The following is a 72089-nucleotide window of genomic DNA, read 5'->3' on the forward strand; positions in this document are numbered from 1 at the left end:
TCTTTCAATTCTCAGATTAAGAAAAGGTGGAGGTAAAAATAATTAAAGAAATTTTTTTCTAACAACCTTCTCTGTTACTAACTCTGCAATACTGGGATTTTCCTTTATGTATATTTCATAGGATTGTTATATTAATGCCATGATTTTTGAAATGAATTTTAAGTTCACTGCATAAGGTATGGAAATTATTCAATAATTTGAAATTGCTATTGTTATCTTTATGTGGCTATACACTAAAAGATCCATATTTTATTTATTTATTTTTTTAAATTTACTGTTTTATTGAAGTGTAGTTGATTTACAATATTGTGCCACTCTGCTATACAGCAAAGTGATTCAGTTATACACATGTAGACATTCTTACTTTATATTCTTTTCCATTATGGTTTATCATGGATACTGAATATAGTTCCCTGTACTATACAGTAGGACTTGTTTATCCATCTTATATACAATAGTTTTCATCTGCTAATCCCAATCTCCCAGTCCTTTCCTCTCCTGCCCCTTTTCCCCTTGGCAACCACAAGTCTGTTCTCATTTCTGTGAGTCTGTTTCTGTTTTGTAGATAGGTTCATTTGTGTCACATTTTAGATTCCATATATAAATGATATATGGTATTTGTCTTTCTCTTTCTGACTTACTTAGCTTGGTATGATAATCTCTAGTTTTATCAATGTTGCTACAAATGACATTACCTCATTCCTTTTTTATGGCTGAGTAGTATTCCGTTGTATATATGTACTACATCTTCTTTATCCACTGATCCATCAATGGACATTTAGGTTGTTTTCATGTTTTGGCTATTGTGAATAATGCTGCTATGAAAATACGTGTGCATGTATCTATTTGAATTATAGTTTTGTCCAGGTACGTGCCCAGGAGTGTGATTGCTGGATAATATGGTAATTCTATTTTTAGTTTTCTGAGGAATCTCTACACTTTTCCAGTGTGGTTGCACCAAATTACATTCCCACTAAGAGTGTAGGAGGGTTCCCTTTTCTCCACACCCTCTCCAGCATTTGTTATTTGTAGACTTTTAATGATGGCAATTCTGACTGGTGTGAGGAGGTAGTAGTTTTGATTTGCATTTCTCTAATAATTAGTGATGTTGAGCATCTTCTCATGTGCCTACTGGCCATCTTCTTTTGAGAAATGTCTATTGAGATCTTCTGCCCATTTTTCGATTGGGTTGTTTGCTTTTTTGTTGTTGAGTTATATGAGCCGTTTATATATTTTGAAATTTTGGAGATTAAGGCTTTGTCTGTTGCATCATTTGCAAGATTGTCTCTCATTCTGTAAGTTATCTTTTCTCATGGTTTCCTTTGCTGTGCAAAAGCTTGTAAGTTTGATTAGGTCCCACTTATTTATTTTTGTTTTTATTTCTATTGCCTTGGGAGAGTGACCAAAGAAAACATTGGTACAATTAATTTATGTCAGAGAATATTTGGCCTATGCTCTCTTTCTGAGATTATTTTTGAACATGGCATGAGGGTGTGTTCTAACTTCATTGATTTACATGCAACTGTCCAACTATTCCAGCACCACTTGCTAAAGATACTTTTTCCCATTTTAGATTCTTCTCTCCTTTATCAAAGTCTAATTGACCATAGGTGTGTGTGTTTATTTCTTGGCTCTCTATTCTTTTCCATTGATCTTTATGTATGTTTTTATACCAATACCACACCATTTTGATTACTGTATTGTATTGTATACTGTATTGTATTACTGTATTTTGATTGCTGTATTGTCTGAAGTCTGGGAGAGTAATGTCTTTTGCTTTGTTTTTATCCTCAGGGTTGCTTTGGCAATTCTGGATCACTTATGGTTCCATATAAATTTTCAGATTATTTGTTCTAGTTCTGTGAAAAATGTCATGGGTATTTTGATAGGGATCACATTAAATCTGTAGATTGTTTTGGGTAGTATTGCCTTTTTAACAATATTCATCCTTCTAATCCAAGAGCATGGAATATCTTTCCATTTCTTTGCATCCCCTTCAATTTCCTTTATTAATGTTTCATAGTTCTTAGTATATAAGTCTTTCACCTCCTTGGTCAGGTTTATTCCTAGGTTTTTTTTTTTTTTTTTTTTTTGGTGCTTTTTTAAAAGGTATTTTTTTTAGACATTCCCTTTCTGATATTTCATTGTTAGTATAAAGAAATGCAACTGATTTTGGAGTGTTAATCTTGTATCCTGCTACTTTGTTTAATTCATTTTTTAGATCTAGCAGTTTTTGTGTGGAGTCCTTAGGGTTTTCTATATATAGTCTCATGTCATCTGCATATAGTAACAATTTTACCTCTTCCCTTCCAAGTTGGATACCTTTTATTTCTTTTTGTTGTCTAATTGCTGTGGCTAGAATTTCCAATTCTATGTTGAAGAAAAGTGATGAGAGTGTGCATCCTTGTCTTGTTACAGATTTTAGTGGGAAGGCTTTTAGCTTTTCACCATTGAGTATTATATTGGCTGTGGGTTTGTCATAAATAGCTTTTATTACATTTAGATATGTTCCCTCTATTCTCACTTTGGTAAGAGTTTTTATCATGAATGGATGTTGAAGTTTTTCAAATGCTTTTTCTACATCTATTGAGGTGATCATGTGATTTTTTTCACTTTTCTTTTGTTAATGTGGTGTTTACATTGATTGATTTGCAAATGTTGAACCATCCTGTGAACTTCAGATGAATCCCACTTGACCATGGTATATGAACTTTTTTATGTGTTGTTGGATTTAGTTTGGTAATACTTTGTTTAGAATTTTTATTCATTGAAGTTATTGGCTTGTAATGTCTTTTTTTTTTTTTTTTGGTGGTGTCTTTGGTTTTGGTATCAAGGTGATGGTGGTTTCATACAGTGTCTTTGGGAGTGTTCTGTCCTCTTCAATCTTTTGGAAGAGTTTGAGAAGAATCAATATAAATTATTCTTTGTATGTTTGGTAGAATTTGACTGTGAAGCCATCTGGTCCTGAACATTTGTTTGCAGGGAGTTTTTTGTTTGTTTGTTTTAACTAGCATGTTGTTTAGTCAACATGGAGTCAGTTTTTTCTCATTTCTTTTCCTGTGGTTGATTTCTAGTTTCATGCCATTGTGGTCAGAGAAGACGCTTGATATAATTTCTATACTCCAATTTGTTAAGGTCAGTTTTGTGCCCTAGTATGTGGTCAGTCCTAGAGAATGTTCTGTGTGTGCTTGAAAAGAATGTATATTCTGTTTTGTTTTGGGATTTTCTGGATGTAATGTCCTGAAAATGTCAATCACGTGTAACTGTTCTATTGTATCATTCAGGATCTCTATTGCCTTTTTGATTCTCTATCAGGAAGCTCTGTCCATTGATGTGAGTGGGGTGTTAAATTCTCCTACTATTATTGTGTTCCCAGTGATTTCTCCCTTTAGGACTGTTAGTATTTATTTTATGAACTTGGGTGCTCCTATATAAGGTGCATATAAGTTGATGATTGTAGTATCCTCTTCTTGTATTGATCATTTTATCATTGTATAGCATCCTTCTTTCTCTTTTTTGTATACTTTAAAGTCTATTTTGTCTGATGTGAGTATTTTAACTCCCATTCTCTTCTCATTTCTATTTGCCTGAAATATCTTTTTCCATCCCCTCACTTTCAATCTATGTGCGTCCTTTGCCCTAAGGAGAGTCTCCTGTAGGCAGCATATCGTTGGCTCTTGTTTTTATAAAGTCTGCCACTCTATGACTTTTTAAAATATTTTATTTTATTTATTTTTTATATAGCAGGTTCTTATTAATCTATTTTACACATATTAGTGAATATATGTCAATCCCAATCTCCCAATTCATCCCACCATCACCACTGGCCACCCCTCCACCCCCACTTTCCCCCCTTGGTGTGCATACATTTGTCCTCTACATCTATGTCTCTATTTCTGCCTTGTAAACTGGTTCATCTGTACCATTTTTCTAGATTCCACATATATGCATTAATATATGATATTTGTTTTTCTCTTTCTGACTTACTTCACTCTGCATGACAGTCTCTAGGTCCATCAATGTCTCTACAAATGACCCAATTTTGTTCTTTTTATGGCTGAGTAATATTCCATAGTATATATGTACCACATCTTCTTTATCCATTCATCTGCTGATGGGAGTTTAGGTTGCTTCCATGACCTAGATATTGTAAATAGTGCTGCAATGAACATTGGGGTGCATGTGTCTTTTTGAATTATGGTTTTCTCTGCATATATGCCCAGTGGTGAGATTGCTGGGTCATATGGTAATTCTATTTTTAATTTTTTAAGGAACCTCTATACTGTTCTCCATAGTGGCTGTATCAATTTACAATCCCACCAACAGTGCAAGAGTGTTCCCTTTTCTCCACATCCTCTCCAGCATTTGGTGTTTGTAGATTTTCTGATGATGCCCATTCTAACCAGTGTGAGGTGATATTTCATTTTAGTTTTGATTTGCATTTCTCTAATAATTGGTGACATTGAGCAGTTTTTCATGTGTATCTTGGCAATCTGTTCATCTTCTTTACAGAAATGTCTATTTAGGTCTTCTGCCCATTTTTGGATTGGGTTGTTTGTTTGTTTGTTTGTTTTTAATATTGAGCTGCATGAGCTGTTTATATATTTCAGAGAGTAATCCTTTGTCTATTGATTCATTTGCAAATATTTTCTCCCATTCTGAGGGTTGTCTTTTCGTCTTCTTTTTAGTTTCCTTTGCTTTGCAAAAGATTTTAAGTTTCATTAGATCCTGTTTGTTTATTTTTTGTTTTTATTTACATTACTCTAGGAGGTGTGTCAACAAAGATCTTGCTGTGATTTATGTCAAAGAGAGTTCTTCCTATGTTTTCCTCTAAGAGTTTTACAGTGTTCAGTCTTACATTTAGGCCTTTAATCCATTTTGAGTTTATTTTCGTGTATGGTGTTAGGGAGTGTTCTAATTTCATTCTTTTACATGTAGCTGTCCAGTTTACCCAGCACAACTTATTGAAGAAACTGTCTTTTCTCCATTGTATATCCTTGCCTCCTTTGTCATAGATTAGTTGACCATAGGTGCATGGGTTTATCTCTGAGCTTTCTGTCCTGTTCCATTGATATATATTTCTGGTTTTGTGCCCATACCATATTGTCTTGATTACTGTAGCTTTGTAGTATAGTCTGAATTCAGGAAGTCTGATTCCTCCAGCTCCGTTTCTTTCCCCTCAAGATTGCTTTGACTATTCGGGGTCTTTTGTGTCTCCATACAAATTTTAAGATTTTTTGTTCTAGTTCTGTAAAAAATGCCAGTGGTAGTTTGATAGGGATTGAATTGAATCTGTAGATTGCTTTGGGTAGTATAGTCATTTTCACAATGTTGATTCTTCCAACCCAAGAATATGGTATATCTCTCCATCTGTTTGTGTTATCTTTGATTTCTTTCATCAGTGTCTTATAGTTTTCTGAGTATAGGTCTTTTATCTCCTTAGGTAGATTTATTCCTAGGTATTTTATTTTTCTTGTTGCAATGGTGAATGGGATTGTTTCCTTAATTTCTCTTTCTGATCTTTTGTCATTAGTGTATAGGAGTGCAAGAGATTCTGTGCATTAATTTTGTATCCTGCTACTTTACCAAACTTATTGATTAGCTCTAGTAGCTTTCTGGTGACATCTTTCAGATTCTCTATGTATAGTATCATGTCATCTGCAAACAATGACAGCATTTCTCCATTGAACAAATGATCCATATTTTAAAGTTGATTGGCTCCAAAGTATGAGATTTTACTACACCATATTTTGGGCCAGTATTTAATATATTGTTAGAATACCTAATATTTATCTCTATGATAGTAAAACAATATTAATGTAGTATGATCTAGCAGTCATGCTGATGCCAAACAAACACTGGTAAACATAGACCTCAATTTTTAATTTCTTCTTGTATAGCTTTAACAAGAATTTACAATGAAAAACGTTACAAAAGCACTTTTTTTTAATGGGGGAGAAGCTGGAAAGAAGAAGGGTAGTAATTTATTTAGAATATTATGACATCTATAGGTATATTTTCTGAGAACTTCCTAACAATGAAAAAAATATTATGATCAAATTGTCATTTTTAATTTTTCTAAGCCACATGTCTTCCTGTAAGCAAGTTATAATTCTGTCAGACAGAAGAGAAAATATGTTGAATAGTTTTATTATATTTTATATGAATATACACCATGTCTTTTCCAGCTCTCTGTGCATTTAAAATGCTACAAAAATTTTTAAAAAGGTAAAACAAATACAAACATATTTAATTAATACTCTCTTGACATGGAAAGACTTCAGATAAATGAGCAAACTATACTGCATGCTACTACTCTCATCTATTTTGGCATATTTTGAAGTTCTAAAATTAAATGTTTTGTATATTCTGGACATGTAAATATTTGAATCAAATATACAAACAAATCTTTTAAAATATAGTTTTATAGACAATACTACACATTTGTCATTTAAAACTAAAATAATTCACATAATCAAGTTCTAATTAACACAAATAATACCTCTATTTGTTTGCATCTGAAAAGTTTGTTAAATAAATGGTTGCTTAAAATTGTTCAGATAAACGCAGAGCACCATTTTTATGTTGGCTGAACTTTACAAATGCTATTAAAATTAATTCAGATACTAAATTAATTATGAAACAAGTCATAATGGCTTTTCTTTTTGTTAGATGGCAGAGAAGAGATGTTGTTAATTATAGGGAAGTGGAAGACTGGACAGTAGTTGTTAAGAGTTAGGATTGACCTTTAAAACTATGGTCCAGTTTTCTCTGGGCTCATAATTTTAAGTGACTCTCCTAATCTTCTCAAGACGTCATCAAATACTGGTTTGGAGTCCAGAATGTGAATCTTCTTGTAAAGATTGTTTTCGCCACCAAAAAACTGTATCCTTAAGTGATGTGTTTCTTTTACTTCCTCCAAATATTTTTATGAAATTATCAGCAAATGAACATACTTGATATGTAAGTAAACAGCAAAAGATTAAAACTCACAAGCTTTACTTCTTTGTTTATCCTTTCCAGCCAAAGAAGAAATTTTCCCATGAGTCGATCTAGTCTGTATATGGTAAGGTAACAAAATATCCCTAAGTGACAATGATCAATTCTAGATTTTCATTTTACCATCTCACTGGCTTTTCAGTGGTAGTTGAAACAATTGATCACTCTTACTTTCTTTAAATGTCTTTTCACTTGGCTTCCAGTACAGATTCTCCACTAGATTTCCTTTTACTTCATTGGTCATTCCTTATGTTTCCAATTTTCTGAATCTTCCTCCATGTCTCAAACCATGAATGTTAGAATATTTCATAGCTTATCTTTCTAGCACTTTTCCTTTTCATCTATAGTTTACTGAAATATTCATTTCAAGTCCCTTGACTTTAATTAGCACATATTCACTAATTCCCAAATCTTTTTCTCAATCCTCGATTACCAGTTTTAGGTGTGTTTGTGTAATTACCTATGAAACACAGCTTATATTAATAATACAGATGGGTCTACCCTTAAAATATAACTTGAATGTAACTATACATCACCATGCATGGGTATAATCCTTGTCCAATCACTCATCTCCTTTCATCTCAAGTCTTTCTCTCCTCTTGCCTATTCAATATCCTCCTAACTAGTTTCCTTGCTTAAACTAATAACTCCGTGTAGTCGATTCTCCATTAATCAGCCAGAATAATATAAATCAGCAAAGCATATTGTATTATTTTTCTACTTAATGTGTTCCAGTGTGTTCCTACAAAATTAGAACAAAATTCAAAGTACTATCAGGCCCTAGATGATATGGCTTCACAGTTTCCTATTACTGCTGTAACAAAATACCACAAATTTAGTGGCTTAAAACAGTACAAATGTATTATTTTGTAGTCCTGGAGATTAGAAGTCCAAAATGGATGGCACTGGGCTAAAATCAAGGTGTCTGGAGGATTTTGTTCCTTCTGGAGGCTCTAGGTGAGAATTCATATGTTCACTTTTTCTACTTTCTCTCACTTGCCCACATTCCTTGGCTTATAGCCTCCTTCCATCTTTAAAGCCAACAATGGTTGTTTGAGTATTTTTTACTTGTATCTGTCTGACATTGACGTTCCTGCCTTACTATTTTACATCACAATAAACTTGAACTCCAAGAAAAAAAATAAAAATTACAGCATAGAATCAGGTTATTCCAGAAACAAACAAAAAATGTATTTTGTCAAATGAATCAGCAGTAATGGAAATTTTAAAGAGTCATTGAAATAAATATTTTCAAAATATTCCAGATATAATACCACTTATAAGTCAAGAATTTATTATGAAAATCAATCTATAATTTTTGAATAAGTATATTTGAATAAGACCAAAATTACAGAAGTTAACAATGTAGTCAGTGAAAGGAGAATTCTGAGAAGAAGGAAAAATAGGAAGCATGAGGAAACTGTCTCCCCACTAGACAAAAATTGCAATGACAAAATCTCTCTGCTATGACTATTTTGGAACCCTGGTGTCAATTGAAGGTTTACAACTTCTAAGAAAAGCCTTGGATGGTAAACAGCAGTTAATTTTGGTCAATTTTAGCTCTCAGCTTAGTAGAACTTACCCATGCCCCACCCCCAGACCTGTGACAAGCAGCTGTTCACTGGTTCCTGGAGAGATCAGCATACAGCTTACAGTAGCTAAGGTATGCTAAAAAGGGCCTTGTCCTCCAAATATCAAGAATCAATGCTCTAATAACTGTTTACTGCTTCTGATCACAAAGGTACAGAAAAAAGCCTAGCAGTCATTGTTTTGCTTCCCCACATTGTGGTAGGTTCCTCCTCCTCTACCTGAAATGATTTTCAGGGAATTTAAATGGTCAGTGCTCTTTTCCTCCCTCCATTTTTCTCTTTTCTTCTTTCAGGGAGCCAGAGATTCAAAAGCAACTGCATATACTGGGAAAATAAAAAGTGACCATACATGCCTAGGAAAAGGAGAAGACTCAGCAAAGACCAGAGAAGACCTTAAGTTTACACCTCAGGTTGATTCTTGGACTAGAGACAGCCTATAACAATAAAATATAATAATAATAATAAAACACTAGAAAAACCTGAGGAGACAGTCTGATTTCCAGAGTTATCATATTATTAGTCTTAAATGTCCAGTTTTTAACAATAACATCAACAAAAATCACAAGAAATACAAAGAAATGAGAAAGCATAGTCCATTCAAAAAAATTAAATCAACAGAAACTGTCCCTGGGAAAGACTTGATAACAGATTTACTTGACAAAAATTTTAAAATGACTGTCTTAAAGATGCTGAAAGAACAAAAGGAAGATGAAGAGAAAGTTACAAAAACAATGTGTGAACAAAATTAAAATAACAATAAAGAAATAGAAAATGAAAAAAAAGAAAAAGAAATTCTGGAGCTGAAAATTACAATAAATGAAATATAAATTACTAGAAGAATTCAAAGACTGAGTTGAGCAGGAAGAAGGAAGATTTCACAAACTTGAAGATAGGACAATGGAAATTACTTAGTCCAAGGAACAGGAAAAGAAAAAAAAAAATTAAGAAAAGTGAACAGAACCTAAGGTGTCAGTGGGACACCACCAAAAAGATAAGCATGTTCATTATGGGAGTACAGAAGGAGACAAGAGAAAGAAAGGGGCAGATAAAATTTCAGAAAAAATAGTGGCTGAAAACTTCCCAAATTTGATGAAAGACATGAATATAAGCATTCAAAAGTTCAATAATCTCCAAGTAAGATGAACTCAAAGAGGCCCACACTGAAACACATAATCAAACTTTTGAAATCCAAAGAGAAATAGAGAATCTTGAAAGTAGAGGGAAACAACTCCTCATATCACATACAAAGTCTCCTCAATAAGATCATCAGAAGATTTATCCTGCAACATTGAAGGCCAGATGACAGTGGGCCCATACAAAGTGCTAAATGAAAAAAAAATGAATTAAACTGTCAATCACAAATCCTATATCCAGCAAAACAATCCTTCAAAAGTGAGGGAGAAATTAAGATATTCCCAAATAAACAAAATCTGAGGGAGTTTGTTACTACTAAATCCACCCAGCAAAAATTGCTCAGGGGAGTACTGCAGCATGAAATGAAAGGACACTAGTCAGTAATGTGAAAGAGTATGAAAAAATGAATATCTCAATAAATTAATATCTCAATAAAGGTAAATAGATGGGTGATTATACAAGTTAGTAACTCCATTATTCATTTTCTACATGATTTAAGAGATGAATACATCTTAAAATACAATAATTACTCTAAAAGCTAGCATTACTATAAATTTGTCTGGTAATTCCATATTTTGTTTTCTACATAATTTAAAAGCCTAATGAATATAAAATAATTATTAGTTTATGTTTTCTGGCACACAGTGTAGAAAGATGTAATTTTGTGACAACAACCAAAAGGAGTATGGATAGAACTGTTAAAGAGTAGACTTTCATATGTTATTAAAGTTAAGCTGCTATAATTTAAATTAGAGTGTTATAACTTTAGGATGTTAAATGTATCTCATCATAACCACAAAGAAAATAGCTATAGAATATATGCATAAAGAAATGAGAAAATAATTTAAACATTTTGCTACAAAAAAAAAAAAAATCAACTAAACACACACCAAAAGGAGAGCAATGAGGAACAAATAATTATAACATGTATAGAAAACAAATAGCAAAATGACAGAAGTGAGTTCCTCTTTTTCTGTTATTATTTTAAACTGTATATAAATTAAACTCTCCCATCAAAAGACAGATATTGTCAGAATGGATCAGAAAAGAAGAACAAGTTATATGCTATCTACAAGAGGCTCATTTTAGATCCCAAGACACAAATATACTGAAAGTGAAAGAATGAAAAAAAGTTGTTCCATGCAAAAGTTAACTAAAAGAGAACAGGGGTAGCTATACTAATTTTAGACAAAATAGACTTTAAATGAAAAAAGACGACTTGGTCATTTAATAAGAAATGTGTTAAAAAAAAAAGACTACTTGAGACAAAGAAGGACATCATATATTAATAAAAGATTCAAATGGGTGAAGTGATACAGTAATTATAAATATCTTTGTACCTAAAAGAAACCATCAAAATATATGAAGCAAAAATTGACAGAATTGAAGAGTGAAAAAGACAGTGAAAAGACAGCTTATAATAGTTGAATATTTTAATACTCCACTGTCAATAATGGATAGAACATATAGACAGAAGATAAATAAGGAAATAGAGGACTTAAACAACATAAGAAACAAAGTAGATCTAATAGACATATAGAAAACACAATACCCAAATAAAACAACATACACTTTCTTCTCAAGTACACACAGGACATTTTCCAGGATAGATTATATGTTGTCACACATTAAATCTAAATAGATTAAAAATACTCAGATATCATATCTTATCTAACCACAATGGGATAAAGTTAGAAATTAATAACACAAGTAAAACTAGAAAATTCAAAAAAGTGTGGAAATTAAGCCACACATTCATAAACAACAAATAGATCAAGGAAGGAATCACAAGGAAAATTAAAATCACTTAGAGACAAATGAAAATGAAATACAACATACCAAAACATATGAGACACAATGAGAGCAATACTAAGGGAAAAATTTATAGCTGTATAGACTCATATTGAAAGGGAAGAAATATCTCAAATTAACAACCTGACTTTACAAATAAAGGAACTAGAAAAATATGAACAAGTTAAACCCAAAGCTAGCAAAAAGAAGAAAATAATAAAGATTAGAGCAGAAGTAAATAAAATAGAGACTGGAAACACAAATGAGAAAATCAAAGCAATCTAAAATTCATTCTTTATATGTATAACTGATTCACTTTGCTGTACACCTGAAAATAACACAGCATTGTAAGTCAACTCTACTCCAATAAAAATTTTTTAAAATTCATTCTTTAAATCAAAAATCAACAAACCTTTAGCTGATGGACTAAGAAAAAAGACAGAAGAGTTAAGTTACTAAAGTCAGGAATTAAAGTGAAAACATTACTACTGATACTACAGAAATAAAAAGGATTAGAAGAATATACTGTTAACAATTATGACAACCAATTGGATAACCTAGGTGAAATGAACAAATATCTAGAAACACAAAACCTAACAAGAGTAAATCACAAAGAAATAGAAAATCTGAATTGACATAACAAAGATATTGATTAATCAAAAATCTCCCTAAAAGCCCTAGACATAATTAATTCACTGGTGAATTTTACCAGATAATTTGTAAACATTAAGCATATATTGAGAACCCCTAAAACTCAACAACAGAAACCTAATTCAAACGTGAGCAAAGGACTTGAATAGACATTTCTCCAGAGAAGAAATAGAAATGACCAGTAAGCAAGTGAAGAGATGCTTAACATTGCTAATCATTAGGGAAATGAATATTAAAACTATAGTGACATACCATTTCACTCCTATTAGGATGGCTACTATAAAAAAAAAAAAGGAAATTACAAGTGTTGGTTAGTACGTAGAGAAATTGGAATCCTTGTGCACTGTTAGTGGAGATGCAAAATGGTACAACTATGGTACAACTGTGGAAAACGGTATTGCTGTTCCTCAAGAAAAAATTTTTTTTAATTAAAGCAGACCTAACAAATGATCCAACAATTACACTTCTGGGTATAAAACCAAAAGAATTGGAAGTGGGGTCTCAAAGAGATATTTGTACACCCACGTTCATAGCAGCAGTGTTCACAATAGCTACAATGTGGCAGTAACCCAGTGTTCATTGATGGACGAATGGACAGGCAAAATGTGGCATATACATACAATGGAATATTAGTCATTCTTAGCAAGAAAGGAAAGTCTGACATATGTTCTTACATGGATGAACCCTAAGGATATTCTGGGATAAGACAGCCACAAAAAAGATAAATACTGTATGATTCTATCTATATGAAGTATTTAGAGTGGTCAAAAATCATAGAGACAGAAAGCAGAATGGTGGCTGCTAGAGTCTGGAGTGAGGGAGCAAAGGAGACTTACCATTTACTAGTTTCAGTTTTACAATATGAATGTTTTACAATATGAAAAGAATTATGGAGACGAGTACTGGTAATGGTTATACCACATTTTGAATGTATTTAATACTACTGAAGTATATGCTTAAAAATGTTTAAAATGGTAAATTTTATGCTTGTGTATTTTACCATAGGTAAAAAATACATATATGTAAATATTCATTGATATTAAAAAGTCACTGGATAAGTTAAAACATATACAAGTGAATACATACTTATGCTTCCCTTGCTAACCAAAACTTCCTTACATGCCATCCATAGATTATGACATTCTTTACCTGGATTAATGGTTCTGGCTGGCCTTACCTCAGGAATTTGCATATCAAGAGAAAGTTAAACCTCAAACCCCACTTTCATTATCCCTTATATTGGAGTTTCATTCTAGCATGCTTCAGGAGACCAATAAAGCCTGAGGAGATATAGACCACCAAAAATATTTCAAGATGTGACTAATTTATACAAGCCCATTTGTGGAAAGTATATGTGGATATGTATTCTGACAATGCTTGACCACAAGGTGAAAAAGAAAGTCTTGGCTGAATGTATTGATTTAATTCAGTAGTTCTCATTCAGAGGTGATTTTGCTCTCAAGGGGACATTTCGTAAATTCTGCAAACATTTTTGCTTGTCAGCTGTGGAAGAGGTACAATTGGTATCCAATGGTTGGAAGCCAAGCATGCTGCTAAATATCTTACAATGAACAAGGATAATGCCCTACAATAAAGAATTTTCTAGCCCCAAGTGTAAAATGTGACCAGATTAAGGAACCATGATATAGATGCATTTACCACACAGTCTAGATTTATTATGTTAACCTATGCAGCTAGTTCTCATTGTTTATTTGGTTGGTTCAATGTGAGAAGATGAAACAAAATTGAGTTATCATAAAATCCTTAGAATTATGTGGTAAATATCAATAACTGACTATTGGAATAGATTACAATATATGGCATAACTATTCCACTATTATACTGTTCACCTTAGAGACTGAGAAATTAAAAGTGTGGTAATTTCTTAAGGACATCGGTAGATGTGGCGGTAGAAATGGAAGATATTTCAATGGAAATGGCTCAATCCCAGAGTGTCAGAGATATAATAGAACATTTATCTGACAGAGTTAAAATATTGGACAGAAAGGTCAAAATAATGATCAAAGAGTCTAACCTGTAAGGATACTTGGTATTAGGAAATTGACCAGGGTGCCCCTAGGACCAAAATATATGGATACCACCTTTAAATTCCTATTTTATTTTCTATAGCCCAAAGAATACTCTAGAGTCTGATGATTAAAGAGGTCAGACTGGAGTTACCAAGGTTTTTGAAATGATTTTACCCAAATTCCAGTTCTGAGTCATTTCACAGCTTCAGGGTCATTCAAATGAAAGGGGAAAGAAGTACTGAAAAATAAATCTGAAATGATATCACTGGTATGTATAATGCATTTTCAACCTATTTCACATATGCAAAGAGACCTGCAGCAATTTAGCAGTTTGCATGGCAAAACAAAAGGGGAATAATTTTGTCCTTTTTAAAATAAAATCCTGCCATGTGGAGCAGATTCAAAATAATCCTTTGAATATAATGACTTGTATACTGATGTCAGTCATCCAACTTCCCCTACAGCCTTGGGCTTGCTGAGGTTTTGAGACAAATAAAACAAAGTAAATCTGATGGTACAATGGAGGCTATTTAGGAACTGATCAAAAGAGACTTCACTTCACCAAGACTGATCGTATCCACCTTTGAAGGCACAACATACCTCATCTTCAAATCTCTCCAATGGAACATAACCCAGGATTTGGTGACAGATGAATATATTTGACCCATTTTCAAATCACACATGAAATTCATTCATTTATTCCATAAATATTTATTAAGTCCCTATTATGTATAAAAGATAGTTCTGGTTTGGGGTACATTACAGAAAAAAAAAATACAATAAAAATAACCAAAAGTCTTTCTTTTGTAGATCTTACATTCTCATTGGGAGCAAGGAAAAAATAACCAATGAATATCATGAGAAATTAAGTTATATAATATATTGCACTCCGATAAATATGATGGAGGACAAAAGTGAAACTGAGTTAGAGGATCCAGCATGTCTGGTTGCCGAGGTAGGGTAGTGAATGTAGTCCACTCTGAGATCATATATGAATAAAGATTTTAAGGAGACTGGTACTGAGTCAGGTGGATAACTGGGAAAACATTGTTTTGAGCAAAGAAAACTTTGCACATAGTCAGTGTAATGAATAAGAATGACAAGGAGCCCATCGTGATGGAGTAAGGGGAGGAGACAAGGGGAACAGTAATAGGATAAGTCAGAGAAGTAAAATAAGCATATGGCAAGGACCTGTATTTCTACTATAGTTCTGAAACATTGGATGTCAGAAATATTCAGCAAGTAGTACTGGTGACTACCACTATGTGGTCTTCTGTTCTCCCGATACTTGACTCATTCTTCTCCATGTTACATACTCTTACTCCCTCACAAAGGAAAAATCCTAGAAGTTATAGCTAGCTATGGCATTAGTCTCAAAGTCCACGACCTATGTGTACTGTGTAGTAGTCTCACTATCCAGTCTAGGTACAGCTCTGTTTGATCCTGTGACCATGAATTGAAAGGAGAAGTTATGCCCCCATACATCCCAAACACAATGGTGGAACAAGGACAAGGTAGCCATAATATGCAGTCCCCATAATAAAGAGGAGGGTAAGACATAGCCAGTGATGTGCTAGTGTCAGAATATACTGGCTTGCAAGGCCCAACTACTAAATTTTTAGGAAATTTGTAAGTCAGTTAACATTATATCGGTAGTTTCAAATTAGCCATGGTGGGGATATGTCTACCAGGGAAATCAGCAAATACTACAAATCAGGATTATTTTCCCCCAGGTAGCTGGTTGTCAAATATTTATCAATTTAACAGGACAGATGTTGGGGAGGTTCGTTACCCTGGGGGTGGGAATGATCATTTGTTAATCTTTGATTCTGCTTCTGGAAATTAGAGAAGACCAGGCTCTCCTTGACAGCAGATTACTCAGCCTGCTTTCTGGACATTCACGGGCAAAAGGGATAATTTCTGGACTTAAACTGTCCACACTACTGGTTCTTTTGAAAGCACAATGCTTTAAAAAATCCAAAGGCATTGTACTTCTTTAATTCCAATATATTCCATGTGCCACAAACAAAACACAATATTATTTTTGAGACACAGATCTCACACCTATTTCTTTGATTGCTAACTCATGTGTCTTTTTCTCTATTTCTTTCCAGTTATGTTGAAACTCTTATGCTTTAGTGAGAAAGTTACATACCTATTCTTTTTTCCCTAAGGCATTTTGTACATTTGAAAGGATATAAATTCAAGTAGGCCTACATTCTTAACTCGATCTTTGCTCTGAAACACTTTAATCCATTCATTGGTTTTTAAAGTGACAGAAAGTAGTTCAGCAATTGCCTGGTGAGGCTGTAGAAGAGGGCTGGATTACAAAAATCACAAGAAAACCTTATGGGGTGGTGACATTGTTCTTATTCTTGTTTGTGGCAGTGGTTTCTTGGATTGTGTATATATGTTAAATCTGATCTTCATATACACTTTGAAAATATGCAGGTTGTAGTGTTTCTTAGAAATAAATGTGAAGTCCATACTTTCATCTGATCTTTACAATCAGGCTTTTACAGTTTTATCTTTTTCTACTGGTGTGGAGGTGGAAGGGTAAAGAGGAAAAAATGGCCACTTCTTAGTGTGCTTGTCCCTTTATACTTAGTGAATGAGCTGACCATTTTTGTCTTGTCAGTGTCAATAGAACCCAATACATACTATTAACATTCTATTTTTTAAAATCTTCACCTAAAGCTAATACATTAGATTAAGTCAAATATTTAACTACTGACTAACATTCTGCAAGGCTCTAGTATCTTCATTACTTGTCACCAGGCCTTTAAGCCACAGCCACACATGTTAAGACTTTTTTACATCACATTGCACTTCTAGGAGACAATTTATTTTTCAGTTAGAATAGCCTAGGTTACACAATGTAACAAAAACTCTCCAAATACAATTTTGTGATGTTTAAAATAATTGATATCTAACTTTTACAATTAGTGCAATGGCCTTAGAGTAGTAATTTGCCTGGAAGATATCAAAATGACAAGGAGGGCATATGCACGTATATCAACAGGTTGGCAGGGATTTAACTACTTGTCTTTACTCTGAGATTCAAGTTACCAGACCAACTGCTATCTGGAACTATGTTGGTAGCTCCCTGTACAGGCAAGTATTAGAAATAGATTTGCTGCAAGAGGAAGTGACCAAGAAATAATTGATTGTGTTTGGGGAGTAGAGTGCTTGTAACTGAAATTACGGAAACCTTATGAATATTGGTAATGACAAGGTCTAGAGTATGGCCATGGGATTGAGGGGACATTAGAGTGATTGGAGGACAAGATCATTAATCAAGAGTATTTCAAACAACTGAGAAGCCAAGGCATCGGACTTATCATCTAGGTGTATATTGACATTGCTAAAAATTAGTATTGGAGTAGGACTGGGAACAGTAACATAAACCATGAGTTAAAATTACTGAGACACGTAGTGAAGTGAGTTGAGCTCATAAATATTCACTGTTGCCTTGAGAAAAAAAGTAGTAAGCACAACAGTGATAGCCACCCATATTTTTTGTCTATGGTGTGTTATGACTATAACTATATTTTAACAAATTTTACATTTATATTAAAATTTTCTCTTCACTAACTTTTAGACAATTTAGGTGATGGTTAAATTTGAATTTTAATTCATAGATTACAGTATATTGATATGTGATCATAAAGTGACATGAGGGAAAATGGAGAATTGTAGAGAAAATATCTGATAAACTTTAGCGTTGAAGAGAGAGTGCATTTTTGTTTGTACTAGGCAATGGTATATTATATTTAGAAATATTTATTGAAGAAAAATGTCTAAAGTGTTGAATTATAGTAACTCTATTACTTAGGAACCTGAAGGTCTGACACTAATTTTTATTAAGAAATGTTTCATAATATTGGAATTTGTGGAAGGCAGCAGTTATATCCCCCTATAGACATGGAAAAGGACAGATATCTTTTATCCTTTCTTGCACATTGGACAATATGGGATATTAAGTTTCCATTAAGAAGGAACAATGTAGCATCTTTTCAGATGGACATAGCAATATTCTGTCTCTAGAATTCAGTGGAAGTGGTTGTAAAGCCAGTATCCAGTGTCCTACATTAATGGTGTTGGCTAAGAAGCTAACAAAATGTCATGGTCAGCACCTTTTGCACTGACTGCAAGGAGTCTCAGAGATATAATAAACAGAATGGGGGACGAGAAAACCTTCGTACAAATAATGTCTGAACATTGTCTAGAATAAGAGAAAGACATGATTCCTCAAATTAAAAGATCACATCAAGTTCCAAGCAAGAAATACAAAAAACAATTTCACCAGAGACTCATCAGACTGAAATTGCAGAATATCAAAGAGAAAAAAAAAAAAAATTAAAGCCTTCTTTAAAAAGACTGAAAGACTGACAGATTTCTCATTCGTAACAATAGATTCCAGAGACAGTAGAATAATGCATTCAAAATAATATATTCAAAATAACTGTCAATCTAGAATTTGATTCTTGTTTTACCAACCATTCAAGAATGAGAGGAATTAAAGCTTTTTTTAGACCAAAATTATGTTACTCCTTATAGGCCTTTACTAAGAAAAATGCCACAATACAAACTTCAGAAAGAAGAAAATTAATACAGAAAGGATGATGATCTTTTAAAAATGATGATAAATGAAAATTGACAACATAATGTGGTAAAAAAGTATTCATTGCAAAAATTAAAAATCAAAAAATTTAAAGCAGTAACCCACCTCTGCTTTAAAAAAAATAACATTTAAGTAGAGTTTACAATCTAAAGTGCATCTACTTTGTGTATTTAATGCTGTTTGAAAAATGTATGATGGTTTTGTAAACTCCAGAACAGTCAAGACATAAATTATTGCCATCAACCCAAAACTTCCTTTGTGTCCCTTCCCAATCAATTCCTGTGTAGTGACATAGAAATTCACTGCTCAGCTCCTTCAAGAGAACCCATTATAGGGAGAGTGTTGTCTCCTCTCTGGATCCACAAAGGCATTCATGGCTGCCTCTTCTAAATGCATAATGCATTCATGACAAGACTATGCTTCCAGCAGGCTTCTCCCAGCAAAGGATTTAGCACTGCAGAAGTACTAATGCTGCCCCCTTCCTCAAGTCTGTGGGACTCCCCCTACATTATCCACACTAGCCTGGCCACAAATGAATACAGAGCTGTAGTCATCTGTGACTCTTCCTACCCACCCTGCTCACAACTTCTCCCTCCCCTTAGTCTTCACAGGCATTTCCCCAGTAAATCTCTTACACATTGAATCCCACTTGGTGTGTGATGCTCAGAGGACTCAAACTGACACAGATGCTAAGGAAAGTGGCCCAAGAAACCATTTGTAAAATGAGGTTTTGAAACTGGCTCCTATATCAGGCCAGAAGACCATGTTTAGATGTGCTTTCTATAGTTTAGATTTTTATACAGATAGAAAATTTATATTATTGAATATGCTTCTCTAAAATTATGCATGCCCCATAACGTCAATATCTCAGATTCTGATCGACCCACATAGTGCTCCCCAACAAACTTGGAGGAGGTACTCTTCCCCCCATGCATTTGACTGTTAAGAATTATTCTGTCAAGACATTTCCTCTAACGAAAGTAGTAACTAACTAAATAAATGCCACTTTTAGTGTAACAATAATGCCTGAAAGAATTTTATGACAATTAACGTAAAATGAGTAAACTATATTTTTGTTTTGTTTTTTTCTCACTTGGCTTTTAAAAGATAGACTATTTTTTCATGCTTTTTCTCCTCTATTGTTGTTTACTACTGTAATGGACAATGAATCACTAAAGAGGTAATCACTGGGAACCCATGTCCACAGCTGGTTGTATATGTAGATGTTAGATAAGCAGTTGATTTGGTATAAATATTTAATAATTCTGGAGAGCAATTTATTCAAGAGTTCTTGCCAGTCCATATTGACACTTGAGTTTTAGGGTTTTATTCTTTTTGTTTAAGATTCATTTTTCTTTGTATAAGAAGTAAACTGGAAGTCAAAGCAACATAAGTCATTCTAAATATTTACACCTTAGAACACAGTAGAGGCCTAGAGAAAGCAAAAATGCACTATTTGCTGAACAGGAAGGAACTTAAATAAGGTAGAAAAAGGAGTTTAGAAGCAAGACAACAATGAACCACTATTAACAGAAACAAGGGAAATATCACTAGTCTGCTTAGTACTGGCCATTTTTGTACTTTGTCGAAAGAAAATTTGTGATTTCTAAAAAATGGTTTGAAGATTGTTTTTGTTTTATAAGAATCAACTTAGTTTGTTTCCATTTAAGCATCTTTTTGTGGTTGAAAAACATGCCTTCGTAATCACTAAAAAAAGCTACTAGAATAAAAGTCTCTACTTAAATTAAGTACAAAAATATATTCTAAAATAGCTAATAAATACCGGTATTCATTTTATAGTCATACATAGTATACTGCTTTTTGTAAAAGAGTTAGGGTCCCTGATGATAAATGCTGCAAAAATAATTCATGCTCAGTCTAAAACAAAATTGGCAGTAAAGATTAAACTCACATTATACTAGAAAGGCAAGGGATTTCAACTTGATCCTCAAGCAACTAGTAGTTCTAGTTAGAAATGTGTCAGTAAGATTAAATAGTTCAGGCTTTCCTCCTGGTAAAGTGGACAAGACTGAATTTTCAAACATACTTTATTGTTAAAGAATGGTAGTTGATATTGGAAAGTAGCTTTTGTTCAGTAAATATTAATAAGGCTTTATTATGTGCCAGGAACAGTTCTACGTTCTAAGCTTACAGCAGTAAACAAAACAAACAAAACCTGTACATTATGAAGCTTAAATTTTAGTAAGTCAACTTCTAAGTCAAGATATAAAAATCTCCAGTGTAAGAAACTTCATATACTGTTTTTCAAATATTTGTAGTTAAATTTGGATAACTTTAAAACATATTCCCTAGGCTGTGGTGAAAATATAGCTCTTGTATTTTTTATTGTAAAACTAAAAAAGTCCTTCATGTCTAAATATAATTAGGTACCAATCAAACAAAAAATAAACTTCCCTCAGAAATGTTTTATCATTTGTGTGTGTGTGTGTGTTTCTGTGTAATTGACTAAATTACAACTTAGCGTTTTAAAAAATTACTATAAAATGTAGAACTAAAAAGGAATTCAGTACCAGCAATATATAATTCAAAATTCCTGTATCACCTAATGAATATTTTGAGGTAATCAGTTCATTTTTATGTCCCCAATATATTATTTTTTATTGTAAAGTGCTATAAACTTAATTTTCTGAACAATCAACTGCTATGTTCCATGCAAATCATCTAAATTAGTACTACAAATTAACAACTTTAAAAGACTTCATTCACATAGCAGATTGTCTATGAGTAATAGTAAAATTATTGATTAAATTATTTCATTGCTGGTTGTACAGATATTTTTTCCAAAAAAAATTAAACCTCAGAATGATAATAAATTTTATTTATAGACCTTAGGATAATATTACATTCTAGGTAACTCTGCAGTATTTGAGTTTGTAAACTGACTTTCACAGGACTTTATTTGGCTAAGGAATCTGATCCATCCAATTCATGAGAAGAAAAACCATACTATTTGCAACCGTCATTACTAGCTCCTGATTAATAATAGGTCATGTTCATTTGAATCTAAGTTTATTAAAATAAATAATCAAGTGAATATTTTAAAAAATAATTTTAAACTATAGAAATATAGGCAAATAATGAATGAGCATGTCTCACTACAGAAATATTGCTCCAGTGTAGATACTGATTTTGAGATAATTTATACACTACCTAAAAGCTTTTCTAAGTTGGCTGGTATGGTTAATCATGGAGTTTAGACTTTACTCAACATTTCCTTCCTTCTCTGGTTTCCATTTAGACCTTTAACATCATTTCAGTACTATTGTTTTGGTTCAGTATCTTCTTGCTAAACAGCTCAGAATTTCTACCAGGGTCCCTGTGGGCTCAGTGCTGGACCCACTAAAGCTTTCTTTGACAAATAACCTTCTGGTAAGTGTGACTCGTGTGGCAAAAGCACACTTATTCATGGCCGATATAGTCTTGTGGCAAAAGAACATAAAATTGAAGTTATAGTTAATAACCTGTCACTTGATATTATGCCTGAATTTTTACTCTTTTACAGCTAAGGTTGTATGAGTATTTCCATTAAAAATTGATTTTCAGTGGTTTGTGACTTAACTGCAAATGATCTGTCCATGAGAGATGAAAACTGATACATGAGTGCATCCCTTAGGAGCCAATGCATAATTAAATTTGTATGGTTGTTTTAAAGTTAAATCATAGTAAGTTAAGGTTGATATAAAAAAGCCATGTGTTTAGGGGAATATTGTAAATTAAATTTAGGTTAGATTCCTTTAATTATTAATTAGCAAATGCTATTAATTTAAATAATCATTTTGATTTCATAGAAATTATAAAAATATCAAAGTACATAACATTTTTGCCTTTAAGAATGTGTAGGTTCAACCATTTGTTAGCTATCAATATTAGGAACAGTCTACAAAAAACATGCTTTGGATTTTGTTGATATTCACTTTATATAAATGAACCTTATTATTTATAACTTTAAAAAGCATTTAATTATTTGAACCAATAGATAATTATCAATTACTTTCTCTTCACAAAATATTGTACCAAGTGCTGAGGGTTTGAAAATAAATGATACTGTATATCTGCCTAGAGGAGTTAACAGTCTATCATTGTGGAAAAGAAAATAGCACATAACATTATATAAGTGGCATACAGAAATAGTCTCAGAAGAAGAAGGCAGGGCTGGAAGTTGGGAGTGGAGGATTTCAACTATTGTCCACAAAACAAGTGAATTTGGAGAGAATAGCTTCACCAAAGCCATAGAAGGGGATGCAATAATATTTTTGAATGATCTAGGGACACACTACAGGAAAGGAAGAATCAGGATAAAAATCAGGCCTAGGTAGTGTATATATGTCCATGCCACTCTCTCACTTTGTCCCAGCTTACCCTTCCCCCCCCAACCATGTCCTCAAGTCCATTCATTATGTCTGTGTCTTCCTGTCCTGATTCACTTTGCTATAAAGCAGAAACTAACATACCATTGCAAAGCAATTATACTCCAATAAAGATGTTAAAAAAAAATAATAATCAGGCCTAGGGCCACAATTTCATCACTAGGCAATTGGATATCACTGACTGTTTTTAAGTAGAACTTTGTCAATGTCAGAAGGCTATTTGTAGAAGATTAATCTGGAAAAACTGTATATTGGAGTTATTGTATTTTGTTTGAGAGCATGGACTCAGGTCAGATTCCTGGGTTTCAATCCCAATAGCAATATTCCCTTGCTTTGTGAATTTGGGAATGCCTTTCATCTCTCTGGTTTGCAAGTGGTTTAACATGGAAATGCAGATAAAAGATGATAAATACAATACCTCTTGTGTGCAGTTGTAAAAATTAAATGAGAGAATGCACATAAGCGCATGGCACTATGTTTAAATACAATGATAAGTACTAGCTGTTGTCGTTATTAAGGTGAATGAACAGAGAGAAAGAAAATATATAAGAAAAAAATTGAAAATAAATGCAATTGTTCAAGATGGAATTACTGATGAGCCTGAATGAGGGTTTTAATCAGCAGGAATCGAAATAACATTATGCATTAAATATATAAAGTGTGAAGGTGAAATAAGAATAGGAAGTAGATTGGATTTGAGTGATGAGAGAACTGTGAGGAAAATAATTATTTCCAGATTTCAAGCCTGGATGACTGGGAGTATAAAGGTAGTTTCTTGATCATAAAAGGGACACCATTAATCATAATGATATGGTTAAGAGATGAGTTTAAATATAAATGTTAAAGCTCCATGTGTTCATTGGATATATAACTATCCAGAAGGTAGTTGTAAATATGACAAGGAACTTTAGTATAAAGTTTCCCCTTTAAAATGTATAAGAACAAAATTTAAGTTTACAACTGCAATATATAGAGATGCACAACCACCGTTCTAATTCTTCATTGCCCATGTTCATAATCCTTGCATTATAACACACATAAATAAAAGTAATATGCATACTTAAAAACTGTTTTGAAAATATACATGTATAATACTAAAGATTACTCTGTAAATTATCACGTGTTTAGTCAAGTAGAAATAAGTAAATAACTCTACAAAACTTGGGAGATGACAATGTAAATTACAAAGATGAAATATAAGTGTAAACAATACACAGCTAAAAAAATCTTTGACTTTCCTAGAAACAAAAAATGCAAAGCAATATATTTACATATGCAAAACTTAAAAATTATTGTCTTCAATAAATAATATCTAGAGTTATCAAGATTAAATGAAAAATAATATTCTCCTCCAACACAATATTCTGAATATATCAGTGATGTTCCTACAGTATTAGTTCCTGAATCTTCTTTTATCCTTTTGGATATAGTGTTGCTGTTACTGAACCAAACATGGGTCCACTCACCCACAAGCAGTAAAGCCAACCTACTGACACTGGGTAGTGGTGAAGGAAAGTGCAGTCTTTATTGTAGGTGCCAGACAAGTACTGCAGGGCTGCTAATGCTCAAAAAACCCTGAGCTCTTTGATGGGTTTCAGCGAAGACATTTTTAAGGGCAAGGTGAGAGGGGGGTGACAGGTTGTGTGATCAGCTCATGCACAATTCTATGATTGGTTGATGGTGAGTTAACAGGCTGGTGTCACAGTGGTCAACATCAATTCTCAGGTTCCACCCCATCTTGGGGCTACATGCTCATGGTCATCATGCAGTTAACTTCCTTCATTTAGTGGGGTTTTTAGTAAAACAACTCAGGAATATGCATCACATACTGTTATCTACGTACTTCAGGGAGAAACTAAAGATTCTGTGACTGCCATATGGCTGATTTACTGTTTAAATGGTTACCAGTTCTCCTGGCCAAACTATTATTTTTGTCAGTGCATGTTCACATCCTTTTAATAATTAATTCTTGAGCCAGGATTTTGTGACTCAGGTGAGGCCTTAGAGACTACAGCTTTTCTAAAACAAGAGGCAGGCAGAGTACATGGGGGAAGGTCTGTCCAGGGAAGGCCCCATAGGATCTGGCTTGGTTACTCTGCTATCTTTTATTTAAGCAACAAATGTGAGTCCTCTAAATTATTTTCTGTGATCTTAATTTATTTCCTGGCACCAGTTTTTGGAGAATATTTTCTTTAAGATATGCCTTGAATCTATCCCTTAGTTTCCATTATGAATCCTACCACCAAATCTAGGTATTTTAGACTAATGGATATTTACAAGTACTTTTAAGCTTTTCTTCATCTCTCTAAAATGTCCCTTATCCAACGTATTCTTCATTCTGTTCCAAGAACAATATTTCAAAAAATTCACAATGCTTAAATAATGCATTCTTCATTAACATGTGTGTTGTAAAGGGAGGAACCAAGAAGCATCAAAAAAGGAAAGACTCATTCTTTGTTGTATTTATTCCCCTTGAGAATAATAATTATAATAATAATAGTTAATAATAATAATACTGAAGGAAATATTTAGCCCTTTCTTCCTGTAGAAAGTAAAAATAAGAAAGATGTGGCCATTGACTAAAAAATTATGGCTAAGGAACCCAAACACATAGATAAGTTTCCCTTGCTACTATCAACTGCAATCTTGCAGTACATACTGATTAACCTAAATCTCGTCACTTCTTTGGATGGCAGATAGTGGTGAAGCAGGGAGAAAAGCCAGTCAATTACCAAAGAGAGAACATGTGCAAAGAATAAAACCTCAGTGAGCAAAACAAAACAAAATAAAAACAATTTACAACCTTCAAACACACACACACACACACACACACAAACACACACACAAACTGAGGAATTAAATGAAACTCAATTTATTGAATAAATTCCACATCAATATTTCTTAAATATTGTCCATCTAACAAAATACAATATAGTGAAATACCTGCAGAAGGTAAAAATATGCAAGAAGTGTAGTGAAATGCATTAAACTATAAAATAATTGAGAGATAAGAAATATATGGAATTGCTATCATTTTTTAGTAGAAATTGTGGTGAATGGACATTAAATAAGTGTAAGGGGGTTAATGAACCATGATTATAAAATAGAAGACAGAAAATAGAATAAGTCAAAGTAACAGAACAGAGATGGGTGTTATAGAAAGAATACAATTTGAGAAACAAGAAAATCTGACTTTGAGTTTCTGCTTCACTGCATATTCACTGTATAAGCTTGGGGAATTCACATTCCCTCTTTGAATATCTATTTCCAAACCTATAAGATAGAATGTAAAAAAAAAAAAAAAATTTAATCTAACTGGAAGATACATACGGGGGTTTGGAGTTAACTCCAAGTGCCACAGCAATATCACAGCAAGGTGCTCATTTTATTATTGTAAGGCACAATGACTAAAGCAGAAAGAAGGAAAAGTTTACATGAAAAATGCACAGATCTAAGTGGATATTACTGTTCACTTGGCCACTGGCCAAGGTGTCCAGATATTCATTTGTTAGTTCACTCACTAAACATTTATGAAATAACTACTATAAACCAAACATCGTGTCAAATATCAGTGGGGGAATCTGGTGACCCTCAGGTACTGAAACAAAGAGGTCCCTGATCAGTACGTTGTAAGAGAGTGGTCACAGAAATGACACATAAAAGGGATGCCTAGGGCTTCCCTGGTGGCGCAGTGGTTGAGAGTCCTCCCGCTGATGCAGGGCACATGGGTTCGTGCCCCGGTCTGGGAAGATCCCACATACCGTGGAGCGGCTGGGCCCGTGAGCCATGGCCGCTGAGCCTGTGCGTCCGGAGCCTGTGCTCTGCAACGGGAGAGGCCACAACAGTGAGAGGCCCGCGTACCACAAAAAAAAAAAAAAAAAAAAAAAAAAAAGAAAGAAAAAAAGGGATGCCTAATCTGAGATTAGAAGTGACAGCACTGGAAATGAAGGGTGATAAGGACTATGACAATTTTAGTGGAAGTTTTGAATTCTTTTAAAGGCATTTCAGGAAATAAGTGAGATTATGTGTTACTGACAATTGTCCTCTTTGGATTCTTAATGTACATTTATCAAGCAAATATGATAAAATATTGCTTATGATAAAATATTGAAATTTTGAGAAAAACTATTGTGCTTAAATTTTGCCTAGTTTTAATTATTTTTATTTTATGAAAAACATAAACAAACAAAAAAAGATGCCAGATGTTAAAGAAACTATCTTGTAAAGAGAGCAGGTTTCTGATAAAATAAGCAACAAGCATAAATAAAAGTTTATCAATATCAGTCTTCAGAAAATCATAATTATAAATGCTATCAAGGAGAATAAGTTATAGATAAGTTATATTCTAAATAGAAGATTCATGTAGTGATTTATTATAATTTATTCAGGTCTTCCAAGCCTAAATTTTTTTGATGTTATCAACATTAATGTTTTTGCAATTCAAGGGCTCATAGTTGGAAATTACGTTGCTAATAATTATGTTTCAACTAGGCCTGGCATGATATCGACATTCTTCCTGTTAATTTGTAATATCACATTATTCTTTAAGTATTTTACATATTAAAGCTTATACATCTCATACCTCATTATTCTCTATAAACTTGTTACTGTTTTCATCCTTCCTACCACAGTATTGTTTTTTGTATGCATGACTAAACTTTTCAATGGATTGAGGAAATTTCCATGCAACTAAACTTTATATGGAGTGAAAATCATATGTGGAATTACTTGACTTTAATCAGTTTGGTTTAGCCATAAGTCCCATTTTAATTATTGTCATTTTCTTTCAGTCCTAAACCTGTCAATTCTAAGTAAGACCTGGCTTGTAATATTATACTTCTTCTTGACATTTAAGTCTTTCTCCAGCATTCTATTTTTTTTATTAACCTTTATGTCTACATTTAACACTTTCCTCTTTGCATTTTAAACACATTCTTTTTTTTCTTAGATGGGCACAAAGTAATGTCAACATATTTCCCTTCACACCATCTTAGCTGCCATCTCCCTATTTTATGTTAAAAAAATAATTTTTCAGGCTTCCCTGGTGGCGCAGTGGTTGAGAATCCACCTGCCGATGCAGGGGACATGGGTTCATGCCCCGATCCAGGAAGATCCCACAAGCCGTGGAGCAGCTGGGCCCGTGAGCCATGGCCACTGAGCCTGTGCATCTGGAGCCTGAGCTCTGCAACGGGAGAGGCCACAACAGTGAGAGGCCCGCGTACCACAAAAATAAATAAATAAATAATACATAAATAAAATAATAATTTTTCTATGGCCAACTCTGAACAATGGCATAAGCCCTATAACCAGGATGCTCCAATGATTAAAATATTCTAGAAACAAACTTTGTAGTGTGTCCCTAATATTTTTTCTCTGATATTACTTCATCTAGAAAGAAATGATATCAAGTCATGTTATTTTCCAACCTCAAAGCATTTAGTTTCTCCCTCTTTCAGTTTCTCATTGTATTATTTTTGTAGTCATTTGCCCTTTGGACATAATCTGATTTGGCTAAAATTTGGAGCTGGTAAAGGATAGTTTGCTTTGGGATAATCTTCAAATTTTCCTGTATATTGATTTACCTTCCTTTAAAATAGATAATAATACTTGACTAACTTGCATAGCCAGTAGGTTTCTTTGACTTTACAAAGGTCATTGAGGCACCTGAATGCAAAAAAATAATTGAAATTCAGGACATTATTACTGTTGTTATGTAGAAAAATGATATTAAAGTACAACTGTATCTTTACGCTTCTTCTGGGCCATTGTCCTTTATGTGTTCACTTTATTCACTCTTCCCAGTGTTAGACTGCCATGAATATAAATTTCATAGGAGATTAAAGGCTACTAAACACAGTATGTATGCTTGAAACCCCCCCCATAAGGCAAGTATTAGTTAAGTTCTTTGGCCTCCTCCTCCAAAATTTATATAAAGGTCTACACATTTAGTAAGTATATTTTATTTTCATGCGAATATGACTTAGTTGGCATTTGTATAACTACATGGAGATACTGAATGTGTTGGAAAGATAAAATATGTTCACTTAAAATCTAATTTTTCACATGAATTACTTGCCTTAGTAGAGTGGATGGTACATTCTTAAATCATGCATGGCAGAATTTTATTGTCTCTTTTCAGTCATTTACAATAAATGTTTTGTCTTGAAATGGTTTTGATGTCAGCCTTTCTAAGTGTAAAATGCAAGTTTAAAAATACATCTGAGGGAAGAAAGTTTATGGATGTGCATATTTTTAGGTTACATTTTGACCCACATTTTCCAGAGATAGTACATGAAGTTTTGTTATTCCCCTGGTTTCCTTTCAGAGCAATGGGTCCTGATTACTTGGAACAAAGTGATATGGTTTCATGTAAAATCATTTGCCATGTTGCTTGGATAAGGACAGCAATCTCTTCAGCCTCCTGAGACTTTCCAATGAGGTTAAAAATGTGCCTACAGATGTCAGAAGCACGTATACAAATTAGTTAGGGAAGAAAGAGAGTGAAAAAAAAATGTGCAGAGAGCTTCATATGGTGATAGACACTGGAATTTAACATTAGCAATTGTTTTGAGTGCTACAAGTTTCATAAATTTCAGAGGAAATAAAATAATGATAACCATTGAAAATTAACACAAAGGCTTGCACTTTATAATTGATTTCCCTTTCATTTGACATTCAATAATTTGAGGTCAGAAAGAAGTGTTTATCCTTTCAGGAAGGAAAAAAGCAATCGCTATAAATTTATTTATTTTTCTTAAGTATTATTTTGACATAATTTCAAATTCATAGAAAAGTTGCAAGAATACTACAAAGTATTCCATTAATTTCCTTCCCCAAATGTTAACATTTTAATATACTTGAGAATAAGTTGCAGGTATAGTGTTTCTTCACCCCTAAATATTTCAGTATATTTCCTAAGAACCTGGACTACTAACACAAAGCTCTCTTCCATATCACAGCACAAGCAACAATTTTGGGAAATTCACCTCAATATGGTGCTATTATCTAATATACAGACATTATTCACATTTCACTAATTGTCCCACTAATGCCCTTTAGAGCAAAATACAATGCAGGATTATGTATTGCCATCAACTGTCATGTCTCTTTAGTCTTTTAATCCGGAATAGTTCCTCAGTTCTTAATTCTGTTTCATGCATTGATATTTTTAAAATTCATAGTCCATACATTTTGTACAGTTTCCCTCAATCTGGGTTTATCTTATATTTTATCATGATTAGATTCAGGACATACAGTTTTGTCAGGAATATTTAGAAACATTATTGTGCTTTTTTCTCAGGAGGCCTATGAAATTGTTTTGTCCCATTTCTGGAACATCAGTGATGTTACCACTGATCACTGGGGTAAGACGGTGCCCCGTTTCTCCGGATGTAAAGTTAAATGTAAACATCTTTGCACATAGACTGTTTGTAAGTTTTGCTACTTTTCCTTTATAACTCCTGCTAAAGTCTTCCTGTTTTTTTCCCAAAGTGTATGTAAAGGTAAGGTACAACAAATATATTTTTAAGGGTACTAGTGTGAAGTACAAAAGAAAAAAGTACAAAAGAAAAAAAAAATGAGAGAAGGAAGGAAGGAGGAAAGAGAGAGGGGAAAGGAGAAAGAACAGCAAAAACAGCTTTGGCCTCGGGCAGATCTGTGCTTAGAATTTTGTTTTGCTATTTATTCTGAGTTTTGTTTTGTCTTCTGAAATATGAGGATAATATATTTTACCTTCCTTCGTTGTTTCGGATAAAAAATCAAATGTATATGGGCATGGGAAGAGCAAGTGCGCATTGTTATACGTTAGCTATCATATATATTGTGAGCTCCAATCAGATACCAAAAATAATTAAGTTAGCATGAATTTCTATTGGAATCTAGAAAAGGCAAAGTGAACCGAAAATTTATTATCTGGTAAAGCTCATATTAGTTGTGGCATCCTTGGCCGTGATCATTCAGACTGGAAAATGTATGTGTCTTGAGCAGAGGATACTGACCATTACTTCAAAAAAAGTCTTCTGCTGGATCTGACTTGTTGAAATACACCAAAATATGCAACTCGTTCCATATTTCATGTTACTACATTGTCAAATTCTCATGATAAATATCTTCCAGCCATGAAAGATGGTAACACTCAGTACCTTCCCTTACTTTAATTTTCACCTGGGCACTTCAGAAAAAAAAAGATGGCACACAACTCTGAAAGTATTCTCATTGTCTATTATAAAAATATTGACAATATAAATTTATTTCAAAGGTAATAGAATAGCAGATCAAAGTAATAAAGTTGAAAATCATGCAGGTGGGCTCTATTTTAGATTTCAAGGAAAAAATATATGAACATATACATTGTTTGGTGATAAGTAAGAGAAATGCATTCTGTTCTCAAGAAATCATTTTTATTATCTCAACTAAAATTAACAAATTCATTATACCTCTTCATTATAGTTTAGATAATTCAATATTTTAATTTTACTGCATTTAATTTATACAGGAGAATCCATTTTGATTCAGAGTAAATGCTTTATTTAAAATATGGAACATATGATTATTATTGTAATGTTTACTCTAGAATTCCTCTGAAGCAAAATGACAACTTTCTGTTGAATTACATGCAGTAGAAAAAGTTATTGTAAAATTTATCAAAATGATAGAATTTCACATAAATTTTTCAATGTTTACTTGAGGATGTTCTGTAGCACTCATTGTTGGTAGCTTTCTGAGCATCCTCCCTCCTCTTTCTTCCTTGTCAGCAAAAATTTATTTTATATGCCAGGTGGCCATATCTTTCAAGACAACTTTCTGGCCCCAGGAAGTAACTTCTATCAATCTAAACAAAAACAGATACATTAGGAATAGGGGTATGCTACAAGAATAAGGATATGGTGCATTTCTCAACAGTAGGTAAGGAGAAGACATCTGCTAAGGCCTTCTAGAAAACAGATAGAAGGAATGATGTTTGATTATGACCCTACCTCCAGTGCTGAAATTTTTGTGATGAGGAGAGCAAGCTAGATCATAAAATCCACATGCTAAGGATGACAGAACAGAAAGATTAGAAAAAAAAAAAAAAAGAAATCTGAATACTTGATAACATTGTAAAACTGTTCAATTAACCAAACTTGGAATTGCAGACTTTTTCTTATCTGAGAAGTAATGTAGCCTTATTAAGTCATTTATGGTTTGTATTTATGTTAACTGCAGCCCAAACAATCCTATTTCAGGTGCTCTGACAGGAAAGTAAAGAGATAAATAACACTATTCATTAAACATTATTTTGAGCATTTACTCTAACTGCAAATCACTGTGCTGGGTGCTAAGGATGCATTTAGATCAAGACATGCTTCTAGTCATCAGTTGATTTTCATAATAATTAAAAATATTTAAAGAAAAAATGAGTATACCTTAAAAATTAAAATGCATACACTTCAATGAACAAATATAACATTAACTGCACATTGTATTAACTAGTTCTATGAGGAATCAAGTGAGATAATCCTGCAAAATTCCAGACAAATCCTGGCACATGGTAAGCCCTAATGACTTAACTAATAGTAGTAATATTTAAATATAAATATTACTAGAACAAAGCTTTGTAATATAATGACATATTCAGAATTGTGATAAGAAGGCTTTTTTTAATGTAAAGAAAAGTTATGTAAAATGGTAAACAATTGTTTAAACTTTATTTCAAATCAAATGCTGCTTTAGAAAGAAAAAAAAGTCCCCTGAAATTGCACTTAAAAATGGGTATTAACTATTTAAACTTAAGCTATTTAAAACTTAAGCACTGTAAAAAAATGTACGATTTCTTAAATTAGGGCAGTCTCCTGCTACTACATGAAGTTCTGGGAATTTGAAGATTATAGAACTCTGTGCTTTTACAAAAGAAGCCATGCATCTGTGGTTACTCCCAAGGAGCCCTGCTTTGAATAAGCAATATATTAGCCTTCTTCAAAATGTTTTTCCAAAATCTTGCTTAAGCAAGTGAAATTAAGGCACTCTCTGATCCCAGCAAAAGAAGTGTCATGAACATGGTAATATCAATGAATATTAATAAAATGTTAATAAATCACTAGCCCATGGGTGGAAAGGTAATCCTACCGCATACTTTTAAATCCTTCATCAGAACAGTCCAAACATCAGAATTTCCATTTCTGTTTACATTTCCCTCCATCATAATTGTTAGTTTGTCACTATTTCTTTACTTGCTTGGAGGCATTATTCTAACTGAATACATTCTGCGTGTAGAGAAGAATCCCTACTCATCAAGACTGTCAATTTCACCACTTCTCCTTTTAGTTATTCTCGTTAGTTACTTTCCTTCTGCTTTTACTTACTTAAGACATGTCACTCATTCAGCAGATGCACTGACAGATACTTGACTGACATGTAAATTTATTCACAGAAAAGAACGTTTTTGTTCTAACGCTTTATTTTTATCTGTGTGCCATTTTTATTTTACAGATTATAGAGCCATATTCATATTAAAAAGCATCTTTAAATAAAGAGCAATTTGCCGTATCAATATTGCCTTCCCACTTCTTTTATTTCCATGGCCTTAGAAGACTTAACTGAAAATAATATTTCTCACATGCAGAGATGGTAATCCAAGTAATGGTGAATAGCCACCCTTCCTCTCTCTCTTTTTTTTATAATTATTTCTGGTTTATTCAATGTACACAGGGAAAAATGTATCATCTTTCTATATCATGGAGACAAGTGGATTGACATATACTTTGCTTGTCCTTTTCTGAACTGCTTGAAGAGATTATAACTTATGGGCAATAGGAAATAAAATAGTCAAATTCAATAACCTAAGAACAGGAATCAAGAAGAAAATCTGTCAGATTTTATTTAAGAAAGACCCTATATAAAAATGACAAATTCTCCTTTGCATGTCAGTGAAATGAGAAAAAGGGCTTCTTAAAATTACTGTTTTTATTCCCTTTAACAGTTTAGGTATTGAAATCTAATAGTTCTTTTGTAAAATGGTGTCCAAATATATATATTTTCTTTATATTAAAAAGTATGTATATCAAGTATAATTTTTTTGAGGAAAAATAATAACACAGACCAACATACCCATAGAACCAGTCATCCCAGATTTTAGAAATGAACCATTAGCTATGCTCACTGAGCACATGTCAAGTCAAAAGCAACCCACACACAGCACTCATTGACAGCCTAGTAGTCTTGGACATAATTGGAGTAGATAATATGAATGTCTATCAGATGCTCTACATGACACTTTATCCCATTAAGCTAGTTCTTTCTGTGACTATTACTGATCAAGTAGTCCTCAAAAGCTAGAAGGTCTCCATTTGTAAGGTCACTTGATCATTTCCAAATAACTTAGGGGATACTCATGTCAATATAATAACTGGGGTGAATAAATGGGAACTCTCCCTTCTTGCAGTAGGCTATTAGTATTTGTTAGGTATGTCACAATAGTTCACCACTTATGAAACCTTTCTCAGAGATATTTACGCTTGCAGCATATTTATTGTAAGTCTAGAATCTATACACTAGAATCAAGAGTAGTTCAAAATTTCAAAGAAATACTTTATATCACAATGTGGATTTTGGAGAGAGGAGTCAAAAAGAAAAATATGTGAGAACAATTAATAGGATAAATATAAGAGTTTGAAATTGAATAAAAATAGACTAATGGAGTGTTTTCTTATAAAGTGTATGAAGGTTAAAATTCAATGTTTTGCTTAGCATTTGATCTTGAGTGTCTAGTGCAGATGTTGCTAGCACATAGTGATTACTTAATTAACGATTGCTGACTGAATGAACAAATAAATGAACGAATTCCCAAGAGCTACATTTTGAAAAGACCCATATGAGCCACTACTTAGGCTAAATTCTTAATACTTTCATCTTTTCAATTTGCAACTATGCATTGCTTTTAAACCTGTTTTAAAAAATCATTAGTTTATTAATTTCAACTGGGTGTTTCAGAAACAAGAAAATGTATACTCTTTTCAGAGTTCTGTTATCTCTGGTACTCTTAATATAAAGTTAAAATCATTGCTCCAATAACTACTCATCCACATTTCATATACCTAGTTTACCTATTTTTAAGAATTCTTGAAAACAAAGGACTGAGCAAACAACAAACATAATTACTTGGACATTATTCTTTGAATACATGCTGAGTTATTGAAATTTGTCTTCAGTGGGTCCAAATATACACTAACATGAGGCAAGGAAAACATGTTGGTAATGATACACAAAGTTAGTTTATCTAGCTCTGAGGTCATAAAAGAATTTACCTCTCAGTTTTTAATTGATTCATTTTTTTCTATTACCTGGAGGACACCATTATGAGCCAACACCTGTTGGAAGAAGTTTGCTTGACACTTTCAGCTCATTCTTCTGTTGTATTTGTAGCCACTCACCAGATGTGCTCACTGGACAACTGATTCCCTGGGCATGGCTGTAAATGCTTCATGATGTACTTGGCTATGAGTTTTTACCTACAAAATACTGAGGCAGTCATTTCTTTGGCATGAAAAAGTATGAGTCGAAAACTTCACTGCTTCATGATAAACCAAGATGACTGATGAATCATAATTTCTCAGAAAAGCTGACTTTTAAAAAAATAAATGTACCTCAGGACACTTATACATCCCCAGTTCCTTGGTATTTACAGCCTGGCGTAAATCCATTTCATTCGTGCCTATTTCCATAGACAAGACCCCTAGAGAGAGCCTAATCTCCTTTCATCAGCATTGTTTAATACTATTTGTTCACTGTGACTTTAGTATTGACATTTCTGTTTAATGTTTCTACAAGAGTTCTTCCTCAGGAAGCTATTCTCTGAATAATCTAAGAAATATTTTTTAAAAACATAATGACCTTACAGAAAAAGAAAACATTGTTTTATAAAGGAGTTGAATGATTTATGTGGGTTAAGGTGACTTTTTAAACTTTTATTACTGAATATATCTTCATTATAGAATATGAAAATAATGAAGAAAAGTAGTAAGGAAAAAAATCTGTGTATTCAACATATTTGTTCTATTTTCCTTCTATGTATAGATTTAAAAATGTATATACCTGTGTAAATGTGTAAGTGGGTACATCTGACATGAAATGTATTATCATATTCCCATGTTATTACATATTTCCATTAGTGCCTATTTTAAAAATTTTATAATATTTTTGCTATGCAAGCTGCAAACATTTTTCTGACCTTACTCAATGTCCAACAGCTTGGCCATTTCTTTTGTAATGAAAACTATGATTTTTTTCTTGTATTTTGTACATTTATTCCTAGCAATTCCACTCTCAATTATATTTCTCTTATTTTTGTGATAATTTAAAATATTTACTTAGTAAATGCATGTGAAATGTATTCAACTATAGGGTGTCAATAAAAATTCTAGGTGAGTCAATATATGTAACATGCATTTTTGTTTTTCCTTACACTGGAGTATATGGCTATTACTCTTTGGAAAATAATGTTTAACATAGTACATTCTCACTGGTAACATAATGTATGTAAAAATTATTTGCTTTGTGTTTATTATCTTTGAATTTATCTTATTAGATTCATATTTCACTTGATTATTATGGATTTTTTGGACATAAAGTCACATAATGTACAAATAATATTAAAATTCCTCATTTTTTATACAATATTTATCAGCATTCAAAAGACAACCTTAGCTTTTACTGCTAAGTCCACACTTGATATTATTCCTATGTTCTGTGCCTGCTTATTTTGTGAATAATTCCACTGGGAAGTTGAAATGCTTCTCTGTGCCTGGAATGTGAGTATTCCACCTCTCAAAATCGAGAATTGTAGTGTAATTTAATGAGCAAAGACACCATCTTTGTAAATAAGCTTGTAAAATGAAACAGAAATGAGAGCATTTATTGATAAAGTTCCACGTAGAGAACGAGCATCATTTCGCCAGCCCAGTCAGTATGCCTTTACCCTTTTCTTGCTATCTGCACCACAATATTCCTTCAGGAGCTACTATAAACATGCTCCATCACACAGAGGTCTGTTGAGAATGCCAGTAAAGGTACCCATCCCACTCTGGCAAAATGATGGGCACAGGACACGGGCAAGAACAATCAGTGTCTCTTCACCCTGAGAATCGGGATCTTCCAGCTACACAAGGCTGGAAAATGATGGGTTTGTTTAATTAATCTGGGAGGTTTCTAGAAACATTTCCTGCTAACTATAGTCCCTTTCCTCAGCATCATTGTTCATAACATGTGTTTGAACCCTCCGAGCCACTTTTTTACTTTCCAATAATTTATTTTTCTTTTTCCTTTATTTTTTTTCTCTTTTGTTAAGTTTTATGTCACATTTAGCCAGATATGGCATCTGGTGCTTAAACACAGAGGACCCTGAAATATTTTTTAAGAAAAAATTTAGAAAAAAGTGTAATAAGGTTAATCTTTCAAAGTTAACTTCATACTTCATATACTGCAATAATTTGATATGTATTTTGAAAAGAATTTAAAGAAGAAAATACTGATTGCTAAATTACTGGATTCTATTTTTAATTTTTAAGATTTTAAAATATTTTTTTCTAAATGTACATATACACATACACGTGTGAATGTGTGTGTAATATGTATAGACAGGTCTATTTTGTCAAATGTGCTTAATAGTATTAAATAATAATGTTAAATATAATTCTATAAGTTTTATATGTCATATATTATATATTATAAAATTATATATATGATTATATATTATATATTACATATATTATTATACACAGACACACATGTATTATAGTACATGCAATTTTGTAGCCTGTTCTTCTGATTTAATAATGTGTAATTTAACCTTTTAATATTGTTTTTATAGGTATATATTATTCAAAATTTTATGTGTATTATAATGTAATTAACTATTTCCTACCTGGAAACATTTAGAATATTTAAAAGTATACTTACATTTTATTTTCTACTAATACTGTAATTAATATTAAATGATAAAAATTAATATTAAATATGTTTCACAATTTTCTTTGAGAATTTATTAGAAAGTGAATTGTTTAGTTTATGAGAATTTTTTTTTTTTATTTAAATAATGAATGTTAGATTCTGATCCCACACATGAAGGAGCGATGCTAGGTATTTGTAGGTAAGTTATTTTACATTTCTGTATATTGTGACAAATAATATAAGGTGGCAGAGGAAACAAATATTCTTTATATTTTTAAAGTCTCTTTAAGAACTTATTCAAACAATCAAATCCTTTGAAGAACTTCGAAACAGATATTTGTGTAAACAAACATGCTTTTAGTTTGTGACTTTACTACATTATTAAAAAAAACCTTTGTGAGCAGGAATTTAGTTCAAACTAGCTTTTCCATCAGTCTAGAGGGAATAAAAACATTAGGTTTGACTTTGCCAATCATTATCCAGCTGCTCTACATGTGGCTCTATGCATTTTTACCAAATCATATCATTTTTAAATTGGTTTAATTAAATATATGTTTAGACACACTCTCTGGGAATTTTAATATAGGGTATTCTCAAAAATATTAAATGTTCCATAAACTTAATAACAGCAGTCAGAAATTATATTTTCACAAAAAGAGATGAACAATAGATACCACCAAATAAATCATAAACTGTCTTCAACCAGTGCCTCAGGCTATAGGGACGTTTGAAACTTTTATTTTTAGATAATTTTCAGAAATTTTGAATCTGGATTCCATAGTTAGCTTCCATATATGCATTCATATCCTTCTCCAGAGTTCTCAAATCTCTATATTTACAAGTATCTTTTTCAGAAAGCATGATTTTTTAAGGAATATGTTGCAGATATTGTGCTCCTGTCTCTCTAGTAGTTCTGCCTCAGGGCTGCATATTAAGCCAACAATTTCCACACTGAAAAGGCTTTCCCATGATGAAATGTTATTGTTTCAGGTATGCTAATGACTTTTCTTGAAGGGCAACATATAAAAATTAAAACGAGCTACCCATTCCTGGTATATATATGTATAAAGGCTTCCCAATTATATGTCTTCTCCAAATGTCTCCTGTGTAATTTACTGAGTGATATATTCTGATCAGATTCAACCTTTACATTGATTTGATCCCTCAGTATGAAATAAAATTAGCCTTTGACCAAACCAAAACTTGAAGAAAATAAGAAGAGTTCTATAATCCCACAGCCAGAGTGTGTGTCTGTATAAAGGTTTGACAAAGGATTGATACTGTCAGTCGGCTTTCTAATTAAGGAATATAACAATGTGGAAAAAAAAAAAAGTGTTCTAAGATTCTTTTTCTTTTAAAGTTTTCTGTATGGCTTCTTGTTATGGGGTGATGTGAAAGACAGAGAAAGAGATGATTTTGAAAAAGCATTCAACCTTTCCACCCAATAGTTCAACTCTTTGGACAACAGCTGTCAGTTAAAATCCATATACTTACATTTTAGTCTTGAAAAAAATCTTTCACATGGAAATATCAATTATTTTTAATTTTATAGAAAATATTGAATTATATTGATTTAGTATCTGGTAAAATACTTAATTAAAATAAAACTTTATAAATATACCAAGCTAGCTCATTAATGTGAGATGTAGTGTTTGTTTCCTCCATTTTAGCATTTTGTTTTAAATTATGAGGATACACTTCTAATATTTTCTTATCTGTTACCATAAAACAAAAGTCTGGAAAGAGAGAACTCTCACCTTAACATTAAGGAGAACATATGTAATATTTCTAAAATCACTGCTATTGAAATATATTTACTGCTCAAGAATGTTAGCTTTGAAATTGATATTATAAAGCTACTGTTGTGCACTGTTGTGACTAAATAGGAAAACATATATGTTGCTTATCAGTAAATAATTAATGAGGTTAATCTAGTTATTATTGTATTTGATAAACTGCAATAAAAGGTTATAATATGATTTTGGTGTTTATTATTCAAGATTCTGTTATTAATGTTTAAATATATTTTTCTGATTTGATGATATTAAGATACCAGATGAACCTACCTAAACTACTACTTTTTAGAAACCACTCACTTCCTTATCAAATCTTAATTGAAAACCTAATATTTACCAGTCACCATCTAAGGCTCTGGAGATATACGAATAAATGGGATAAACAAAGCAGGAAACACAGAGTAAATTTTTTTACCAGGAGAGAGAATTTTTTACCATATAGAGAATAAGAGAAACATAAGCAAAAATGTGGCAATTTTAGATAATAAGAGTGATATTAAATAAATAATTTTTAGACATTTTAGGAGTTGTAGGATGAGAACTAATTTACAGAGCCTGGTAACAAAACTCTTGCCTGAATAGAACTGAAACAAATGGTAAAAGACAAGAGGTGAAAATTGTTCTAGCAGAAAGAATTGCAAGTTCAAAGACCCTGAGGTAGATTTATGAGCAGTGTATTTAAGGCACAGACACAAGAAGGGTTTGGCTGGAATTTCATGAACAAGGGAGAAGAGTGATAACAACTGACATTGGAGATATAGTCAGGGATCAGATCAGGTGAGCCATCTTAGGCTTTAGTCTGGGGTTTGGACTTAATTCTATGTTAAAGACGGTTAGTTTGAGAAGTAGATTAGACATACAAATGGAGATGCCTGAGAAAAGCTCGAAAGAGAAAAGGGGCTGGAGATACATTAGTCATCTGCATACAGTTGCTATTTAAAATTTTGGAAATACCTGAAAAATGCTGGAGAAGGTCACAAGAGAACCAGGAGGCAGAAGAAAACTTGAGGGTGTGGTTTCACAGAAATCTAGGAAAAGTGGTGAACAGCTAAATGGGTGTAGAAAATGTAGTAGGTTAAGAACAGAAAGCAGACTACTGTACTTCACAAAAGGAGGACTTTGATGCTTAAGTAGAGTGATAAGGAATGACCCCCAACTGAAGTGGGTTTAAGATGGAAGGGGGGTGAATAGGAGGAATATTAACTGTGTTGTGAAACTGGGCCATAATTGGGGAGGAAGGGAATGTCAGAGTGGAACACAGGGAATCATGGGATCAAGAAAAGTTTATTTTTTTCAAAGTGAGTAGGATTAATGCACGTTTCCACGTAGATGAGAATTTTTTGTTAGCAATAGAAGGTGAAGCAGGTTATACACAACGTTTGCAGTCCAGTCTGTGTGAAATACAGAGCTCAGGTTGAGGGTGTGCTCCCAGAAGGAATCAGAAAACTGCTTTTGTTTGTTGTGCTAGCAGGAAATGCAGACTAGAGAGGTGTAAACCAGTAAGGTAGTGACTGCAATGGTCAGAAGATGAGTAGTCCTCGTCTCATTATATATATATATATATATATATATATTCTAACAGACAGAGCTACAACATTTGAGGATTGTAGAGTGAATTAATAAAAAAAAAATTCTTAGGGAAAAAATACACACACACATACTTTATAACATAAAGCCTGTTTCTTCATCTTATCTTTTAGTCTGGTTCAGAGAATTCTCTTTGGAGCTTTCAAAACACTTCTATCTCAATGCAAACTACCTTGCACTATAATTGTCATTCTATTTATGGAGAGTAAGTATAATTTCGTATTCTCTTTATATCCCGAGTTAAGCCATTAGCCTTTGGAAATTTTAGTGTGCAAAAAAAAATGTGATGAATGAATGAGTTAAAAATTTAGCAAAGATAAAACAAATACATGTGTCTCTGGAATTTTGGACAAATTACTGTTTACCCTATAGCCTCTAAATAAATTGGTTTTTTTTTTTTTTTTTTGGTAACTCACATGGAAAAATATAAGTAGCATGTGTGTTTTTGTATCTTTGACAAGTCACTTTGTTTTTCTGGGTTTCTATACATTTGACAAACTTAAAAAGAACTTTAGAAAGTACTCCAATTAAGATTACAATCATTTGTCATTTGTGGAGTTTTATCATCTAATGCTTCTTTTGACTAACAAATTATATACAAAATAGTCGACTTTCAAATAATATTGTTCAAATTTATGGTGATAGAAAATCAGAATCTAAGGTGTTATGTTCCACTGAGTTAAGTTATGGTGTTTAAATACTGAAAGATTTTAATTAATGAATGTCAGATTCTATTGATGTTTTAATTTGTTAGAACATATATTCTAGAGATATGTATTGTATTAATGGTGATCTTAATTGAAGAGGCTTGCAAGTCACTATATAATGTTTTCCTTAATTGTTCTGAAATACATTAGGAGGCCCTCTGAAATGAAATCCATATTTATAATAGGAAGATGTTTATAGAATATCTAGCTTATGTGACTTTAACCTATACCTATTAAAATCCATATAATATTGAGACAAAGGAGATTCATGTTTACCTCATATCACACAAAATTGTCATGATTTATTAGAATTTGAAAGAAGTTACAAAAGGCATGTGTCGAAGCAAAAGCCTGAGAAAATTCATGATGCTAAATTTTAATTTTCTATTTGATATAAAAGAGATGATATTTTTTCTTGAAATTCTAATGAGAATGATTAATACTATTTAAATACTGAAATTAATTTAGCAATATTATGATTATGTATATCACTATTTAGTTTTTCAGAGAAATGAGACATTTTTTAATCTGATATTTTGAAAAATTAAACTCATTCTGGAAGTTTGTTGTTTTTTTTTTTGTGTGTGGTACGCGGGCCTCTCACTGTTGTGGCCTCTCCCGTTGCGGAGCACAGGCTCCGGACGCACAGGCTCAGCGGCCATGGCTCACGGGCCCAGCCGCTCCGCGGCATGTGGGATCCTCCCGGACCGGGGCACGAGGCCGTGTCCCCTGCATCGGCAGGCGGACTCTCAAACACTGCGCCACCAGGGAAGCCCCTGGAAGAATTTTTTTTCAAAAAGATTTTTACAGTTGCATGAATGATCAATTTTAAATGTTATCCAATCTTATAAGGGAAATAAATTAAGGAATATATGTGCTTTTAATAGTCATACATGGTTAAAATGACCATTTATTTAACTTCAGCACATTAAGGTGAATGAAATTATAAGTGTGTAATCTGCCAACTTACCCTTCCTAGTTATGAGTGGTGGTTTTGTTCTATTATTTATGGCTATAGATGTAGGCAGTCTCTCAATGTACACTGCCCATTTTTCTGTCACTCCACTGGCAATACTTGATGACTACATAAATTTTTCTGCCTAGAAGTCAGTGGATATTTCACAGCATCACTTGGAATATTTCTTATATTCACTTTGTTCATGTTCAGTTCATGTTGGCATTTTAATAGAAAGCACATACTTGAATACTATGTGCCTCAATAGCTTTTGACTTGGTTCTACCTAGAAACACTGAGGTCTGGCAAGAATTGCTGTGTGATATTATTAGATGAATATTTGGGAGGTCTTGTTTTAATTCATCTTCTCCCATAATTGATTTTGAAAATATATAGTAGAGAGTAGAAACCATTTAAGTGCCTAGAAATAACTTATATGCCAGATTAAAATATCACAGATATAGTATACATTTATAGATTTATTCTAACTTTCCTTTTGGTAAATCAGCATATGGAAAGAAGTACATTCTTTCTTCAACTATTTTCTCATTTGTGTCTTAGAAGTTTACTCATATGAAACTATACTGCAAATTTAGATGATCTATTGGCAGGCCCTTCCTTCAAAATCAAATCCAAGCTCAGGGCTTCCAGAGAGTTCTTCATTATTAATTATACAGTGTATTCTTCACTCCTGTACTGATTGCTAGTTTAGTCTACATCATTCTATAGCTGTGCTTTTTTTGCCACTGCATTATTATTACTCAGAAAGCAATTTGTGTGGGATCATCTTTCCAAGTATTTTGAAGTCATGTCAGGTAAAGCACAACTGGTTTATTAGCTTTGTAAGAAAAATAATCAGGCCTCCTCTAATTTTATACATTAACTATTTAATATAGCATTTACAATAATAACTTGTACATACTGAGGATAAATCAGTATTCATTAGTTGATTGATCTGTGTTTAATTTGGTAACTCCCCTAATATGCACTTTTCTCATTTGTGATACTTTATGTACTTTTAAAAAATACCTTCTCATCTTCAAGGAAAATCTATAGATTTACATATACATCTAATTTAATTAATTTTATATTAAGGGAAAACATTATATAATTTACTGTTATATACTTGACTCTAGGAATGACAATGCTAATATTAATAAATTTTAAAACATCTTTACTTTTTCCATTGTTGAGTTACTTACAAATGTACGGTTATGAATATGACTATGACTATGTTTGTTCAAGGATTCTTCTTATTTTATATTTTCCTTAACAAAAAATTATTAAATAATTTTTGTGGTCAATTATCAATAAAAGTGATCAAATTGAGTCTTATCTAGATTCTAAAATTAAGAAAAAAGGGAAAACAATTTTGTATGTACTGTTTTGAAAATTTGGATGAAAGATGATAAATGAACTTGCCATCAGAGTAGCTAATAAAGAATAGGATATAGATATATATTTAGTATCTTTTCCCTTTTTGCTCAAGAATGCAGAGATTTCATACCCAAGCAATTTCATCGAGTAGTTTATGTTTCATATGACTACATGTTTTTAATCATTTAGTTCTCTTGTTTGGGCATAAAAACCACACAATAAATTCTTAATGGTCACTTATTAATAAATGGTAACAGAGGTCGAGATCCAGGAAAAAAATAATTTGTAAATAGCAAATATTTTCATCTGGACAAGGAAACAAAGCATTATTTTTCCACCAGAAAACCAACCTAAGTTTTCAAGAACAATAAGGCTGTGCTGTGCTTCAATTTTTAAGTAATTTATTCTCCAGTGAAAAGCATAATTGTCTTCGTCCTAGACATATACACAAAGAAAAATAATCAGCTGGTGGCACTTAGGCCAAGTAAAGTGACTGGGCAGAGGAACTACAAAGTGAGTGGGTATTCAGAAGAAACAGAGTCCCAGAGAGAAGAAGCTGCAACCTAGAATTGAGATAACTCCACTGTTTTCCAAAGAGACAATAGGAATTTGATCTCTGAAAAGGTAGAGGATCAATATCTGGATTAGATCTTATAATCATATCTAGACTATCACTTTGTTTAGATCATTATTGTATAGAAATTATATTGTTATCATTTACTTTAGTTGAATCTCCATTACTAATTGAGAACATTTAAACCATAATTCCAATTCCATCACTGAGCACCATGGGGATTTGGTGTCTCATCTTCGAGGTATGGTTTCTGGTTTAGTCAGCATTACCATAGGGTTCTCATTAAGAACAAATGAGGCTAACATATATATGCAAACTATAAAGTGAATACTTGAAGGACAATATACTATAGTATTACTTCATCTTCTCTAATGGAGAGATATCAATGACTTGAAATTTCCAGTGGAATCTAAACTTTGATCATTACACTTAAACTTATTGCTGTTTTTATTAGCATTTAATTATTCCATTTATTGGCATAACTTTTCATTTTGTATAAAAATATTCATTTTGTGTAAAAGTATTCAATCTAGATCAGATTTGAATCCTATTAGACTTTTTATGATCTTTTCTTTCTTATCATTAATCTTAGTGTTCAACACTTTCTAGTTAGTCTAATTAACATAATTCCACATAATTACAGGTGTGGAACTGACACAAGTTATTTCCAAGTTACTTTACTCATAACATATCAAAGGAAATCCTAAAATAATGTCATATCTCAATTTGGCTATATAAGAAATTTGAATTTTTAAATTGTGATTTTTTGATTATATAATTTTTCTCATTGGCAGGAAATTGGAACACTCATTTTACATAGAAGAAAATAAATATTAAATAATTTTCCTCAAATTTTAAGGAGTCAGTTTTATATGATATAAGGATAAGAACTTTTCTTCTACTCATCCAGATACATTTTTTTTTCCACAAATATATACAGCATTTTTTAAATTTCAAAATATAAGGTCATAACAGAAATGGTTTAGTGCAACCTACTGCAATTCTGTTCAAGCTCTGATATTTAGGAGGAATTGAAGAGGGATTTCCAATGGTAATAATTTTTCAAACTACTATTTCCCACACTGTTAAATGAAAGAAAAGAAGAAAAGAAAAAAACAAAACAAAACAAAAAAACCCTGCAATTTTGTAGACATGGGGCAGACTAGAAAAGAGAAAATTAAATGTTATTTGCTGATTTTATTTTAGGCTAACTTGTTTATATTAATGGACTGAAAGCATTTTAGTCATTTTAAAATTTTCCTCTGCTTAAATAGCCCATCACCCAAAAAGGAAACAATAAACCACATAACTCAATTATAAAATGTCAAAGCTTAAGAGCTAGTGTTCACAAAGCACCATTATGAGATTTCAATAGCACTGAGACCTGCTCAGGTTAACCTGCCAACTGTGTCCTATTTGCAAGTAAAATGTGCCCTCTTTCCTAATCAACTGCTCTAGAGCTGATTATTTCCCATTTATTTAATGTTATCTCCCAGGCCTCCCAAATGTTTTAGTCCTTATTTTAGACCATCTCAGACTCATTAGCCTTTTGCCTGACAGTGCCAATGTGACTGTCTGACAACCTGAAACTTGGAGATGTTATGCCATTGAGTGTCAAGAGCTTTCCAGGAAAAAAGTGTTTTTTTAAAAAAATGAACATATATTTAAATAATGTCAATTTATGCAGCAAGGTAGCAAAGCCAAATATTTTAAATTATGTCTGATATGCCAGAATATTATTTTTTCAAATACAACTAGAATAAATTGTTTTTTCCATGATTCTGAAAGCAATATCCCCTTCTAAAATTTTCCATGACCATGTGTTCCTTTTGCAATAAGCTATATGTTTGTATAACAATTATCTTTAATGATATTTAAACATTAAATTACCATTTTTGATCTTGTTTAAAATGATCAAATAGCAGCACTTTTAAATGGTTTAATATAATATATAAAAAGTGTTATGTTATAGAAACACATTTTTCACATGTATAGATAAACTTTAAATTCACAAGGCAAATTAAATCTCCTATTTGCCAACTAATTATTTTACATTTATCAAAGAATCAAAATTAATCATCAGTGATTTAAATTAACAAGGACTAAACTAGTACAACAGGAAAAAAGAAAGGCTTCTCTATCTAATTGTGAAAACATACTAAGTGACCAAAAAGTAATTTTAATATTAATCCAAATCTGTAGAAATTAGCCATGTGCTCAGTAAATTTAGATTAGGTTTTCATTCGGTTTTGGGTACCACCAACATTTAGCTTGGATTGCTAAGCTAAACTGGCTAGGTCACCTTAGGGAAAACCTAAACCCTCCAGGACTACTGTGATCTGGAGGAAATCAAATCAACGGAAGGAAGATAAAAAGGATCTAATGTTATAAATTTACATAAAAGAACCATAAAAATCCCATTACCTTATAACTTTGTGCTAGGCACTTTGAACACAATTATGTAAAGCTTCAGAAATGGTAAAGAACCTATCAGAGGTCTCACAGGTAATCTTGACAGCTGAAGAATCTAGTGATCCCAAAGCCTTGGATCCCTCCTTTATCTCACTCTGTTTTTAAATCCCACTGCATGTGTTTGCTGAGTGTTTAGCTAAGCTGCTTCTTGGGATTGGATCCTTGTGTCCATTTTGTTGGACCAATGGGCTTGCAGGGATCTTAAATTGACATTTGCCTCCTCATGCAAGCTCATACCCTAGATACAAGCAAAGATTTGTCCCTGAGGTGCTTCATTCCACAGCCCTTTTGTCAACAGTCTCTCTCTTACCTCCTATCACCCGTATGCCCTATGTGACCCTTATGGGATTTACTAAAACCCCACTCTTGGTTTGAATTGACAAATCAGGCCATAGCCACAGAACCCCAATGCCACCCCCCCCATCTATGGTCACTAATAAAGACTCGTGCCCCAAGTCCTGTCTCTGTCTGCATTCTGCCTTGACCTTGCCATGTGGCCCCTCAAGGTGTGTCTTTAATTCTTCCAGAACTTAAGAACTGCAAATAATAAACTTCTCTATTTCAATTTCTCTTTTGATCTGTTTGCTGAACCGTGTTTCACCATCAGACACCCCGTGCTTCACATAAATGTTTATTTAATAAAGTCATAACAGCATCTTCTTATTATTACTATATTAAAAGGGGAAAATCAACTGATCTGACAACCACTATATATGTAAATATAATTAAAATTATTTCAAACACAGGCCAAAAAAACCAAGTTACACATCAGACAGTGAATTCTCAAGGTTCATTTTTAAGGCTTTTCAAATGAAGCATACTCATATTCATTTTTAGTTTATTAAATACTTTTAGACCAAGATTTATGCTTGTTATATAAATTGAAGATCATGTGCCAATGATATATTGGTATATAATTTCAGTGACTAGATAAAAGTCATTGGTTAAAACATGTTCCCCAAAAACTCACTTTATATGGGAAAATAAATTTCAAGTGAAAAACTTGAGTGTAATTTTCAGGCAACTAGAATAAAAATAAATCTTAAAACATAACAGGGAAACAAAGCAAGACTAGTATAAATTCAGGATGCCATAGTTAACAGTGTTAAGAAGCTTATAAGAGAATGATCCCCAAACAGCTGTTCCAATATGGTTCCAAGATGGCTGACACATAAATGTCACCATACACCAGTGAAAGCACTCTTGTAATTTTAACTGCAGAAAAGTTAAACTTTAATTTATGAACAAGATCAAATATTTAAATAGGTAAAACAAGCTTAAGCAATGGAAGACGTAGGCAAGGTTAAACTATTAAAGGTTTTTGAACAGTAAAAGTCATCACCAATAGCAAAGTATTGATAGTTCATAAGTAGAGTGTAAAAAAGTGAAAGATGTCAACATATTTCAAATTTATTTTAATACACATATATTTATATACCTATCTACATATTAACATCTATATAAATCTGTATCTATATATTTATATATAATCTCTGAAGTAAAGGGAAAAATAATGATCAAAACTTATTTTAAAGACAGATAAATACCTAAGACTCCTTCAAAGAAAAAGCCATCCAATGTCATTAACACATATATGGATTGCATAAACATTAATCAGTGTCATAATAATAGTATTTGGCAATATATTCACAATGTGTAAACTATAAAACTGACAGAAAAAAGTCATGGACCTCACCTTTAACATGTTTTAGAGGCAGTAACCAAGAAGAATTGGCTCCAATATTATAAATTCTTAAAAATATGGCCCCTTTTCTACAAGTTTTTTTATGCTTGCATTCTACTTCATTTCCATTTCCCCTTTCCCCTCACATTTCATGCCATTGTTTAGAATTGTGTCATGGTTTTATTTTCCTTACGTAAAAATTATGTACAAATCCTGGATAGGATTTTGGTGTCACCTGTCCTTCAGCCTTTCTTTTGGAAAAGAAGCTAGACTTATGCTGCCAGCTCATGAGGGGGGAATAAAAGGTTAGAGCCAAACTGACCTATCTGATCCCTGCATAGGCATTATAGATGGGCCTACAGCAAGTTCAGCCTAGAGAGCTGTGACCACCCTGCTCTCACACTGAGAACAAAGTCACCTTCACAGTATGCAGAAAACTTCCGCCACTCTTTTTTTCCCCACTCTGTGGGGAGAAACCTCACTAGTGAGACTTCTGAACCTGACCTTCAGCATGACAAGACAATCTTCAGGATACCATGCTGCTTAGATGGCTAAAACCACTGCTTCACACTGTTTAAAATTTCACCCTTTGACATACTACACTATCTTTAAAGTTTAGAAATTTAGTCTTATAACGGTCTTGGCTTTCTTCAAATTAGCTCTAGCTATGCCTTTTGCCTTTCTTAACTTTAGTGGTAACCAAAATATTTCACATCTCAGCAGCATGATTCTCAACCTACTAGCTCATAAGAAGACATATGACTGTGGCAAATAACATATTTCCTTGTCTATTTTCCCTTATTATTTACTTTAATTCTTAAAACTAAAAAAATACTATTAAATAGATTTCTGATTCCAATGAAAATAGAGTAACAGGGGTTATATTAACACTTCTTCCTATAACAAAAACATAAACAATAAAATGGGTAAAAATATGGCCAAGAAGCACATGAAAAGCTGCTCAACATCACTAATCATTAGAGAAATGCAAATCAAAACTACAATGAGGTATCACCTCACACCAGTTAGAATGGGCATCATCAGAAAATCTACAAACAACAAATGCTGGAGAGGGTGTGAAGAAAAAGGGAACCCTCTTGCACTGTTGGTGGGAATGTAAATTGATACAGCCACTATGGAGAACAGTATGGAGGTTCCTTAAAAAACTAAAAATAGAATTACCATATGACCCAGCAATCCCACTACTGGGCATATACCCAGAGAAAACTATAATTCAAAAAGACACATGCACCCTAATGTTCATTGCAGCACTATTTACAATAGCCAGGTCATGGAAGCAACCTAAATGCCCATCAACAAACAAATGGATAAAGAAGATGTGGTACATATATACAATGGAATATTACTCAGCCATAAAAAGAAATGAAATTGGGTCATTTGTAGAGATGTGGATGGATCTAGAGACATACAGAGTGAAGTAAGTCAGAAAGAGTAAAACAAATATTGTATATTAATGCATATATGTGGAACCTAGAAAAATGGTATAGGTGAACCAATTTGCAGGACAGAAATAGAGACACTGATGTAGAGAACAAATGTATGGACACCAAGGGGGGAAAGTGTTGGGGGGGGGGGGTGTGATGAATTGGGAGATTGGGATTGACATATACACACTAATATGTATAAAATGGATAACTAATACGAACCTGCTGTATAAAAAATAAATAAAATTCAAAATATGTAAAAATATGTAATTCAATGGTTTTCAAAATAATGGACATCAAACAATAGAAGACATTAAACCCTTGGACGCTGGAAGGAGGTGAGGTGAGCCCTAATATTGCTTTCTGGTTTGGGAGAGTTTTAGAAATGACACCAGGAGAAGGAATCCAAGCAGAACCCAGAAATCACAATATTTGAAGAGACAGAGTTAAGAGTGCAGCAAACCAAAGTAGATAGAGTTGCAGGATATAGTACCAATTATTAAAAGTGATGCAGAGAATAAACCCAGAAATCTGCAGATACTCAGCAGAATGTATTTCTTGAGTATTTGGTAGAATATTGATCATCATATTGCATATAATAAAACTATCTGAAAACATGTAATTATGAATATTTGTGTCTCCAAAATATTGACGTTGAAATTTAGTCCCCAATGTGACAGTATTAGGGGTCTTTGGTAGGTAATTGAGTCATGAGGGTAGAACCCTCACAAAAGGGATTAGTGCACTTATAAGAAGAGGCCAGAGAGCTAGCTTGCTCTCTTTTCTCCATGTAAGACTATAAGAAGTCTGCAGTCTACAAACTGGAAGAGGGTACTCACCAAAATCATACCATTCCAGCACACTGATTTTGGACTTCGAGCCTTCAGAACTGTGAGAAATAAATATTTATTGTTTAAGCCACCTAGTCTATGGTAATTTGTTATTACAGTCCAAACTAAGACAGAAATTGGTACTGAGAAATAGGGTGTTGATGTAAAACCCTACATCAGTGTAAAACACTTCCACTAAAAATGTGGAAGCAGCTTTGTAACTCGGCAGTGGGAAGAGGTTGGAAAAGTATTGAAAAACACTCTAGCAAAAGCCAAGATTGTCATAAAGAGATTTTTAAAGACAAATCTGATGAGGTCTCAGAAATGTAAAGAAACCTTTGTTTTCTTAGAGAATATATAAATAATGTACAGAATGTTGGTAGAAATACAGACAGTAAAGTCTATTGTGATGAAGTCTCAGGCAGAAATGAGCAACTGCTATTGAACAATAAAAAAGGCAATCCTTGTTATAACGTGGCTAAGAAATTGGCTAAACTGTGTTCCTGTTCTGTGTTGAGTAGAAGGTAAAACTTGCAAGCAATAGAATTAGACATTTAGTGGAGGAGAAAATTATTGAATCAACATTTTGGTCCACCTGACTTATAGTAAAACACAAGAAGAGGGAAATGACTGGAAGACTGAATTATTAAGCAAAAGGGAACTAGAACTTAAATTTGGAAAATTCTCAGCCTATCCATATTGCAAAAAAATGAGGAAACATGTTCAGAAGAGAATACTAAGGGTATGGCTAAGCAACCACTTGATAAGGATATTAGTGTGCTTATGAACTCTGGACTTAATTAACTACCCCAGCAAGAAAATTACAGTTTGAACTGAAGAGGAAAGAAACAGGACAGAATTAAGAAATGTTGTCAGACTTCATAGATTTACAGGATGGAACCATGGGACTATTTGGTTGTGAATGTACTCTAGTTTTTAATATAAGGGAAGAATGATCCCCGAAGATGATTCAAAGATTATCAGGGCTGCTTCCTCAATTTCAAAAGTTGGGGTCATTGCTTCATTTTTAATAGGACAGTCAATATCTACCCAAAGGCATGAGGGCTTGATCTCTACCCAGCAGAGGTCTGGGGACAGGAACCTCTCCTGCTCTTCGGTAGCAGTAGGACCATTACCCTAGTGGGCCTGAAGGACAGAACAGGGGGCCAAGGAGTTTATTATCAATACTTAAGATCTCTTGCCTTCCTAGGATTTGGACTTGTTTGGGACCCATCATCATTTTCTTCTTCCCTTTTTCTTCCTTTGGAATGGGAATGTCTAACCTATTCCTGTCCCATCAATGTATTTTGGAAACATATAACTTGTTTGGTTTTACAAGTTGACAGCTGGGGGGAAATTCTGCCTCCGAATGAATCATACCTTGAGATTCACCCATGTCTAATTTAGATTATATTTTGATGAGACTTTAGATTTTACAGTTAGTGCTGGAATGAGTCAAGATTTGGGGGGATGTTGGGCTGGAATAAATGTAATTTTTATATAAGAGGGACATGAATTTTGGTGGCTGGGGCAGAATGTTATGGGCTGAATATTTATGTCCCTTTAAAATGAATATATTGACATTTAATCCCCAACATGGTGGTACTATGAAGAGAAGCCTTTGAAACATAGTTAGATCATGATGGTAGAGTCCTCATGGATGGGATGAATGCCCTTATAAAACCAGAGAACTAGCTTACTCTCTTTCTGCCATGTGAAGATACAAGAATAAGTCTGCAATCTACAAAGTCAAAGAGAGCTCTTACTAGAACCTGACCATGCTGACACCTGGTTTCACACTTCTAGCCTCCAGAACTATGAGAAACAAATTTCTGTTTTTTGTTGTTGTTTGTTTGTTTTAATAAGTCACTCACTCTCTGGTACTTTGTCATTGCAGCCAGACTGACTAAGACACATGGAAAGAACTATCCAAAAGGATAAAAAGGAACAGTACCTGACACTCACAGAAGCAGCCTTCAAAATTCACAGGATACTGGGAAAACTACCCAGAATGGTTTTGCCTCAGTTGCGGGGGGAGGAGGGTAATTAACCCTAGATTAAGTTCTCTTCTTGTCCCATCTAACAACTGCTAAAAGCAAGAAATAATTAAGTGTAACTACATTCCAGAACAAAGCTCAATAATAGGTGTAGGACTACAAAATATCCAACACAAAAACAGTAAAATGCACAATGTCTGGTGTATTAGTTAGGGTTCTTCTGAGAAACAGAACAGAATGTATATATATCTGTCTGTCTATTTATCTATGTATCGAGAGATTTTAAGGAATTGGCTAAAGTCATTGTAGGAAGGCTTGGTAAGTCCAAAATCTGTCAGCCTAGAATCCCAGGGAAGAGTTTCAACTGGAATCAGAGGCATTTTCCTGGCAGAACTCCTTCTTGCTTGAGGGAGATCAGTCTTTGTTCTACTAAGGTCTTCAACTGATTGGATGGGACTCATCCATATTATATAGGGTAATCTACCTTACTTAAAGTCCACTAATTTAAATGTTAATCTCATCCAAAGAAACACCTTCACAGAGGCATCCAAAATAATATATGTCCAAATATCTTGACACTGTTGCCTAGCTAATTTGAACAATAAAATTAACCATCACATCAGGCAATCAATTAAATAATATTCAGAATGCAAAGAAGCAGGAAAATGTGATGTAATAAGGCAAAAAGAAATTAATCAATTGAAATCATCCCATAAGTGACACAGATACTTAAATCAACCATCAAGAATATTAAAAGAGTGTATATATCAATTTTATATCTTTTTAAACTTAAATATATTTTTGAAAAGATAAATAAAATTGATAAGCCTCTAGCTCAGTTAAGAAAAAAAGAGGATATCAGTTGCTAATATCAGAAAATGGGAGGTCATCATTACAGATCCCTGGGCATTAAAAGGATAATACAGGAACAGTCTGAACAATTCTATGCCCATAAATTTGATAACATAGATTACAAAAAAACCCCACAACTATCCTCATACTTAACTGTGAGAAACTGGAAGCTTTCCCACTAAGATCAAGAGCACGGCAAGGATATATTCTCTCAACACTGCTTTTCAACATTTTATGGACGTACTAGCTAATGTAATCAAGCAAAAGAAAGAAATAAAAGGTATATAGATTGGAAAGGGATAAATAAAACTATCTTTGCTCGCAGACGTCTATGTAGAAAATCAGAAAGAATTGACCTAAACACCCCTGGAACTAATAAATAATTATAGCAAGTTTGAAAGACACAATGTAAACAAACAAAATCAATTATGTACAGATCTCTGTAAGGACAACAAACTGCAATGAACAAAATCAAAGAACTAAATAAATGGAGTGACATTACATATTAATGGACAGGAAGATTCAGTATTGTCAAGATGTCAGTTCTTCCCAACTTGATCTATAGATTCAATGCAATGCTAATCAAAATCTCAGCAAGTTATTTTATGGATATCTATATAAATTTTTTTCTGAAGTTTATATGGAATGGCAAAATACTCAGTATAGCAAAGACAATATTGAAGGAGATGAGCAAATTTGGAGGAAAAACACAGACTGACTTCAAAACTGTAAAGCTATAGTTATCAAGATAGTGTGGCATTGGAGATGTAATAGACAAATAGACCAATGGAACAAAATAGAGAGTCCAGGAATAGAGCCCCATAAACATAGTCAACTGATGTTTGATATAGGAGCAAATTCAATACAATGGAGCAAATGTGTTTCCAACAAATGTTGCTATAACAACTGGATATCCACATGCAAAAAAGTGTATCTAGAAACATATCTTAAACCCTTCATAAAAATTAACTCAAAATGAATGAAAACATTAAATGTAAAACTAACTATAAAACTCCTAGAAGATAACATAGGAAAAAACCTAGATGATCTTGGGTATGACAATGGCTTTTTAGATACAATAAAAAAAGGCATGTTCCATGAAAGAAATAATTGATAATCTGGACTTTATTAAAAATAACAAACTTCTGCTTGTGAAAGATAATGTCAAGAGAATGAAACGATAAACAGCAGAATGAGAGAAAGTATTTGCTAAAGATATATACGATAAAGGACTATTATCCAAAATACACAAAGAACTCTTAAAACTCAAAAATATGAAAACATCTGGATTAAAAATAGGCAAAAGACTTGAATAGACACTTTACCAAAGAAGATATACAAATGGAAAATAAGCATATTAAAATTTTTGTCTACATTTTATGCCTCAGGGAAATGCAAATTAAAACAAAGATGAGGACCACTACACACCTGCTAGAATGGCCAAGATCCCAAACTCTGACAACATCAAATGTTGACGAGGGTGTGAAGAAAAGAGAAATTCTCATTCATTGCTGGTGATAATGCAAAATGGCACAGTCTCCTTGGAAGACAATTTGACACTTTCTTCCAAAACTAAACAAAATCTTACCATATAGTCCAGTTATCACACACCTTGGTATTTACCCAGCAGCTGAAAGCTTATGTCCATACAAAAACCAGCACAAAAATGTTTATAATAGCTTTACTCATAATTGGCCAATCTCAGAAGCAACCAAATTTTTTTCTGTAGGTTAATGGTTAAATACACTGTGGTATATCCAGATAATGGAACACTATTCAGAGTTAAAAAGAGATGAGCTATCAAGTCGTGAAAAGACATAGAGAAACCTGAAATTCATATTGTTAAGTGAAAGAAGCCAATCTGAAAAGGCTACATACTTTATGATTCCAACTATATGACATTTTGGAAAAGGTAAAACAATGGAGAAAATAAAGAGATCAGTGGTTGCCACAGGTTGGAGCAAGGCGGGATGAATAGGTGGAACACAGGATTTTCAGGTCATTGAAAGTAGTCTTTGTCATACTATAATGATGGATACATGTGATCATACAGTAGTTCAAACCTATAGAATGTACAGCACCTAGAGTGAACCCTAATGTAGACTATGGACTTCAGTTGATTATGATGTGTCAATGTAGGTTCATCAATTGTAACAAATGTACCTCTCTGGTGGGAGATGTTGATAATGGGGGAAGCTATGCATATGTGGGAGCAGGGTCTATATGGGAAATATCTGCACCTTCCCCTCAGTTTTGCTCTGAACCTAAAACTGCTTAAAAAAAGATCAAGTCTTAAATAAGAACTACTCATATGCAGTCATTCATAGGTACAGAAGGAAGGAACTTCTTTAACCTAAAAATAAATGTATGAAATAATAAGAGAATGTCATATTTTATCATTAATGAAGACTTTCTAAGTTCTATAACAAAATAAACATCACTGCTCTCATCACGCATATCCAAACTTTATCGCCGATATTAACGAGTGCAATAAATCAAGAGAATAAGTAAAAGCACACATGTTTGAAAGTAAGAAGAAAATTGCTTTATTCACAGGTGGTGTCGTCAATGGAATATACAAAAAAGCTCTAGAACTGACTTTAGCATGGATGCAGTATACTAGACCAACATAAAATAATCAAATGTATTTCTACATGTTTATTAGCATGTTTCAACAAGTTGTCAAAAACTGAATAAAAATATTTTAATAATAGCATATAAAATATAAAATAATTTGTGGGAAATCAAGACTAAAGGTGTTTAGGATCTGTACTATGAAAACTATAAAATATTGATGAGAGAAGAAGACATAGATAAAAGGAGATATAGACGGTATAATCAAAGTTGTTAGGATTTCAATTCCTCCTTAAAATGCTCTATACATTCATGTATATCCCAATAAAAATTCCAGTACACTCTTTGTGGAAAAAGAAAATCTGATTCTAAAATTCAAAAACAGAATAACAACAAAAAAAAAACTGAAAAAGAACAAAGTTGGAGGGTTAATTGTATTTAATTTTGTTTTCTTATAAAACTGCATATGAGATTGTGTGGTATTGGCATGAAGAGAAAAATAATTCACCAGTGGAACAGAGAATCTAGATGTATATCAAAAATATATGGACAAAATTTTTAATCTTTCATTTAGACTTTATTATGAACTTATAATAAATTGCAAAAATAGAGTACCTCAGGGCTTCCCTGGTGGAGCAGTGGTTAAGATTCTGCCTGCCAGTGCAGGGGAGATGGGTTTGAGCCCTGGTCCAGGAAGATCCCACATGCTGCGGAGCAACTAAGCCCGTGAGTCACAACTACTGAGCCTGTGCTCTAGAGCCTGTGAGCAACAGCTACTGAATCCCACATGCCTAGAGCCTGTGCTCCACAACAATAGAAGCCACCACAATGAGAAGACTGCACACCTCAATGGAGAGCAGCGCCCCACTCACCGCAACTAGAGGAAGCCTGCATGCAGCAACAAAGACCCAATGCAGCCAAAAATAAATAAATAAAATAAATGAATTTTTTAAAAAACACAATACAGTATCTCGAATCCTTCACCTAGCTCCCCACAATGGTGACATCTTACACAACTGTAGTACAATCATAACCACAAAATTGACATTGATTCAATACTGTTAACTAGAACACAGACCTTATTCAGTTTTTACCAGTTTTAGACAATTTTTGACAAAAGTACAAAGGTAATTTAGTGGAGAAAAAATAATTATTTTCAAAAAATATTGCAAGAACAATTGGGTATCCTAATACAAATATACAAAAACTAACTATAATGGATGGTAGAGCTAAAAATGAAACCTAAAATTATACAACATCTAGGAAAAAAAATAAGTGAAAACCTTTGTGATATTAGGTTCTTTGTGACCTATTTCTTACATACAAGGATAAGGAACATTCCATTTATTCAAAATTAAAAAATTTTGTTCTTCAGAAGATCCTATTAATAAAAGACAAGCCATGAAGTGGGTGAAAATATTCACAAAACATGTATCTGATTAAAAATTTTATCCAGTATTTCTTATCCAAACTTGTTAAAAAGAAAATAAAACATATAAATATTAGAAATTATTTAAATAGATCCTTTACTAAGAAGATATATGGATGACATAATATCATGAAAAGATGCTCCATATCACTAGGTATTAGGAAAATGAAAAATTATCCCACAAATGATATACATTTGGACATCTATTAAAATGACTAAAAGTAAAGATTGAAGATATCTAGAATTTGCAAGGATGTGGATGAATTGGAACTGTCATGCACTTAGTGGGAATGTTTACTGGCACAAACTTGAAAAGCAGTTTGGCAGTTTCTTAAAAATTATACATATACCTACCATACAAGAGATTCATTCTACTCCTGGGTATTTACTCAAGGGAAAAGAGTATTTATGTTCTCACAGAGTTGTACACAAATGTCTATAGTAACTTCATTGTGATAGCCAGAGCTGGAAAGAAATGCCCATCAATGGGTGACTGAAAAATAATGTTTGGTAAATCCATGTAATGGAGTACTACTCTGTAATGTAAATTAACCAGCTACATGCAACAACATGGAAAGATCACAAAAGAATTATGTTGAGTATAGAAACCAGTCCCCAAAAAAGTACATTTGGTTTGATTTCATTAATACGAATATATGAAAATGCAAATTAACCTATAATGACAGAGAAAAGATCAATTTTTAAAAAATTTATTTTTGGCTGTGTTGGGTTTCGTTGCTGTGCATGGGCTTTCTCTAGTTGCGGCGAGCAGGGGCTACTCTTTGCTGTGGTGCGTGGACTTCTCATTGTGGTGGCTTCTCTGCAGACCAGTTCTTGTTTGGAGAGAGGAACAGGGGAGATGGGAGTGATTACAAAGGGCATGAGAAAACCTCTTGGGGTGAAGATAATTTCCCTCTATTGATTGTGATGATGGTTTCATCACATATGTCAAAACTCATCAATTGGTACAATTTAAAAATAATGCGTTTTGTTGAATGTTAATGATACCTCACAAAATATCATTTAATAAATTGAGCACTTGTTTGTAGCAAGAATCACTTAAATTGCTGTTTGACTTTCCCCAACAAACTTATCCAATTTATTTATCTTATACAAAGTTATTTATACATGCTAATATCAATCATCCTTCTACAGTTTAAGATTTTTTTTGTCTCATCAATATATCAAAATAATACATGCTGAACCATAGTATAATTAATAATTGACCCTTTGCATGGTCTAAAAGGGAAATGAATATTCATTTTAGTGACTTTGGAAGGTATTTTCTTTTAAAGGCCAATGTATAATTAACACATTTTGTAATAGCTGTATGATTTCTATTGTTTAAATAAAATCTTGAATAAATGATTATTTTTTGTGTTTCTGCATCTTAATATAATAAATGAAAGGACACGAAAATTTGGTTGTAACATTTATTATAAAACACATAAACAAACCAAGATAATGATTTCTAGTTTCATGAGAAAATATTCAATTCACTGACCCATCAATAGAATAGTAAGAGTCATTAAACATATACATTTCTTCATAATTCATTGATTCATTGCTAGTTTATGATTTTAAATTTTAATACCTAATATAATACCATGGACAAATGGAATTAAATTTGATAAAGCCCTAAGGTATCCTAGACAAAGATAACAAAGATGCTAATATCATTTGTTATCAAGCAATAAAAAAAAAAAAAAAAAACTGGTATGAAACATAGGTACACTGTCAAAAGTACTATTTGAAAATTAAAGAAAAATTTCACAAAAGGAAATAAAAATACTTACTTAAAGGTTAAATACACACAGAGACACACAAACACATGCACATACATTTCTGTTAAATACGAATATTTTATGGGATTAACATACAAGTATAATTATAATATACAAATATAAACAGATTTCTGGATAGCCAGTTTCTGTCATTTTATGTAAAGGGATCACTATTTTCATTTCATATATTTTCCAAGTTTATATATTCAGTAGGATTGGGAGGATTAGACCATTTTGTGTTGAAAATTAACGTCCTCAATTATGCTTAAAAACAAATATAATGATTTTCTTTTCTCTACATATCGTGTACATTTCTTCAAATACTATTATTGTTTTCATATAACATTTTCAGTTCTGTAATTCCAGATATGTTATAGTGTTCTCACTTATCATTGACATATTTTCACTTTTTTATAACATATCCAATGAATGATATTTTATTTGAGGCACCTAAATTTTTGTGTTTACAATCAGAAGTTCTAAACTAGGAGGATGAGATATCAGAAATACTTTTAAGGAAGAGGAGAGTGAAATAGCGGCTAAATATTACATGTGTTTATAGGTGTGTGCCATCATAATTTCTAATTCCTTCAGAGATCTGAGTAAAATAATAATTGCTTGATATTTCTGTACATATTTTATTGTAATCCTAGTTTTAGGTCTGTTAAAATTCAAAAAAATTTAATGTTTTACAGTGAAAATAATGAAACTTAACAAATAGCTTCCTTGATACAAGGCAAAGTTTATGGAAATGAAAATAAAATTTATATTTAAAATAGATTTAATGGATAATTTTAGAAGAGAAAATAGATGGATACATGTATCTTTTTGTCTATTCTGCATTGTACTTTTTGATCTGTGTATCATTACTTTGGTTGACTGTTATTGAAGAATTAAAAGCAAAAAACTCAAAACTGTTCTCAAGAGTTCTGTAGGAAGCACTGAACTGATCCTGTTGGAGCATCATCTGCCATGACCCAGAAATTAAGCAACAGAAAGAAAATCAAATCCTTTTATTGACATGTACTTCACATTATCTGATATGCAATCTGAATCCCATATTGAGATACCACAGGTGTGACATTTTCTGCTTTTTGTCCTTTTAAAGTCTTCTAAACGCTAATCAAAATATCAGGATTATGCAAAGGATTGTCAGCTGTAAGAAAATGCGTTTCAGTAGAGTTCATATTCCCTTAGGGGAAAAATAATCATCTGAATCACATTATGTATATTTGTAACCAAAGCCAGTATGAGGATTTTTACTGGTGATGATTATTAATACCCTATATATGAGTTGGAAACAAGCCATTAGAGAGGATTTTTTTTTCTCAATCCACAACTGTCAGATGTTTAAGAAGAAAAGACATATTTTTGAATATGTTTCTTTAGAGTTTTGAAATAAATAAATCCATATCAATTGAGACAGTTTAAATTTTTTTTAAGTTTTCTGCTTAAATGGGACAATTTACACTTTAAGGTGAAACTTCTAAACCTAAATGTTTTGAGTAAAATTTTCCATTTGAAGTAAGCTTCTTTTCCCTTAGTTTAGCATTTACACTCTGCTATTCAACCCATCCAGCCCAGAAAAAGTGGGAAGCAAATGTGAAATCTTTGTCTCTTTTCCTGTCTTTCTTCAAATCTGAATGACCTGGAATAGTCCATATTAAATGAGAAGTCACAAACTATTTAATCAAATAAATGAAACAGTAATGATTCAATAACATGTGAAAAGAAAAAGAAAAAAAAAAAAGCTGCATGGGCTGGTAAGTGAGGAGTCTGGTTCCTGGCTAAATAGCCTGTGTCTGATTTTTCAGGCCTGACCAGAAGCAATTACAAAGGCTGTACCTGTCAGGCTTCAGGGGGCACCAGAGTCGCACACAGCCTTTGCCTTGCAGTCTCCCAAGGGAGTTGCAGCCAAGGATTCAGGGTCCTCAGCTGGCCATGCTTTTATACATATCTGCATTCCTCCCCCAAGCACTTCTGCTGAGAACATTTTATAGAGGGAACTGGGGGGAAACCTAAAGACATTTTTCTCCATTCTGACTCAGCATTCAGCACTTTTCTAGTCCTAACCCTTACCCCTGTCCTTCCCCAGTAATCATCAGATGTCCCTCGGAAGAGAAAAGATCCCTATGTCAGTGCTGACCAGGCCTGGAGCTGTTTCCATGGTGAAAAATTGATGTTGGGAGAGCCAACAATTTCTTAGGTTTGGCCTCTTGCTTACACCATGGGAGTAAGTGATTAAAAACTGGAGGGTTATTTTCATTTGTTTGTTGTTATAATTGACTATTCCTATATCTGACAGCTCAGCTCTCCAGCTCAGTTCTAAAATTTCCACTTGGGTCATCGCTATGTATTGTATCGCTTTGCTGAGACTTTCTATGTTTTTTTCTGAGACTGGGTATTTTTTCATTCATTTCTGGCATATTCATAATTGCTGGTCAAAACAACTTCATAATATATTTTAAAAAGTCTTTGTCAGATAATTTTAACATCTTTATCATCTCGGCGGTTTGGCAACTATTGATTGTCTTTTGTGTTCAGTTTGAGGTCTTCCTGATTCATAGTATGATGAGTGATTTTTCTGTTGAAACCTTAACATGTCATATGACTCTGGGTCTTCTTTAAACCTTCTATTTTAGGTAGCTTTCTTTGACCCTGCACAGGAGTGGCATCTAGTTATAACCCAGTGGGGATAGAAGCCCAAGTTTCCCAATCAGTCAGGGGAAGGAGGACTCCTCATCCTTGCTGGGTGGGAATAAGAGTTTCAGTTCCCATGTAGCCATCCACTGATATGTCCTTGGCTGAGAGTGCTAGGGGTTCCTTGTTACTACTCCCCAACATGGGCTTCTGGCACCAATGTGAGGGAGAGGCATGTCAGGATGGGGTAAAAGTCCAGGTTCTTTATTTAGTCTTCTCTGATCCTGCCCTGGTGGGATGAGAGATTGGCAGAAGGTGGGGGTAGTTCTTTATTGACAACAAGAAGAGAAGTTTGTGTTCCCACTTAGCCATTGGTGATTTGGGCCTGGGTGGCCCACACTTGCTGCTTTTTATTTGTTTGTTTTTGTTTTCATATGCTTTTTGGGTATTTGGCTGCAATGGTGCAGTCATTTCCTAAAGGTTTTCAGCCTAGCTAAGTTCCCCATTTCCTGGTCCTTTGGCCATAAAGAACAGGCTTTTGTTGGGTCTCTTATTGTCTGCGTCCATTGGTATTTCCAAGTTATTGGATTCTCTGGCACCCATTTTGGTTAATTGAGGCAAAAAGAAAAGCTAGAGAATTCAAAACTATGTAGGTCACTGCGTAGAGATCACTAGTTTTTCTACCTTCTTCTCTCCAATTTTCTGAGTCTTCTTATGTTTGTTTTACACATAATACCCAAGATTTTTATACTAGCAGGCAGGGTTGTTGGGTTTCTTTTTTGTTTTGTTTTTAATTTCCTAACAGGCAGAATAGGGAAAAATGTATCTATTCAACCTTCTTGGAAGAAAGAGCCAACACATGGTATTATTTTCATCAAAACTACTAATAGCATGAAACTGTATTTCAATATAATAATCTACCCTTTTAGATGAAAAGTTCAATATCATCATTTCATACATGTTTGAAAGACTCCAAGGTCTCTAGGGTTATTCCAAATGAATATAGTGAAAACTAAATAATTTTCAGAAGTATTTTATTTCTGATATGATATATATAATATATTTTAAAATATAAATTTATATAACTTCATAAAATATTTTAAATTCCTTTATTAGCTCTATGTACTTCACATGAAAGAAAAGAAAAGAAAATACTTTTTCTTCCCTATTTGCATTGATATTGGTAATAACAAAGGATTTCATCAGCATTTTCTGGTCTATTTTAGAAGGTGAAGCACTCCTTACTTCCATTTAGAATTATCTCACAACTAATCAGGTAAAAAATTGGAAATCAATTATGGAACTGAGCCAGATTTTTTTATTCATAGTTTCTCTCTTGTGTGAGACTACATAAATCTTCTCCCTAGTTTCTGCTGCCACTATTGAATTATAAGTGTAGTGACTTTCACCTTTTGAAATAAGAAATAAGTAAAACACTGCCACTTTAACAACAACAACAAAAATGTTACTATTGCTTTAATTCAGCAACATGATCTAAATAACAGGTGTATCTGATTTGGTTTAATTTATAATAAGTATAACAACATTGAAAGATAAACTGAAGTTTCAGAAATCAAATCCAAATGAAACGATAATATATGGAAAACAATTTTACCCTTTATGTATGAAAACATAATTTCTACTTTTGTTTGGTATTTACTTGATACTTCAGTCTTTTGATCAGAACACAGAAATGTATATTTAACTTGATCACATGTTTGAAAATCATTTCCAACTTGTTTTATGTGTGACTGGTGGCACTTATTATGTACTTCTGAATGTGAATCAAAGGCTTTAAAGCTAATAAGTTTAATAACAATTATTATGTGTTTGACTTTTCATAGTAATCATTGGCATTTTTGGTATTACCAGCACATAACATAAAGCAGAAAAAAATATACAAATGCATAAGGACCTACTGTAGTGAAATATCTGACTCTAGAATCTGGGGCAGTGGTGTATATTATACATACCTCCATCTAGGCAAATTTTCCCACCCCAGTTCTTCATTATTGAAACAAGTTTATGATCTATATGGCTTTCATGTGTCTAAATTGAAAATGCTTTACTTTTAAGAAACATTTTCTACTCCCATTATTATCCTAATTTTTATGTCACCATCGGAAAGAAATTTAATCATTCTAGGACTCAGAATCCTCTGTAAATGAAGAGGGTTTTAGGAACAGCTGATCCCTTCTTACTCTGTCTAGCAGTCTCTGATACCTATGGAATGCAACAGAGGGAAATTTTTACCTCTTCACTTGTAGCACTTTTCAACCTTTTAAAACCTTTCACTCCCTTTGTATAAAAAATATTTTGTAACATTCCTTTCCTGTCTTGGAATGAAAGTCATAGATACCATAACCAACCTGCACAACTCATTAAAAAAAAATCCATATCAGTATAACACTCTACCAATAAAATAAAAAAGATAAAGAAGAAAGGTAATTAAAAGTAAAACAATATAAATTTCAACAAGCAAATGTTCAGTGTTATTGTACAATAGAAAATATGATGACAGCATGAAATGTTTACACTTAATTCTACAGCTACCAATGCAGGAAGATATGCTGTTCTCATGATTCAGATATCATGAACATTGCTACTGTTAATGACATGACTCTACAAAATAAATGCAAAGGAAAATCTGAACAAAATCAAATACAAGCTAACCTTGATTTTAGTTCTATTCTTGGAAAATTCCATTTATTTATTAAAATTGTGTAAAAATATTTGACTTTCAAGTATAAATTATCTTATAGTCTTATTAGGCAACATTTCACACACGATTGACAATCATTTGTTAAGATAGCCCACTATGATCATTGCAAGGTGTCCAGAAATATGTCCTCCAAATGATGATAATCAAAAATATGCTCACAAAACTCTAAAAGGTCCTTTAGGTAGCTGCACTAGCCCGTTCTGAAGCTATTGTTCTAATGGTACACATAGTCTTTGCAGTTCAGAGGGATTCTGGACAAATGTATTTTTTTTAAAAAAGCAAAACAAACAGTGTAGTCAGGAAATTTTACATGAAACTGAACATTCAGGAAAGTAGTGTTTTTATTTTCCATCTTGTATGTGTTATCCTTTTTTGGGGTAGACTTCTATGGATCAGTAGTTCCTAAATTGAATATCTAAAGTCTTCACTACATATGGTAGTTGTTTATATACTATTTTAAATGAGTCTCTGGCCATCCAAATGTTCAAATCTCCTATAAGGTTTCTCCAAACTACTGAGGACTCTTCTGCATTGGTCATGCCGCTAGGATGGAATTTAAAATAGCCCCATTTATTCAACATGCTTTTCTATCCTCCAACACAAGAGAAGCATCTACTTTGAAACACACTGCTTGGAAAAAAAAAATTAAATTAAATAAAAAAGAGAATAAGAAGGAGGAATAGAAGAAGAAGAAAAAGGAGGAGTCATCATTAAAGGAGAAGGAGAAATAACACATACATATGTGTGTATGCATATATATGGATATATCTTGTTATCATTTTCAAAATTATTTCTGAAAAACACTAATAGTGGAAGATTACCCTTCGCTATAAAGACTTATGGATAAACAAGTTTAAGAACTGCAGACGATGAAATGTTTTCTTAGGTGCCACACCAAGTTTATAATCATGAATCTGAATACTCTCACATTCAATCCACACTCATATTTCTCCCTTACTCTCTTTCAACAAACTGGCTGTCTCAGTTTTATGAATGCCTCTTTGCTGCACTGTATCACGCCAGCATATGAGGCCAGGGATCCTACTTGATTCATCTTTCTCATACACCAGCCCATGGAATTTTGTTTCATATTCAGCAAGTAAGTAAAATATACTAGATTTAAAGTGATTCTGAAAATGACAAATTCAGTGTCTTCTACTTTGCTAAGAATATAGGAGCCCTATGTCAATTGTTTGCTCTCACCATATACCTTACACCTGACAACGGTCACAATGAAAACTTAACAATACCTCTGGGGCCAACATATCTGATGAAAGAAGCTCCTAATCTATGCATCCTGACCTTTTAAAAATATGTCTATTTTAAATGTTTTAACCAGATTAAGTTGTTTAACAGAGTTCATTAATCATAGTATGCCTTATATAAATAAAGTAGTTGAGGGACAGAGTAAGCCAGTTTAAAAAAATCTTATAATGTAAAAAGCATGGGAAGAAGGTAGTGGAATGTGTTAAATTTCTGTAGCAGATATTAGAAAAAACTGCATTTAAAAGAGACTGCAGATCTCCTAAGTACAGAGATACTCTCAACGAAATCTGTCTTTTTCTCTATTTTCTTACATACGTTTATATATAAGAGAACCTACTTACCTTGACTTGCCAAGGATGAGTGGCTGAGAGAAGGGAAGTAATAAGAAACTTGAAAGATTTTGAGCACTTTCTGCTTTGTGTTGCAATTTATTTCTTTCACTAACTTTCCAATTCTAAGAAAACTAAAACTCTCAATGATTATAGAGCAATATTTTCTTTCTGTTAGAGCTAACCCACATTTTTTTCCCCTGAGATTTCTGTTTTTGCATTTTTGCAACACCTTTCCTTCAGGGAACTCAAGGTATTATATAAAAGGTCAGTAGGTCTAATAAACTGTGGACTATGCTTGTGGTGGCATGTGTGTGTGTCTGTGCTTTCCAGAGATTTTTCTCCTTACAATCTCTTGGCATTATTTTTGTCTCTAAATCTCTGTATCCTCCCTCTCTCTCTCTCTCTCTCTCTCTCTCTCTGTATGTCTATCTCTCTCTGAATCTCTATTTCTCTCAATCTATTTTGAATATAAGAAGGGAGAATGTAGGTTCTAAAAATATACTCAATCCCCCAAATAGCCTCCCCAGATTCTTAATCTTGCTAATGTTTCACCCTTGATTATATTTTTTCTTGCTGCCACCAAGTTTTAACCCCATGATTCCCATTGTAGTTTCAGCAGAATTATGCTTGTCACATAACTGATTCAATATAGAAGACCTGGCCTTAGCCACTTCAATTAATTACTACTACCCAAGTGATTCTGGATTTCCAAGTCCTTTGTGGAGATATGTACTTTATTAAATTGGCAGGGAAAGTCCTTATGCCTGTATGAAGAATTGGATTTTTTCCCTGCTTCACTTGTCTGTCCACATTTGATTTATTTACATTATTGTTTGAGGAAAGCAAGATACTGGTGATCTAAAAAGCCTCTTGAATAGGTAGTATCCTTTTTGCCAAGTAAGCAAAAATAATTCATTTTTATTAATCACATTGAAAGCCAAATTGGCACATTACAGATTTTACTTAATAGTCTTTTTCTCATACACTCTCCTTGTACAAGGATTCAAGTCTCTGGTCCCCTTTCTCAACAATATCTTACTAATTCACACAGCTTTGTCAAAACTTCTCATATCAGTGTTGCTTATTCATACAATTTCTTATTATAAACATAAATTTGTTTCTTATTTCTGCCCTAGGGCGATTCACGCACTTAAAAATAATAATGCTATCCAAATAGGGGAAAGGGTAAATATGTATACAAATTGCTTTAAGGGCTGTGTGAAATTTCAGAGTTACTCAGATTTAGTTATAGATAACTACACATATAGAGTTAAAAATGTACGTTAAGATATGTGTAAAAATTTGTAATGAGAGTCTGTTGCCTATTTGACACTAGCATTTAAATGCATAATTTTATATGTCCCTCCAATCAAAGAAGTTTAGGAAGTGCAGAATACAAATCAATTTATCTGACATAAATATTTTGAAAAATTATTTAGTTAGTTTGACAGACCTTACAACATCATCTAAATGGAGCCGGGTGTATAAGTAGTCTATTATATCATATAGTGATAAGTGGAAAAGAAAATCAGATATGGGTTTCATCGCATTATGTACTCTTAACTTGACTTTGGTTTACTATAGTGAGATAAGGAATAAAGCTCTAGATAAGACCTGATGACACTTGAATGTTTTTGCTTATGGTCATAATTTTCATACTACTCCAAATAACAAAAATGTTTTCAAACCTTAGACTGTACAAAATTTCAGAATTTTATTTGTGTGTGTAGTATATGTATGTGTATGTAGTTCTCTTACCTTTAATGTAGTGGTTGACCATCTTTATCTGACACAAGAGCCCTCAATGCTTTAGTATGTTTGACTGATGTAATATAAAAAATGGCAATCTCATAAAATGTATAAAAATAATCTGAAAACTTTGGTTCTCTCTCCTATTTCTTTAGTAGTAGTACACAATCCACAACTGTCCTAAATTACTATGATCTCTTATGAATAGAAAAGTATTTCTAATGGGGGAACCAGGTAAAAGATAAAGGGTGCTGGATGATATAGAACAGCATGAGAACGTATACTACAGACATTAAATTTACTAAACACAGAAAATATAAATGTATAAAAGTGGGAAAAGGGAAACCAAGACATAATATATATGGTACCACAAAGGAATCACAGCTTTAGTGTTTATTCTTCCTTAAAATAGTCCCCACTGAGATCCAGTAATTTGGTCCCAAGTGCCTCTTACAGTGAAAGTGGAATATAAGTAGAAGTGGATGTGATCAATGGCACCTCTGGCATATTATTTATGCCCACATACAATTGTTTCAAAGCACAGGGTGTGTAAACTTCGAAATGCACTTTTAAGATTCATAAGAGATGGGCACTTGAAATTAATGTTAGAGGAGACTTATTTTCGAGAAAAAGCAAGTGTTTGAGACCTGAAAGCATACAAAAACTTGGACTTTTGAAGTACAAACAAGAAAACTGCTTGTGAATTGGCTTCCTACAGAGAGTGATATATCTGAAAAAACTCTAGAGTATACAGTTAGCATCTGCTAAGTGCTATAATTGTTGTATTATTTAGACAAAACACTCTAAGTAGAATGGAGTGCACAAAGGAAATACGTCGAGTGTCTGTGTGTGTATGTGTAAGAATATCCTGTACAAACAGTTATCAAACCTCATCAAGCTGCATTTTCCAACATTGACTGACTTAAAATACCCCAGAACTCACACTGATATCACCTAATCTATCAATGGTCAGAAAAATTTTCAATTCATTTACGTTTTCTTCTTTGGCAAAGAATCAAAGTATCTACTTTCCTACACAGAACAAAATAAAAATCAAAGAACTCTGTAGGGGTGGAAACTTTTTATGTTGACAGTTCTAGGACATGCTTGATTTTCTTTCAACCTTTAATAAGAAGAGATTCAGAAATGTATGACAGCTGTAACTCAGCTAATTAAAGGATTTAATCCTACTGTCTCATAAATCAATATTCAGGAAATGTTAGATTATATCTGAGAAATCTACTCATAAAGTCAACTTCTATTTTGCCTGCAAAGTAAAATTAACCAATATTTCTTTTTGTGTGTTGAAAAACTGAATGTTAAAAAGTGATGGTGTTTTATCCAAAATCATTAAAGGTAATCACATCTAGATATTTAAATACTTTCTTGGATAGTAGGAAGGTGAATTTATTTTGTCTGGAGAAAACTGAATAACAAATATTCTAATATGTTATATAGAAATACTGAAAAACCCTAGACCAAGGGTCAGTGAACATTTTCTGTAAAGGACCAGATAGTAAACTCTACACTTTGCAGGCCAAGAGGTGAAATCGAAGCTCTTATGTAGGCACTTACATAACAAGAGATCCAAAAACAAATTTCTTTTTCTTTCCAAAATATGTTTACACTGCTTATTTATTCTGAAAAATTAGCATTTACAATTTTTTGCCCTTTACCATTATGTTAAATATCCCTCCAGCCCAATATAGATGGGCTTGTGTATATTTATTTATAATTCTGTGGTTTGTCTTCATACATGAGGACTGAAGAAAGAAAAAATAAATCAATATTTTTATTTACAACTGATAGCTATTTTTCTCTAACTTTAGTTACTAGTGCCAGAGTTCCTTATATCATAGTTCTGTTAGACCACAAGAGAGAAATCAGTTACAGTAGTGCTATTTTAATAATTGATATTATTAGAAAATATATTATGAAAAATTTTAATAATCACTCTAAGGTTAACTTTTAAAAATATATTTTGTATCTCATCTGTGTTAAAATAAATAAGTAGATCTTAGTACTGAAATGGTTATCTTCATCTATTTGCTCAAATAGTTTTGAAACTCACCTAATCTTTAGAGGGTATCATTTCATTGTGGTTGAGGTTTGCTATACTTCTTGTTCACTTAAATAACATGAAAGACTTAGAATAGTTTTATTTTATGATCCAAATTCAAACTCACTTAAATTTGGCAGTTGAATGATCTTCAGAGTTTTAACATGCTTTATTCAATGCAGTTGTCTTAATTAAACTTGAACTTATACAGTAAGTGAAAAGATAACTTTTTAAAGCATTCAATTTATTTTTAAAAACAGACATTGTAAGATTAACTGCTTGGGTACCATTGTGGACAACGGGCCTTTCTAAATAACATAGTTTTCTTTCCAGAAATATTTTTGAATTACTGGAATAAATTTCTTGAAAATAACTTAACTGAAATTATAATTCAAAAAATTAACTTTGTTTTGGTCCAACAGATGCTGACTGCAAGGAGGAAAAGTGTTTATGACTAGGATCTTCCTAACTCAGAAATTTCTACACTCTGTTTGCCTTTTATAGTATGTGTTCTTTCCACCTTTTGAAGTATTTTTTATACAGTGTCTCAAATGTGTGGACAGAGGTTTTTAAATGGCCACAGGTAAATGCCAACAAAAAACATAAATTGTTAAGGCCCCACCTAGTTATTGGTGATAATAATAAATGTTAATATTACAAATTTCCAAGAAAAAAATAAAATATTTTTTATTTAAGGTCCATCTTTAAATACTGCCTTCCTGAAGTTTTAGTTTAAATAAAATAATCCTCTCTAATCTTTACAATTCCAAACATCTTTTATATTTTTAATAGACTATGGGACTCTTAAAAACATATGTTTGTATTTGTTTGTTCCTGTTTCTGATTGGTTTTCTAGAAAGCATAATACCTCATACTCTCCAGCATCTTCTTCCTTTTTGGAATGTTAAGGGGTTCTTTCTCACAATTTCTGAAAAATCAGCCTTCTTGTTGGTGTCTGCAACCCTCATCCTGCTAGGGTTTGTAAAAACGGAGTGTCCAACACACAGAAAGTTCTTAATACATTATTTATTGTGGGAACAGGAAGCTGAATGAATGAATGAATGATGAAAATTAAATTTCAAAGTAAAGTAAAAACTGTGCAGAGAGGAGGCAATATTTGGCAGAAATAT

This window comes from Kogia breviceps, chromosome 5 (genome assembly GCF_026419965.1).
Source record: "Kogia breviceps isolate mKogBre1 chromosome 5, mKogBre1 haplotype 1, whole genome shotgun sequence".
Taxonomy (NCBI): Eukaryota; Metazoa; Chordata; class Mammalia; order Artiodactyla; family Physeteridae; genus Kogia; species Kogia breviceps.